This window comes from Orcinus orca, chromosome 9, assembly GCF_937001465.1.
Source record: "Orcinus orca chromosome 9, mOrcOrc1.1, whole genome shotgun sequence".
NCBI lineage: Eukaryota > Metazoa > Chordata > Mammalia > Artiodactyla > Delphinidae > Orcinus > Orcinus orca.
Window position 1 is genome coordinate 60,482,148 of NC_064567.1, and position 72,089 is coordinate 60,554,236.

Consider the following 72,089-nt stretch of genomic DNA (forward strand, 5'->3'; position numbering starts at 1 on the left):
TCCCAAAAGGGCCTACAAGAGAAGATTGCAGGGGAAAGGAGAGAGAGAAAATGGATGATATCCTACAATCTTTCTACTTCTAGGAAACTATTGAAAATGACAAAGTGGGAAAACAAGTGCTATAAAAAGTGCCAAATATTCCTTACCACTTGTTTAGCAAAACCATGTCCAAGAGGCTACTGAGTCATGGTTTCCTGGTTGTGAAAAATGATGTGATAAGAAATCACTCCCACAGAACTGGTCAGACACTTAACTTTCATAGATAAAATTCACAAGTTTCTCACGGCATGACATATCGTATCATGTTAATATGCAGAAGGGGCTGCTGAAATGATAACATTTGCTGCTTAAATTTGAGAAAATCCCATTATTACAAGACATATTTCTTTCCATTTATACAAGTGCCTTTCGGGGAAATATTCACAGTCTAAAATTAAAGTTGCCGGATCAAATGACAAGATCTAGGTAGTTAATTGGACACAGATGAAGGGAGGGGATGAGAAGGAAGAAGAGGACAAGAAGAAAATTGGAGAGGAGGAGGAGAAGAGGAGAACGGAAAAAATCTAGAGTACCTTTAAGCATCTAAAATATTTCTAGGAGCAAGAATTCTTATGTTTTAGACACATGTCTGTCATATTAATAATTATTTTGAAGTGACTTAGTTCTTTGTAAATGCTGCAAAGAATATAATCTGTACCTGTGGTGAAGGCAAACCTGCTGCTTTACAAACACTGAGAAGGTGGTCAGCTTTCCTACTTGGCTACTGGATGCATCAAAGAGATGCTGAAAAGATACCACTCTGCCCATAGAGGTCTGGCATTCCAGAAAACTTGGAAATAGGAGATTAGAAAAAAAGAAAAGATGTTAGGAAAGCTCTGTAGTGAAAGGCAATGCATACAACATGATGCTCTAAATAAGCAATCTATCTAGAGGTCCAGGGAGAGCCAATTATCAGGGAATTTATTCATTCATCCTTTTATTCATTCATCCATTAATACATATATCCAACTAGTCACTCATTCAACATGTATTCGTTGAAAGCCCTCTACATGCCTGGTTCTGGAAATACTGTACTGAGTAAAGCAAACACAGTCATGGAGTATATATTTTTCATTAGATAGTAGGGTTTTGTTTTTGCTCCAAGAGAAATTATGGAGAAAGAATATATTTTAGCCTTGTCATTAAATGGCAGAGTATAGCACACACTTGATGAACCCCTTGGAGATGTTAATTGGACTTTGTGTCACTAGGAACGTGATAAATTGATGTTGTAACAGAGTACATTGCCATTAATTATAACTGGCCTCCCTCATAAATATTTCAGAAACCATTCTTCAACTGAAAAGGAAAAAAGGAACAGAATTTTAGAAAACAAAATTTCTTAAACTGAAAGATGAAGAGGATTCATTTCCTACTCACTCTCAAGCAAATCATTCACGTGAACGTCAATGGTAACAAAGAATTACCAAACTTTGTTCTCTGTCTCTAAGGATTTTACATTTTAAATGTTGAGTTTCAAAGTAAGTGGAAACCTGAGAAACTCTTTTAAAAGGCATAAGTAAGCAAAAACAAGACTATGCTTTACAAATCTTCATGACACCCTTCACATACTACTTTCCAACCACACTACCTCTCAAACCAATTTTAAATCTCATACACCTCTTAATTTCTTTGAGGATTTATTGCCATAAAATTCAATGTAGGACTTCCCTGGGGGCGCAGTGGTTGAGAGTCGGCCTGCCGATGCAGGGGAAACAGGTTCGTGCCCCGGTCCGGGAAGATCCCACGTGCCGCGGAGCGGCTGGGCCCGTGAGCCATGGCCGCCGAGCCTGCGCGTCCGGAGCCTGTGCTCCGCCATGGGAGAGGCCACAACAGTGAGAGGACCGCGTACCGCAAAAAAAAAAAAAAAAAAAAAATCAATGTATTTAACCCTCAGATCATGGCTGTGTACTAAGTGAAGCTTAAAATCTAAGGCCAGAGAGTGCTCACTGGTCCGTCTTTAACCTAGAATTCTAGCAGTGTAAACAAATGTGGTATCTCTATAAACACCCTTCCTCCTAGGTTTAGCTATTTTCCAGTCACCTATCCAGCCATGCTTTTCATAGCCCTAACATGGTACCTTGTCATCCCTTATAGGGGCTTCACCTTATTCCCAGCTCTCCATCTTTTCCTGTGCTCCTCTCAGCATTTGGAGCGACCTATCCCTCCCTCTCCACACCTTTAGTTTCACAACCCATTCTTCCTTCAAGGTCAAACTTAAATACTATAGCCCATGAACCAAAGGTCTGGCCTGATTTGGTTAACAATGATTCCTCCATTATGTTTGAATTCCTGTAGCATTTTTGTTTGTACTCTACACTTGGATACTTGGCCAAATATTGACAGCCTCTGCTCTTTGAAGAGGAGGAACTATTTCAATTAATTAATGAAATATAATAGCATAGAAATTCTTGACCCAATACTTACGCCTACATTTCAGAAGGAAAGTGAGTCATACTTACAGGAAACACCTGACTTTTCTCCACCCTCCCTCTTTTTAAAAATCTGACTCTAGCACACAACAGGAAATACTGAACATAAAAGGTGAAGGGTCCTCTATCCTTCCTTATTGCAAGTAATTTGTCCTTGTTCTAAGTATGATCTAACTTAATCACTGAATTATTTACACTAAACTTGCCTATGGAAATTATGAAATAAGCAAAGTTTGCTCACAATGCAACTCACTTTTTAAAATCTAGACTCCAAGTCAATCTTTCTTACCAGGGATCTAGAAATCAGACAAGTATCTGCTGATCTAACTAATCCACTCTAGTGAATGCAGTCTTGAGCCAATGATCAGGGGAGATTCCCTTCTCTTTTCCAATTACCTTAACTAGTACTTTTTTCCCAGATAACAGTGAGTAAATGTCTAGATCTCCACTAGAATGGCATTAAGCAGAAAGAGTTTTCAATAAAATCACTCTCTTTGCTACTGAAGGCAGCATTAAGGAACAATAATAGCTGAGACTGAACACTTGCATACGTTAGCTCATTTAATCCTCTCTCAACCCTTTAATGCAGATCCTACTTTTAATGCCCAACCACCCTGGCTCCACATAGCCCCAGTCTATCCACAACACAGCAGTCAGAGTGACTTTTTAAACCCAGATTATGTCACTGCTCTGTTCAGCACCACCCTCAGTGGTGCTCAGTCTCTCTGAGAGTAAAAGCCAAAGCCTTACAATGGCCTACAAGTTCCTCCAGCATCTGACCCTCTGCTGTGAAGGGTCAGTGAAGAAGCAGACTTCACTTCTACTACTCTTCCTTCCTGGCTCCACTCCAACCACCCTGGCCTCCTTGCTGTCCTTCGAACACAGCAGCCACCCACCACCCTCAGGCCCTTTGCACCAGCACTTCATATGCTCCACTGGTACCTTCGCAGTGATACCACCCTTTTGAAAATTGCAACACCCATTCCTGCCCCCGCAGCATTCTCTGTTTCCTTTGCTCTATTTTTTCCCTAACAATGATCATCTTTTTAGATACTATATTATTTATTTGTTTGTGAGCTTATTCCTTTATTAGGTTTTTTAATTAAACTTTTTCTTTTGAGATAATCATAGATTCACATGTAGTTGTTAGAAATAATACAGAGATCTCATATACACTTCACACAGTTTCTCCAATGGTAACATATTACAGAAGTATAGTACAATATCACAACCAGGATATTGACATTGATACAGTCAAGATACAGAATAGTTCCACCACCAGAAGGATCCCTCCTGTTGCATTTTTATATTCACACCTTCTTCACTTCTGCCACTACTTTCTCCCTGACCCCTGGCAACCACTAATATGTTCTCTATTTGTTAGGTTTTGTTTGTTTTTTCCCCACTGTAGGATGTAAGTTCCACAAGGACCAGGGTGAATGATTGTATGGAATGTATGGAAGAAACTGAGAGGTTAAGAAATGTGTCCAAGGACACAGAGCTGATAAGAGGCTGAAGTAGGATTTAAACCATCTCTGCACAATCCAACCTCTAAGTAACACCAGAGTGACTAAGGCTGAATTCCTCAGGAGCAGATGCTGACACCAAGATTCACGTATAAGTGGATTATTAGGGAAATGTTCCCAGAAGAAATCTATAAGGGAGCAGGGGAACAGGCAGGGAAGAGAAAGTAGTCAAGAAGGGTGAGATCTCAGGCAAAGTCCTAGAAAGTGTAGCTTCTGCCTGATCCCATAGTGGATCTCTGGAGTATAGGTCATACCTGAACTCAGAGTATTCCTAGTCAAACCCAAAGCAAGGGAGCTGGCCTTTAGCGGCCCTTCACTTGGTAGACATTGGTCAAGGGCTGGGAATGGATGAAGTGTACATTCTCAAGTACTTCCTTCCAACACTCTATGCTTAAGGGCAAAGCTGCTCCAGTATGCTGACAACAATTAGGTTAGAAGATAGGTGTTAGAAGGGAAAGTACACCACAGGGCAAGAAGGCTGGGTGGGGATAGGGGACCACTAACTTGTCTACTAAGTGGTCCTTCAATGTCTCTCATAATGCCTAGAATCATGCCCCCACTCCATATCATGGCCTAAGACCCCACATAATCTAGCCCATGTCGACTGTTCAGTCCACATCATGCACCACTATTCTGCAGCTCAGTGACCACAGGGGCTTTGACCCTGCTTTCCTCTCCCAGAACACTCCTCGTCTAACTCTTTACATGACAATCGGCTTTTGATTCTTCACAGGCCAGTTAAAATATCCTCAAAGAAACCTTCCTTAAACACTGAACCATCACTACACTTTGTATTTATAAAATGTACTTATTTTTATTTGTAAAAAGTACTTATAATCTGTAATCATTTTGTTTCATTTATTTTTGTTTGTTTTCTGTTTCCCACTAAAACACAAGCCCCATCAAGGTAAGAGCAATGTCTATTTATCCAGTTGCAATATCCCTAGTGCCTAGCACATAGGGGATCAAAATGTCTCTTGAATAAAAAGAAATCACTAACCATGCAGAATCACAAATGCTTTGAGTAGATCTTTTTCTTTTTTTTTTTTTGGTACGCGGGCCTCTCACTGTTGTGGACTCTCCCGTTGCAGAGCACAGGCTCCGGACGCGCAGGTTCAGCGGCCATGGCTCACGGGCCCAGCCGCTCTGCGGCACGTGGGATCTTCCCGGACCGGGGCATGAACCCGTGTCCCCTGCTTCGGCAGGCCGACTCTCAACCACTGCGCCACCAGGGAAGCCCGACCTTTTTTTTTTTTTAACATCTTTATAGGAGTATAATTGCTTTACAATGGTGTCTTAGTTTCTGCTTTATAACAAACTGAATCAGCTATACATATACATATATCCTCATATCTCTCCCCTGTTGTGTCTCCCTCCCACCTTCCCTATCCCACCCCTCTAGGTGGACACAAAGCATGGAGCTGATTTCCCTGTGCTATGTGCTGCTTCCCACTAGGTATCTATTTTATATTTGGTAGTGTATATATGGCCATGCCACTCTCTTACTTTGTCCCAGCTTCCCCTTCCGCTTCCCCTTCCCCTTCCCCATGTCTTCAAGTCCATTCTCTACGTCTGCATCTTTATTCCTGTCCTGCCCCTAGGTTCTTCAGAACCAATTTTTAGAGTCCATATATATGTATTAGCATGCAGTATTTGTTTTTCTCTTTCTGACTTACTTCACTGTATGACAGACTCTAGGTCCATCCACCTCATTACAAATAACTCAATTTTGTTTCTTTTTATGGCTGAGTAATATTCTGTTGTATATATGTGCCACATCTTCTTTATCCATTCATCTGTTGATGGATACTTAGATTGCTTCCATGTCCTGGCTATTGTAAATAGAGTTGCAATAAACATTGTGGTACATGATTCTTTTTGAATTATGCTTTTCTCAGGGTACATGTCCAGGAATGGGATTGCTGGGTCGTATGCAGTTCTATTTTTAGTTTTTTAAGAAACCTCCATACTGTTCTCCATAGTGGCTGTATCAATTTACATTCCCACCAACACTGCAAGAGGGCTCCCTTTTCTCCACACCCTCTCCAGAATTTATTGTTTGTAGATTTTTTGATGATGGCCATTCTGACTGGTGTGAGGTGATACGTCATTGTACTTTTGATTTGCATTTCTCTAATGATTAGTGATGTTGAGCATCCTTTCATCTGTTTGTTGGCAATCTGTATATCTTCTTTGGAGAAAAGACTATTTAGGTCTTCTGCCCATTTTCGGATTGGGTTGCTTGTTTTTTCGATATTGAGCTGCATGAGCTGCTTGTAAATTTTGGAGATTAATCCATTCTCAGTAGCTTCATTTGCAAATATTTTCTCCCACTCTGAGGGCTGTCTTTTCATCTTGTTTATGTTTTCCTTTGCTGTGCAAAAGCTTTTAAGTTTCATTAGGTCCCATTTTTTAATTGTTGGTTTTAATTCTATTTCTCTAGGAGGTGAGTCAAAAAGGGCTTCCCTGGTGGCGCAGTGGTTGAGGGTCTGCCTGCCGATGCAGCGGACACGGGTTCGTGCCCCGGTCCGGGAAGATCCCACATGCCGCGGAGCGGCTGGGCTCGTGAGCCATGGCCGCTGAGCCTGCGCGTCCGGAGCCTGTGCTCCACAACGGGAGAGGCCACAACAGTGAGAGGCCCACTTCAAATTAAAAAAAAAAAAAAAAAAAAAGGATCTTGCTCTGATTTATGTCATAGAGTGTTCTGCCTATGTTTTCCTCTAGGAGTTTGATAGTGTCTGGCCTTACATTTAGGTCTTTAATTCATTTTGAGTTTATTTTTGTGTATGGTGTTAGGGAGTGTTCTTTCACATATAGCAGTCCAGTTTTCCCAGCACCACTTATTGAAGAGGCTGTCTTTTCTCCATTGTATATCCTTGCCTCCTTTATCAAAGATAAGGTGACCATATGTGCGTGGGTTTATCTCTGGGATTTCTATCCTGTTCCATTGATCTATATTGCTGTTTTTGTGCCACTACCATACTGTCTTGATTACTGCAGCTTTGTAGTATAGTCTGAAGTCAGGGAGTCTGATTCCTCCAGCTCCATTTTTCGTTCTCAAGATTGTTTTGGCTATTTAGGGTCTTTTGTGTTTATATAAATTGTGAAAATTTTTGTTCTAGTTCTGTGAAAAATGCCACTGGGAGTTTGATGGGGATTGCATTGAATCTGTAGATTGCTTTGGGTAGTAGAGTCATTTTCACAATGTTGATTCTTCCAATCCAAGAACATGGTATATCTCTCCATCTGTTTGTATCGTCTTTAATTTCTTTCATCAGTGTCTTATAGTTTTCTGCATACAGGTCTTTTGTCTCCTTAGGCAGGTTTATTCCTACATATTTTATTCTTTTTGTTGCAATGGTAAATGGCAGTATTTCCTTAATTTCTCTTTCAGATTGTTCATCATTAGTGTATAGGAATGCAAGAGATTTCTGTGCATTAATTTTGTAGCCTGCTACTTTACCAAATGCTTTCCGGTAGCATCTTCAGGACTCTCTATAGATAGTATCATGACATCTGCAAACAGTGACAGCTTTACTTCTTCTTTTCTGATTTGGATTCCTTTTATTTCCTTTTCTTCTCTGATTGCTGTGGCTAAAACTTCCAAAACTGTGTTGAATAACAGTGGTGAGAGTAGACAACCTTGTCTTGTTCCTGATCTTAGAGGAAATGTTTTCAGTTTTTCACCATTGAGAACGATGTTGGCTGTGGGTTTGTCATATATGGCCATTATTATGTTGAAGTAAGTTCCCTCCATGCCTACTTTCTGGAGAGTTTTTATCAGAAATGTGTGTTGAATTTTGTTGAAAGATTTTTCTGCATGTATTGAGATGATCATATGGTTTTTCTCCTTCAGTTTGTTAATATGGTGTATCACATTGATTGATTTGTGTATATTGAAGAATACTTGCATTCCTGGAATATACCCCACTTGATCATGGTGTATGATTCTTTTAATGTGCTGTTGGATTCTGTTTGCTAGTATTTTGCTGAGGATTTTTGCATCTATGTTCATCAGTGATGTTGGCTTGTAGTTTTCTTTCTTTGGGACATCCTTGTCTGGTTTTGGTAGCAGGGTGATGGTGGCCTCATAGAATGAGTTTGAGAGTGTTCCTCCCTCTGCTATATTTTGGAAGACTTTGAGAAGCATAGGTGTTAGCTCTTCTCTAAGTGTTTGATAGAATTCACCTGTGCAGCCATCTGGTCCTGGGCTTTTGTTGTTGGAAGATTTACAATCACAGTCTCAATTTCAGTGCTTGTGATTGGTCTGTTTATATTTTCTATTTCTACCTTGTTTAGTCTCAGAAGGTTGTGCTTTTCTAAGAATTTGTCCATTTCTTCCTGGATGTCCATTTTATTGGCATAGATTTGCATGTAGTAATCTCTCATGATCCTTTGTATTTCTGCAGTGTTAGTTGTTATTTCTTGTTTTTCATTTCTAATTCTATTGATTTGAGTCGTCTCCCTTTTTTTCTTGATGACTCTGGCTAATGGAGTATGAATTTTGTTTATCTTCTCAAAGAATCAGCTTTTAGTTTTATTGATCTTTACTATTGCTTTCTTCATTTCTTCTTCATTTATTTCTGATCTGATCTTTATGATTTCTTTCCTTCTGTTAACTTTGGGGTTTCTTTGTTCTTCTTTCTCTCATTGCTTTAGGAGTAAGGATAGGTTATTTATTTGAGATGTTTCTTGTTTCTTAAGGTAGGATTATATTGCTATAAACTTCCCTCTTAGAACTGGTTTTGCTGCATCCCATAGGTTTTGGGCCGTTGTGTTCTCATTGTCATTTTTCTCTAGGTATTTTTTGATTTCCTCTTTGATTTCTTCAGTGATCTCTTGGTTATTTAGTAGCATATTGTTTAGCCTCCATGTGTTTCTATTTTTACAGTTATTTTCCTGTAATTGATATCTAGTCTTATAGCATTGTGGTGGGAAAAGATACCTCATATGATTTCAATTTTCTTAAATTTACCAAGGCTTGATTTGTGACCCAAGATATGATCTATCCTGGAGAATGTTCCATGAGCACTTGAGAAGAAAGTGTATTCTGCTGTTTTTGGATGGAATGTCCTATAAATATCAATTAAGTCCATCTTGTTTAATGTATCATTTAAAGCTTGTGTTTCCTTATTTGTTTTCATTTTGGTTGATCTGTCCATTGCTGAAAGTGGGGTGTTAAAGTCCCCTACTATTATTGTGTTACTGTCGATTTCCCTTTTCTGGCTGTTAGCATTTGCCTTATGTATTGAGGTGCACCTATGTTCGGTGCATAAATATTTACAATTGTTATATCTTCTTCTTGGATCGATCCCTTGATCATTATGTAGTGTCCTTCTTTGTCTCTTGTAATCGTCTTTATTTTAAAGTCTATTTTGTCTGACGTGAGAACTGCTACTTCAGCTTTCTTTTGATTTCCATTTGCATGGAATATCTTTTTCCATCCCCTCACTTTCAGTCTGTATATGTCCCTATGTCTGAAGTGGGTCTCTTGGAGACAGCATATATACGGGTCTTGTTGTTTCGTTTGTTTGTTTTGGGGGTTTTTTTGCAGTACGCGGGCCTCTCACTGTTGTGGCCTCTCCCGTTGCGGAGCACAGGCTCCGGATGTGCAGGCTCAGCAGCCGTGGCTCATGGGCCCAGCCGCTCCACGGCATGTGGGCTCTTCCTGGACCGGGGCACGAACCTGTGTCCCCTGCATCAACAGGCAGACTCTCAACCACTGTGCCACCAGGTAAGCCCCTGGTCTTGTTTTTGTATCCATTCAGCCAGTCTATGTCATTTGGTTGAAGCATTTAATCCATTTACATTTAAGTTAATTATCGATATGTATGTTCCTTTTACCATTTTCTTAATTGTTTTGGGTTTGTTATTATAGGTCTTTCCTTCTCTTGTTTTTCCTGCATAGAGAAGTTCCTTTTGCATCTGTTGTAAAGCTGGTTTGGTGGTGCTGAATTCTCTTAGCTTTTGTTTGTCTGTAAAGGTTTTAATTTCTCGGTCAAATCTGAATGAGATCCTTACTGGGTAGAGTAATCTTGGTTGTAGATTTTTCCCTTCCCTCACTTTAAATATGTCCTGCCGCTCCCTTCTGGCTTGCAGAGTTTCTGCTGATAGATCAGCTGTTAACCTTATGGGGATTCCCTTGTATGTTATTTGGTATTTTTCCCTTGCTGCTTTTAATATTTTTTCTTTGTATTTAGTTTTTGATAGTTTAATTAATATGTGTCTTGGCATGTTTCTCCTTGGATTTTTCCTGTACTGGACTCTCTGCACTTCCTGGACTTGATTGCCGATTTCCTTTCCCATATTATGGAAGTTTTCAACTATAATCTCTTCAAATATTGTCTCAGTCCCTTTCTTTTCCTCTTCTTCTTCTGGGACCCCTATAATTCGAATGTTGGTGCATTTAATGTTGTTCCAGAGTTCTCTGTGACTGTCCTCAATTCTTTTCATTATTTTTTCTTTATTCTGCTCTGTGGTAGTTATTTCCACTATTTTATCTTCCACATCACTTATCCGTTCTTCTGCCTCAGTTATTCTGCTATTGATTCCTTCTAGAGAATTTTTAATTTCATTTATTGTGTCGTTCATCATTGTTTCTTTGCTCATTAGCTCTTCTAGGTCCTTGTTATACGTTTCTTGTATTTTCTCCATTCTATTTCCAAGAATTTGGATCACCTTTACTATCATTACTCTGAATTCTTTTTCAGGTAGACTGCCTATTTCCTCTTCATTTGTTTGGTCTGGTGGGTTTTTACCTTGCTCCTTCATCTGCTGTGTGTTTCTATGTCTCCTCATTTTGCTTAACTTACTGTGTTTGGGGTCTCCTTTTCAGAGGCTGCAGGTTCATAGTTCCCATTTTTTTTGGTGTCTGCCCCCAGTGGGTAAGGTTGGTTCAGTGGGTTGTGTAGACTTCCTGGTGGAGGGGACTTGTGCCTATGTTCTGGTGGGCAGGGCTACATCCGGTGGTGTTCTGGTGTGTCTCTAACCTTATTATGATTTTAGGCAGCCTCTCTGCTAATGGGTGGGGTTGTGTTCCTGTCTTGCTGGTTGTTTGGCATAGGGTGTCCAGCACTATAGCTTGCTGGTCATTGAGTGGAGCTGGGTCTTAGCATTGAGATGGAGATCTCTGGGAGAGCTTTTGCCATTTGATATTACATGGAGCCAGGAGGTCTCTGGTGGACCAGTGTCCTGAACTTGGCTCTCCCACCTCAGAGGCACAAGCCTGACACCCGCCTGGAGCACCAAGACCCTGTCAGCCACATAGCTGAGGGTGAAGTGAGGGTCCCTAGCTTGAAACTCTGTCTGGGCCTGCCAGGTCTCACAGAGGTGGTGGAGCAGGCCTCTGAGGTTCCTCTCTTCTGAAGTTATATTACTCTCAGGTCATATGGGAGGTATTTGGACAAACCATGGTACTCAGTGAAAAGCAAGTATGAGGGTATGCCAGGGACCTGTGCTCATTTGTTGCTGGGTGCTGCTTAATTACCAGAGAGTTGCTGTTGAGGATTTTTATCCCTCTTTGAGTTCAGACCTGTCTGAAGCAAGGTCCTAGAGTAACACCCCACCGTGTGCGGCAGACGGCAGGCAGGACATGGCAGCCTTGAGTAAAGCTTAAAAGGTAAATTCATCCAAATAACAGACGAGGCTAGATATGCTAGTTTGGTTAGTATTGTTACATTTTACCTAGTAATTTTAGCATCAGATAAACCCAGCCTCTCTTCACCCTTAGAGAAGACATCACTATAGATACGCTAAGTAAGAGTACAGGCTACAATTAAGAGCTAACAACAGAAAGGCTTCATTAGTCCATAATTTTGCTAGATTGAATTACCCAGAGACCTCAAGCAGAGGCAGCCCAGAAGGAAGTATAGCAAACCTCTATTCTCCAGCATCCATTAACTTCCCCATCTCTCTCTTTTGTGAATTGGAAGATACCACACCAAATGGAATGTAGAAGTAGTATTTTTATCTTTTGTTGTCTCAACAGTAGGATAAAAACAACTCTCCCCCCACCACCAAATAAATAGTAATTTTCTTCTCCCTTTAAAAATTAGACTGATTTGACAAACACAAGTTTTATAACACAAACAGAAACATAGAACATGAATTCTATTTTAGGGATTGTTTAAAGTCAAAGCAGGGACTTCCCTGGTGGTGCAGTGGTTAAGAATCTACCTGCCAATGCAGGAGATAATGGATTCATCCCTGGTCTGGGAAGATCCCACGTGCCGCAGAGCAACTAAGCCCATGTGCCACAACTACTGAGCCTGTGCTCCAGAGCCCGCGAGCCACAACTACTGATGCCCGTGCCCCTAGAGCCTGTGCTCTAGGGGCCCGTAACCCCCACTTACGGCAACTAGAGAAAGCCCATGCACAGCAACAAAGACCCAATGCAGCCAAAAATAAATAAATTTATAAAAAATAAAATAAAGTCAAAACAAACTTTCAGTTTGTTGTTTTGACTATAGAAGCTTCAAAGACTTATTAATGTGTTGTCTAATTTGCTGCCAATGACAAAAGATCCCAATGTATGTAGTCTGTGAACATCTCCAGTTTTCCAATTTTAAATATTTCTGGTAAGGACTATCTTACTAATTTCTTTAGAAGAACATGTATTATCTAATAACATAACCGGTTATTGACGCTGAAGAGTCAGAAAACAAGAGTGTCCTCAAGAAAAAGAGGAAATTCTCTTCCAAGGAGAAGCCACTCAGCAGTGGACCTGAAGAGGCTGCTGCCAGCAAGAGCAGTGGCTCCAAGAAAAAAGAGAAAGCTCTGAAAGCTGTCCCAGGAAAATTAGAATGGACATTTCCCTAGTGGGGCATAACTTGCAGAAAAATTGCCCAACCCATCCCCTATAGCCCAATAAAAATAAGACAAAAAAAAAAAAAAGATTCTTACTTGTATTTAAATTTTAATTCTTCTCTTTTTAATCCCAATAATGGGATACATAAGCACACATCCACCAGGCTTCTGTGTGTGTGTGTATATATATAATAAAACCTAGAATAGGTTTTCCTTTTCTTCAAGCACAAGTTCAACTGGTATATCTTCTAGGTAAATCTTCCCATTCTCTCAGTTCTAAGTAATTCAGGATACCTCTCTTAAAATTCCCCAAATACTTTTCCGTCTGTCTTCAGGTACTTACCTTTTCCTGCCATCTATGTTAACAATTCTTAAAGCAAATCAGCCTCTGTCCTCTCCAGTGCCGTGGTGTGGCGTTTGGTCGCGAGCAGTACCCTGGAGCCACACTGCCGAGCCCCAGCTCCTCCCTCGCCAAATAACTAGCATCGCGTGAATGTACGACGCTTCCCATTGGTGGAATAAGGAATGCAATTTTCTTTAACTCAATCTCTATTTCAATTCCTCATTTCACCTGATGATAGAACACGCTCTTTAATTGATTCCAGGTGTTCTCAATCAATTCAGGGTTAACTCCCTCCCCTATCAGGGAAAAGTGCCTCCTGGTGTTGCATCGGTGCCGGGACCTTGGGGAGGGTTGTCTGAGTTCTAACTCATCTGCATCCCACTCCTGGTGCCCGTTCTCCCTGGCCTGTGCTGAGCTGTCTGCACCCCGACTCTCAGCCACTCGTAGTCCTCATCACAACACCTCTACATATGGTGGCCCTCAGGGTTGTTTGTTGCTTGTCCCTCTGCCTATCTATAGTCAGAGTGGCATTTTCTTGGTCATTTTTGTATGATAATAAAAAAATGACAAGCTTGTTCTTCCTACACCTACTTAGAAATACACTGTCTTTCCAAACCCATATAAACCCATAAAAAGCTGAATAACTCAATGTTCTCAATGCACTTTATACAAAAAAAAAAAGGTGTGTGAGTGGGTCTTAGAGGTATATATCAGAAAAATATTTTCCTACAACATTTCTTTTACAGTATTAACTTTTAATATTTGTTTATCAACATAATAAATGTACATGCTGGTTACAAGCAGCAGTCCTCCACCCATCCTTTCTGCCACCAAATGCGCCTGTTCCTTCTGGACTCCTGAAATCTCTCTGAGCCCTATGCTCCTGAGCTCTTTGTTTTATCAGCTCCCAACATTTCCCATTAACTTCCTGCTATGATAGATGAAGATTTATGTCACTCTGCAATCACCCACCTGCCTCCCCTTCTGTCATTGCCCCAAATTGTATGGCTTTCTTTTTTCTTTACTGGCTAACTTGGCATTCTACCTGGATCCCTTGTTCCATCCAGTATAGACAGCAATTTTTGACTTGCCGTTTAGTATATTAAGCTATTGGCTTTCTTAGTCTTCCCTTTAGCTCTCCTTCACCCCACCTTCGCCTCTTTACTTCTGTCATCCTTACTCTTGATTTCGTACCGTCAAAATTGATAACGTGTATACCGCTTGGTAACCATGATTTAGTCTTCCGTATTCTGTCAATACACTGTTCTAGAAGTTAAAATTTTTTTAAAAGTTTACATGATTATGATTATGTATATATTTTCCAATGCAGACCAATCATTAAGATAACATTTCTTTTCTTGTTCTTTTCTTTGGTTTAGCATAGAGTTTAAAGGCCTTATTGCTTGCTCTTTTTAAGAGAAATATCTTCATTTCATGCGGGATTTTCAATGCCCCAAGATGTTTTTTCCTTTTACAGAAAAGGCTATTTAGAGGTTTATTTTGGTTTTAATAATTACTAACTTTATAAACCTTTGTCAGAGACAAAAGATCCCAATCTAAGCCCAGAAGGTTAGAATTTAATGCCGCCATTGTAACCCTTCCTCTATTTCTTCTGCCTGTCCAACTGGGACAAATCAAGTAGGCTGCTGAGGCTGGGCTGTGAGGACAACTTGTTAGCTATGTTTCCATTAGTCATACTCCCAGGTGAGAACAAGAGTACATACTCTTGACTTTATGACTGTCAGTTGGTTTAAAACTCCAACTGTGAATTTGAAGGTGAAGAGATGTGCAATTGTTAAGAAAAAATAAACAACAACAGCAAAAAACCCTGAGGTAATCCTATAGCTACACCTACCTGCTTTCCCACGAACAGAGTCAGTACTTAATAGTAAGGAAGGCAGTAAATATAGCTCACTGTCTTAAACTGCCAAAAATTGTTTACATCTATTCACTCCAATTGTTCAGCTGAACAGCAACTGCTTAAAAGTCAGGCAAGGGCTTCCCTGGTGGCACAGTAGTTGCGAGTCCACCTGCCGATGCAGGGGACGAGGGTTCGTGCCCCGGTCCGGGAGGAGCCCATGTGCCGCAGAGCGGCTGGGCCCGTGAGCCATGGCCACTGAGCCTGCGCGTCCGGAGCCTGTGCTCCGCAACGGGAGAGGCCACAACAGTGAGAGGTCCGCATACCGCAAAAAAAAAAAAAAAAAAAGTCAGGCAAGACTCACGAACTGGACTCTGCTGGCTTGCCTGCTTCACTCCACTTTCTCTGCAACCACGTCTGACAAACTCGATATAGCTGAGATTGAGAAATTCGATAAGCCAAAGTTGTTCAAGGCAGAAGTGTAAGAGAAAGCTCTACCGTCTTCAAAAGAAAAGATCAAACTGGAGAAGGAAACAGGTGAATGCTAGTGAGGTGTGCCACCGATAGGCACTGTTCATTCCACAAGCATTGTCCTCTTATTTTACTACTCTTAGCTGTTTAAGTTTGTGAGATGCAGGGGTTGGATCAGATTTAAATGACTATGTTGCTCTTTTTCACATCGAAGAATCAAGAACTACTGACAGAGAAAGCCTGTCTCTCCCAGGCAGGTCTGGCTGGCTGGCAGGGAAGAAAAAGTACTTGGATGTTGATGATGAAACTGTTGGGTTGAACCAAGGTGAATCTTCAGTGAAAATTAAGCTGGTTCAAGGTGTCTGGCAGGTTGTAAAATGCAGTTTCATCAGAGTGCCATTTTTTTGTGTGTTCTTCAGATGATTTTAGTTTTCGAATGCACCATTTTTAAAATATGCAAATAAAAAGTTTTCAAACAGGAAGAAAAATAAAGTCAAACCACCGAGCTTCACATCGTGCATCACTACTTTATGCTTCAGCACCCCTCTGAGATGAGAGCTAATGCTGATGCAGAGAGACATCATTACTGACAATGAACAGTACAGGTTTTGCTGCAGTTCCAGAGTCTGGGAAGACGGTGCCTCGGAGAGCATAAAATGATCTTAAATGCATCTACTCTGTTTCTGAGCTTAGATCAAATTAATCTCTCAAAGCCTCAGTTGCCTTGTCAATAAGACAGATAATAATAGTATTCACATTAGAGGGTTACTGCAATAATTAAATGAAATAAGGCACTTAGCACAAATCTGGCACTTGGTAAGCACTCAATAAAAAATAGCTATCATTATTCTCACTATTCTTTATAATCTTATATGGCCCAGCCTCTTTGGGCAGTTGCTACTGTTGCCTTGTGCTCGTCTTGATGAAGGATTAAACACTTTAACATATAAGACTACCCCCACCCCCGACACACACACACCAACAAAAATAGGTCCAAATGCAATAATGAGAAGTGAGAATTTACTGAAGATTTTGTGTTGTTAATGGGAAGAGGATTCTTCTTGCACACACTATGGGAAAACTTCTCTATTTTCTCAAGAAATGCACCTCTTGCCAAAGGTATATACACAACACACCTGCTCCCCTGTGGCAGCCCAGGAACCCAGCAGTTATCTGAAGCCTGAGCAGTATTCATCTTCAATATGTCTGGGGGTGTAGGTGGTTCATGCTGCCTCACCCATTCTTCCTCACCACCAATGTCCATGTTCCCCAAAAGTATAACAAGTATCAATTTTTGTAAATAGAGGCATATTTTAAACATTTGGAAAAGCCTGCTAACCTGGACCAATTCAAGTATCACACCTCCTAGGAAATTGTCCTAAATTAAGCAGAGCCAGGCACAGGAAGAGCTGATCGGAAGTCAGGAGTCCTGAGCTCTAATCCTGGTTCAGCTGATAACTGACTATATGATCATAGAAACATCTTTTTGCTTGTCTGTTTCATCACCTGAAAAAAGTGTTTGGCAAGATGATTGCTAAGGTATCTTTCAATTCTAAAATTCCGTTGTTACAGACCGTGTCCCCCCAAAATTCATATATTGAAATCCTAACCCAAATGTGAAATGTGCCCTATGAAAAAAGACCCCAGAAAGCTCTTCATTCATTCTACCTGTAAGGACAGAGTGAGAAGATAGTCTATGAACAAAGAAAGGGGCCCTCACCAGATATTGAATCTGCAGGCACCTTGAGCTTAAACTTCCCAGGCTCCAGAACTATGAGAAATGTATTTTTGTTGTTGACAAGACACCTAGTCTGTGGTGTTCTGTTACAGCAGCTTGAACTAAAACACCCATCATGGAGCTTTCTGTAAATACAAGAATCTAAAATTAAAACAAATCTTTCATCTCACTCTCAAGGTTATCTTAAATCCCAGTTTGTTTAAAGTGAGCTGTGCCTTAATTCTGATACCTAAACTCATGAAGCCTGCATTCATAAAATACAGGCCAGTGCTGCAAGCTTAGATACCTAATAAGAAAAGTAAAGATACATTGGCTACGGTTTCATTTACAGAAACTAAGTGTTGAGTAAGCTAATTTCACTTACGTATACAGAGCTAACTTCTCCCTGGAAATATTCTCCATACCAAGATATGTCTCCCAGTGAATATTGCATTTCCCCTGGAACACTCAAATTCTACATTTAGAGTAATAATGATATAACCATGATTGCAATTTACCGTCTACCAGTTCCCAGGTACTATGCTATGTGTTTTACAATGTGATTTCATGTTGTCGTCACAGAAACCTTATGATATAGGAATATTAAACACACACACACACACACACACACACATACAGAATAAGATGTCTAAGTTATATGCTTAAGGTCAAACAGCTAGCATACGATAAAAAACAGACGATAAACCAGGTCCATCTTACTGCGATATCTGCATTTCATTCCATTATCTATGTTCTTATAGCCTCTAAATGATTCTAAGTACGTGTAATCACCTATGAATCTCAAAGTTTTAAAACAGCTATGCACTGTATAGATTAAAGTAGCAAAATCCCATTACACTAGAATGGATGCAGTAATTGAAATTATTTTTCTTTTGTGTGCTTAGCATATTCTAAAGAAATGTTGGTAGGGACTTCCCTGGTGGCACAATGGTTAAGAATCCGCCTGCCCATGCAGGGGACACGGGTTCGAGCCCTGGTCTGGGAAGATCCCACATGCCACGGAGCAACTAAGCCCGTGCTCCACAACTACTGAGCCTGCACTCTAGAGCCTGTGAGCCACAACTAATGAGCCCACGTGCCACAACTACTGAAGCCCATGCTCCGCAACAAGAGAAGCCACAACAATGAGAAGCCGAAGAGTAGCCCCTGCTTGCCGCAACTAGAGAAAAGCCTGTGCGCAGCAACAAAGACCCAACGCAGCTAAAAATTAATTAATTAATTTTTTAAAAAAAGAAATGTTGGTAGAACAAAGTTGCAGTCTGCCACTGGAACAAATTTTTAAAAAAAGAAATAACTGGACTTCCTTTCCTTTCACGAAGCTTCTTCTAACTGATAACTTACCCTAGAAAGATGATGGGGAATCCAAAATGAAGTAAATGGAAAAGAGACTGGCAATAAATTTTTAAAGGTTTCTCTGAATTCCTAGTTACTGGTAATGCTATTTGCTAATTTTGGAAGAATCAGTCCCAAATCTCTTGAATTCAGTTGGGTAAAAGAAAGGAAGATAAATCACTGGACCTCTAGTTAAGTTACTTCCTTATAATTAAAAATCCATTGACCCATAATTCTATTGATTCTTCTTGCGACTGACAGAGATGTAGAATAATAAATTATTATTTTATATTTAATTCTTAATCCAAGTAATTATATCTGTTACTGGGATAGCTTTATGACCGATTTTTACATAGCACTAACAATGACTCATGGCCAGTACAAGACAAGCAGAGTAGAAGGCTGCTGGCCTTTTTACTTTCTGTTTATAGAGTAAGCACTGAGGATGACATATCAGACCTCTCCATGGTTTAGGCATTAGTGGCTTCAGATTTCCCTTAAACTTCACAGATGATGACAGCCATATAGTGCTAGATATTTGCTCAGACAAGAGCTTATGATTTCTTTTAAATTCTGTTCCAGGCTATGAAAATCATTGTCAAAGTGTAGTAAAGTCTCCCAGGGTTTCTCTCAGCTTTTGAACCAGACCCAAGGTCTCGGGCAAAACTCTTTCCCACTAAAAATGTTAACCATGCCTCTCTGTCTCTCAGTTCCCCTTTTTATTGAAGTTTTCACCGGTTACTTCACCAGGATATCTTGGGATACTGTCCTTCATGTGTTCCTTACTCATCATTCCTTTCAGACAAATCTACTAAAAACAATCTTGGAGCTTGGCTCTAAGATTTTCCCACCAATTAATTAATTAATTAGCCTTATGCATGGTTCTTAACACATCAAAACTATCACTGTAAATAAGGACATATGATTACAGAGCAATAAAACATCTCTGGAGTCTTCCTATGAAACTGTTCTGATAAAATTTGTAATCAATGGTAAAGTTTGTTTCTTTTTCTATCTTAATGCTATGATCGAAGCTCAAGCAATACAGATGATGGAGTTTCACTACTAAGGACATATTATATTAGGTAATTTACATATACTAGGGTATCTATTTATACATGAATTTCTTAAGGTTTTAAAGATTAGACGTTTCTGTACTTTTTTTTTTTTTTTGCAGTATCAGGGCCTCTCACTGTTGTGGCCTCTCCCATTGCGGAGCACAGGCTCCGGATGCGCAGGCTCAGCGGCCATGGCTCACGGGCCCAGCTGCTCCACGGCATGTGGGATCTTCCCGGACCAGGGCACGAACCCGTGTCCCCTGCATCGGCAGGCGGACTCTCAACCACTGCGCCACCAGGGAAGCCCCTGTACTTTTAAATAAGAAAATTATCTCTAAGCAGATATGGTTGGATCTTACCACATGGCTTTGAGTAATTAATGATTCTTCATAGTTTTCCTTTTTTAAAACAGTTTCTCTATTTTCATTTTGATGTAACTTTTTAATAAGGGAAGTGTTTCTCTGGACCTCCACGTTATTCTCCTCAGGTAAATGCATTGTCCCAACACCTCAAGACAAAATAAAGACTTAAGGACTATTGCCTGATCCCACCCATGAGAGCAGATTAAACTACAAAGAGGGCCCCATAAGGGCAGTACAGAGGAAGGGCATTCTCAGTGAAAGATAAACTGGGAAAGGGGCTGCTTAAAAGATCTCAGAATATTCACCAAGCAAAAGGGAACTTATTTTTTAAATTGGAGGTGGGACATAGGACAGGTTCACTCATTTGTTCAGATAACATTTATTACCTGCTATGATCGGGTATTATTTCAGGAACTGAGTATAAAGTGAAGAACAAAACTGACATGTTCCCTGCCCTTAAGAAATGTATATTTCAATTAAAAATATAGTCACAGGTCAACAAACAATAGTTAAACACAACTTGTGGTGAATGTAATGGAATCACAAATTTGGTACAATGATAGAAAATTTAGGAAGTAACCTGCTTAGATATGGTGATCAGGAAAGCCTTTCTGAGGTAGAGACATTTGACCTGAGAGCAGTACAATGAGAAAAGACTAGCTCTGCAAGGAGAAGGGGCATGAATATTTTAGCCTGGAGGTCAACAAACATTTTATAATGGACAAAGAATAAATATTTCATGTTTTGGGGGCCACTTGTTCTCTGTTACAATTACTCAACACTGCTACTGGAGCATGAAAGCAGCCATTGACAATACCTAACCCAATCTGCATTGACTGCTCCAATACAACTTTATTGACAAAAGCAGGCAGTGGACCAAATTTGGCCCATAGACTAGTTTGCCAGCTCCTGCTCTAGCCAGATATAGGACCTGGGCAAAGACTATGGACTGGGACTGCTGTGTTCAAGGGACTGATAAGACACTGGTAGGCTAAAGTAGAGTAAATGGGAGGAGAGGGGCAGGAAGTGAGCATGAAGAGGTAAGCATGGGCCAGATCATGCATGGCTTTGAAGGCCAGGGTTAAGGATCTGATTTAAGCCACTTTGAGTTTTAAGCAGGGTGGTAACAAGGTGCTCTTTGTGTTTTAAAAGCTCATTATAATTCCTTTGTGGAGAGTGGTTTGGAAGACAATTGAAGTTGTTCTGGACTCACAAGGTGGCAACAAAAATGGGAAGAGGAGGACTTGCCTGGTGTGGCCATAAAAAAAAAGGTGAGGATCCTAACTGATGAATTGGATTGGGTGAGGGCAGCGGCGACGGGGGTGGGGTGGGGGAGCAGAGATGAAAGAAAGGAGAAAATTAACTTTGAGGTTTCTGGCTGGAACAACTGGGTAGACCACAGGTAGTCAAGTTGGGCTAAATTAAAAATTTCAAAGAGGAAGACTACAGGACTTCCCTGGTGGTGGTTGAGAATCCTCCTGCCAATGCAGAGGACATGGGTTCGAGCGCTGGTCCGGGAGGATCCCACATGCCACGGAGCAACTAAGCCCGTGCGCCACAACTACTGAGCCTGTGCTCTAGAGCCCACGGGCCACAACTACTGAGCCCGTGTGCCACAACTACTGAAGCCATGCACCTACAGCCCACACTCTGCAACAAGAGAAGCCACCACAATGAGAAGCTCATGCACCACAACCAAGAGTAGCCCCCGCTCGCCACAACTAGAGAAAGCCTGCGTGCAGCAACGAAGACCCAACACAGCCAAAAATAAATTAAAATTTTTTTTAAAAACACAAAAAAGAGGAACACTAGAGGGAGAAAAGCCTAAAAAGTTAGGTTGAATGCATATTAGGGAATCTTAAGAAATGAGTTAAGGAGATTGTAATTGTCTTTGTGAAAAAGAGGAAATTACTGAAGAGTTTTGTAGAGCAAAATAATATCATCAGAGTTCTCCTATAAACTGTGTTGTGTTGGATAGATTAGAGAGCGATATGTCAGGAGTCAGGGAAAATTGTTAAGAAATTATTGAAATCATATAGAAAAGAGATAATGAAGAGTTGGTCCAAGGTTATTAGTATTGGAAATGATAAGAAATGTAAACCTAACAGGTCTTTTGGTTTTATATATATATACATATATATGTATATATATATGTATGTCTATGTATATATACATAAAATTTGAAGCTATTTATAATAAATTAATGATATAAACTAATTTTAAACATTAAAACATAAGACGAAAGACAAGTTTTAAAGAGAAATGTTGAGTAATTAGACTAGACTAGAAGTTAATAAAACTGAGCCCCAAAATCAAAAACTAGCTCTAAGTTCTCTGACAGCTGAGATAAATAAAACAGAAGAAAAACAAGGGAAAAGAGGTGAAAATATTGGATAAAATAACTCCTATCTGATATAAGGAGACATACCAGTTTTCCAGAGAAGATACACCAAATAATAAAAGAAATAAATCTCACAGTCTTTTACAAAAGGAACACTAAACACACAATGAACTATGCCATAAGAGCTATTTGATCAAAACATATATACTCCTCATTAGCAATTCCTTAAATCAAAAACTCTTACATTTTATATCTAAGCACCCAATTAAATAGAATATGTTATACTATAGACCTGTGATAGTATTTTTACAAAAATTAGAAGCAATGAAATCCAGATGAGTTTTACAGTGACTTGAGTTGATTCAAAAGTGAAGCGTAGAAAATAGGAATACATGATTAGTGCTTCCCTTAGACATCCCCCACCCAAACCCTCAGCACATAAATGACATCAACTCTACAGCAGCCCAGACAATATGGTGGTAAGAGCTAGCAGCATGGACCCTGGAACCAGATAGCCTGAGTTCAAAACCCATTTGGTAGAGACATTAATGGAAGCAGTGCAGGAGAGTGGCCATGGCTGCCAAATGGCAAGGTCTTCCCAGGACTGGGGTAATCAGGGAGGACTTTTCAGAGTTCAAAATCAATTGTCTGATACATTAACTATTAAACTACTGCCTAGGGGATGAAGGGAATAAAGTATGGCTTCACAACTGGGTTTCTCAGTTTGACATTGAAAAATGCACTTTCCTGTTTTAGGGTGCCCAGTGAATCTAAAGGTGCACATTCTCATTATCAATCTAGTTCAGAATGATTTATTTCCTGATTTTTAACACTGTTTCTATGCCGTGTCACAAACTGGCCATTTTGCTAAGACAGTTGGGTTGGCTACCCCTAATTTTCATTGAATTTTTGACCTTTAAGGATCCAGTTTAGTAAAACTGATAACAGATTAGGAGTATGTTCAGTAGACTTATTAGTCTGGTTTATTATTTTAACACTGCAGAGTCATGTTGAATAAAGAGATTATCTTCAGTCTTTTGGCAAGTATATACAATGTGAATTTTTCAATTGCACCCAGAAGCAATGGAAGGAAAACACATTTGTTAAATATTTTAAAAAACTGTTATCCTTGACTATATGTAAGTAGTTCAAAAAATCACCAAACACCTAATCTTTTGATTCAAGAACGACTAGTGACTAGGAGTTTATGAGGTGAAAAACAACAGCTGTGAGCTTTGCTCTTCTTCGAGAGCAAGTTACCTTTGTTTGCTAACAGGATTTGCTGATGTTTAGACTGAACAAGAAGTTAATGTCAGTTGACTTCATCTTGTTTTACCCCTCCCGATCCTAGACTACCACCCCCCACCCCCCCACCCCCACCCCCCACCCCCCCGCAACATTTGCCACCTTGGTCTGTTCCTCCAGTGAATATCCATTGCATAGCCTTACCTCTCTGCCTTTGCTTAAGCTGTTCCCTCTCCCTGGAATGCCTTCTATCCTACTCCCTCCCATCTACGGAAATCTCATTCCATGCTCCCTTAATACAATGCTCACTCTTCTATTATAGCATCTATTACGCGTCCTGCCCCTCTGACTTTCTTGAGCCCTGCTGGAGCAAAAAGTGTGACTCTTTCAGCTCTGTATTCCCAACACCATACTTGCTTAGAAAATAGCAAACATTAAATAAATGTTTATTGATTTAATTCTTTTTGTAACATGTGCAGAAGGTTGGAGGTTGAAATACTGTATCCTTTTTCTAGTAGTGTGCCGCTTCTGACTTTACTATACCAGGAACTCAAATCAGTTTCTCATAAGAAGTAGCTCTCTGGACAAAGGGACAGCAACACAACAACTAAATGCTTGAAGAAGCAGCATCATGAAACATAGAAGGAAGTAATTAGATTTAGATGCAAGGGATTATTATTACCTGATGAAACCATGATTATATTACCTGGTTTTGAGTAGAACTGCTTAAAATCCCCTCTGGTGTACCTCAGGTGCTACAGAAACTTGTAATTCTACCTTTGCCTCTGAGTGGCGTCTCTTTCCATGCAGTGGCAAATGCTCAAAAACTCAGAGCCTGGTAATAATGGAGGCTGGAAGGATTTCAAAGAGTGATTGACATGAGTGTGCTTAAAAAGTCAATAAAGCATGTTAGAATTTCCATGAGGCAACAAGAAAAAAAGAGGTGATCATAGCAGCGAGATTTCCCAGGTAAATAACATGTAAAAGGTAAGCCAGTGTGCCAGGGAAGAGAGAAGGAACTTTACCCTGCAGATAACATATTCTTCCACTGTCATATTTGCAGCTACAGCAGTGCTCCAGAGGATTTTCTAAAGTTAGGGAGTCTGGGACAACAAAACAGTAAAGAACTAATGCATCCATGTGATATAGATGATATCCAACAATTCTACAAACATTTACTAGTCAGATGACATGAACATGGTACTATTCCAGGCCTTCTACAACGCCTACAAAATAAAGTAAAAATTGTTAATTCCAGGAAGAAAATGAAAATCTACCATCAGCCACCAAACAAGAGTCACAATCTAATTAATGCATTAATCTTCAAGAACCTGTAGCCAATGAAAGAAGCAGAAAATTCTGGAGCAAAGCAGAGAGAGAGGCCCATCACTGCTTGACTCCACAGGACCCCAGTCTCCCTAACTTTGCCATCACCTTCCAAAAGATTTATTTGTGAATTGATAAAATTCTGAGAATTCTCAATGTTGCTATACATGGAGAGAAGAAAACTGAGTGGGCAGATGATTATCTTCTTCCAAAACATAAAGGATACAAGTGGCTGAGAGAAACTGGTGACACCAGGGAATAGAATAGAGCTGACGCTCAGGGAAGTGGAAGGAAGCTGTCAGGCATACAGAACTCAAAGTCCAATGGGGTCGCTCGCCAGAAAGGAACAGACCCTCCAATCAGGGAATTGACATGGAACAAGACACTGCACCAAAATCTCAGGGGAAAGAGCAGAGACTAAGTATTCAGACTGTATCACACCTCATCCAAGTTCCCCCTCCCCTGTCATTCCCTCAGGCTAAATGTGAACAGAAGGCAAAATTCCTAGTCCTCAGAGGGAAAAAAATCTCCAGTATTATAGAAATAGAGTCAAACAGTCACGCACAGAGCCACCCAAGCAACACCTAGATGGAGAGAATGGTCCAGAAACTCTGCAAATATATTACACACTGTTTAGGATTCTCCAGAGAAACAGAACCAATAGGATGTGTATGAGTGTATGTGTGCATGTGTGTGGAAAAGGAAAGAGAGGGAGAGATTGGGTTTTTAAGGAATTAGCTCACACAGTTATGGGGGCTGGCAAATCTGAAATCCACAGGGCAGCCTGCCAGGCTGGAAATTCAGCAAGAAGTTGATGTCTTGAGTCCAAAAGCAGTCTGGAGGCAGAATTCCTTCTTCCTTAGGGAACCTCAGTCTTTTTCTCTTAAAACCTTCAACTGATTGGATGAAGCCCACCCATATAATGTAGAATAATGGCTTTACCCAAAGTCTACTGATTCAAATATTAATCACATCTTTAAAAAAAATACCTTCATGGCAACATCTAGAATGGCATTTGACCAAACTAGGCAACATAGCCTAGCCAAGTTGACACATAAAATTAACCATACACACACACACACACACACACACACACACAGCCACCTAGCATAATAATAGTTAAATGTTCATTGCATGTGCTAAGCACTGTTCTTTACACTTTACATGTATTTACTCATTTCACCCCCACAGCAATTTTATGAGGTAAGTACTATTTATTGTCCCATTTGATGGATTAGAAAATTGAGGCAGAGAGTACATGGCTAGCAAGTGGCTAAGCCTGTATTAAAATTGGTAGCACTTGCTTAAAACTCATGCATTTTACCACTGAACTTGAAGGAAACATAACTAAGGAAACTCCCTCAATTACTTCACACCAAGAACATCTTAATAAGAACATAAGTTCAATAAAATAAAATTATACCAATAAAATAATAAAGCAATTAAATGAGATGAAAAAGGAAATTACTAATCTATGGGGACAAATTGGGGACTATGCAACATGATTATGGAAATAGTAAGTAATTTAGATACAGCAAGGTGAATTACTGACACAAAAGTCAATTACTACGCAAAGAGGAAAAGGTAAAATAACCTAAGTGAATGTGGATGAAAAACGCAAAGAATTAAAGCAACTTGGTAGAATATTATAGACATTAGATATACATATTACAATAGTATATATATATATATATAAAATAAAATATATTAAGATCCAAAGAAAAACACCATAATATTTTTGAAGTGGAATTTCCATTTAAAAGATATATTCACAAAGATATAATACAGTAGAATTTCCCCAAAATGAAGAGAGAGAATTATCTGCAAAACAAAAACAGTCATGACACGCTAAGAAAATTAGATGTGAGATGCCCAACAAGACATATCCTAATTGAAATATTGAACATCAAGGATAAAGAAAGAATTCCTCAGATATTGAAGCAAAACAGCAAATCACATCCAAGCAGAGGGAAAAACTATCCCACCTCAGAATTCTCCACAACACTCAATTCTGCAAGACAATGAAGCAGTGTCCATAAAGGGCTGAGAAAAATGAAATTTAATTTTTAAATATTATAACTACTTAAGATGTCATTCAAGCATAGGAACCACTGAGAGACATTCACTAGCACAAAAGAACTCAGGGAATGCAATATGTATGATTTCTTCTCAACGAAGAAAAATTTGCTTGACGGTAACATCCACCCAAATAAAAGATGATTGAAAATAAACTTGAGAATGGCAAAGCTAGATTAGAGGGACTGGTGGTGAACACAAATCTGTTTAAATATAGAATGAATAGAAGACAACTAATGAAAGTACAGTAGCAAAAATAATTGTGAATGTTACAAACCTGAATAATAAAAATTGGGAGGTGGGGGGTAAGGAAGATGGGAGGAAGTTTGAGTGCTAATGTCCTCATTTTTCAAAACAGGAGATAAATAGATACTCTTCAAACATCTATTTTTTAAACTGTTACATACTAGCCTCTTAATGTTTATCTCCAGATCTTGTTTTATAACATTAATGGGTTATTTTATGGAAAAAGTAACTTGTGGTAAGAAACATTTTTCACTTTTATTTTGTTTTTCTTCTACTAAAGTCAAATAAAATATAAGCAACCATCTTTTATTAAAAATACTTCCCAGGATCTCATCCTACTTTCATAACTTTTATTTATCTGTGACTATTGCTATAGTCTTCAACATATAATATGCATAGAACTATATTCAAAATAATGTTAAGGGTGGCAATTTCTGAGTTTGTGGTAATTTTTTAAAAAATACATTATTGTATTTTTCTGCATTGCTTTATTTTTTATAAAGAGTAGGTCTTGTTTTACAAAAAGAAAAATATCAGGTGTTTTTTTTTTCCCTTTAAAAATTGTAGGCAGTATATCAAGATGTTAACTGTGGTTTATTCTGGGTTATGAGAAAATGGATGATAGTATTTTTTCTTTGTGCTTTCCTGCATGTTTTTAATCTACAAACATAAAATATGATTTATTAACTATTTACTTTTTCACCATTCTTCTCATACGTATGTATTTTACTGATATGTATATTTTCATAAATTCGATGTTTTGGGAAACAAAACAAATAAAGAATAGAAATATCCCAAATAAAAGAAATAAAGAATATAAGTAGTCCAAACCCTGCAATGTTCAAGGAGAAAGAGTGTCAGTAAGTGCATGACCTTACTAGGAGCGCTAAGTTAGCAATTGACAAATGACATGGGAAAAGTGGGAAATGTTTTCTCTGATAAATTTTTTTTTTTTTTTTTTTTTTTTTTTTGCGGTACGCGGGCCTCTCACTGTTGTGGCCTCTCCCGCTGCGGAGCACAGGCTCCGGACGCGCAGGCTCAGCGGCCATGGCTCACGGGCCCAGCCGCTCCGCGGCATGCTGGATCTTCCCCGACCAGGGCACAAACCCGTGTCCCCTGCATCGGCAGGCGGATTCTCAACCACTGCGCCACCAGGGAAGCCCCTGATCAATTTTTTATCTCGTTGTTTATTACTCAATTCTATAAAACAGCCTTTGTTTTATGTACTGTGGCACATTTACAACATATAGCATCTGAACAGAGTTATACACCTGGTTACATTGAGCTAGCAGGGAAGAATTTGTGAAATAGCTGTCTTTATTGTTACTTCATAAACCACATCAGCAGCTAAGAAAATAAATTAGTCTAAAATGCCCCACTTTGGGTATGGAATTTTACAAGGTGGAGAAGGATATGAATACATATTTGCTTAAAATATAATAACAACAAAAATAAAATAATAATAAAAGGATAAACTAAACCTAAAAGATAGTTACTAGAAGGAAGAGGATAGTGGGACAGGGATTGAAAGTATACTTCTTTGAATACATTATGTTTCAAATATTTGAGTTTGGAACTATGTGTTTTATACAATTCTAATAAAAGCAATTCCTAAAACTCAAAAGCAAAATGAGCAAATGAACCTATGTGTATTATAGTTGATAGCATAACCATATAGAGAACTTTTAAAATGACTTTAAAACATAGTAACTGGACTGAACATGCCTTGTGTGATATATCTTAAAGATTTTTAAAAAATGCAAAAAAAAGCTCTTAGTCTGTTTCTAATAATCATATTGTTGATCATGTTGGCATTGTGCATTGGGATAAAGCAAATGAGTAACAATGTTGATGTCAGTGGGAACTGATATTCTGGCATTGAAGAGAAGATGTAAAATAGAAGAGGTTAGAGAAAGACCCTATAGTATCCTGATTTGAACAGAAAGTTGTCACGATATATTCATGATTTTAAACACACACATACACACATTTTCAGCTCTATTCATTGAAAAAGTCTTGAAACAATGAAGAACTCTGCAGTAGTGTGCACCCATAATACCCAGATTATGGTCTCTAATTATCATTTCTAATTCAAAAGAAACAAGAGCTCCTTAAATGCAAATTGCAGGTTTGAGGCAGGAAATACGCAACTTAAACCTAGAATATCTTGTCTTACCAAAATCAAGAAAGCCCTTAAAGCCTATTTAAGGCATATCAGATATCTCAGGAGTCAATCTGAAAAGTCACTTTCTGGTCACCTTTCTTCTTCTGGCCAAGAAATGGGATAATCTGAGCACCGATTAGAAGGAGGCCTGATTCTATCTTTCTTTGAAGAAATGAAATACTTCAATTGTGTTTAAATCCATGAAGTCATAATAATCCTAAATGGGGGGGGGCATATTTGAATGTATTAATTTACCAACTCATTTTTTAAATTGGTAAAGGGAATTAATCAAGCACTTATCCCATCTTTCCTAGGTTAGCCATGTCTTAAGAGTAACTACATAGTTGTTGAGAAAAAAATTTTCTCTTTATATGGAAGGAATAGGCCAGCTAATAAATTTAAAAAATAAATGATAAAATCATAATAACACTATTTTGAAAGTACTAATAAGTTAATGGATCTAAAATGATCAGCAACAGCTGCTAACTCTCAAAAGGAGAAACAACCAGCTATCACATGCTTCCTAACAACATGTGCAAAGTAACTTTGTCAGAAAAACCAAACCACCATGTCATTAAACTTCTAGATACAACTACGAAGTAATCGGAAATAGAACAGAGGAACAAGTTAAAAGAAACCACTAGGTGTAATCAGCAAACTCCAGAACATAGTACAGTCTACTGAGCAGTTTTATTCATAAAAAGAGAGAGAGAGAACTATAGATTAGGGAAGATTTAAGAGATATACAAACCAATTGTAATTTATGAACTTCATTACAATTCTGATTTCAACTAGTAAACTGTATGGGGGTGGGGCTTATGAAACAATGAAGAATATTTGAACACTGACTGGATATTAATGTAAGGAATTATTTTATGTTGTTTTTAGGTGGAACAACAGCATGGTTCTGTTTTTATTTTTTATCCTTCTATAAACATGCTGAAATATTTACAGTTGAAATTATGTCTGAGATTTGCTTTGAAATAATCTGAGTGGTGGGGAAATAGGAAGGGTTTGTAAGTGAAACTTGTAAATCGTTTCAAGTGGATGATTCTCTCTACTTCTGTATATGTTTATAATTTCCCATATAAAAAAGTTATAAAAACAAAGAATATGATGCCTTGCATTGTGAGGCTAGGCCTAAAGAAATGAGATAGACACATGGGAATTTCAAAAGTCAGGGTTATTTAAGAAAGAACAACAAGTATTAGAAGAAAAAATACTGGTTTATATGAATTGCAATAAAATATTTCCCTTATGCACTATACTAAGAACATCAGAATTAACTGGAAAGCATAGTACTTACTAAGGAAAGAGGAGAAAACAACTCCACCCCAGATACAACAGTCATTTAGTCTGCAGGGCAAACCATGGGCTCATGGAAAGCTGTGATATCTATACAGATGTTATTTGTCAAATAGTTTCGTATTGATAATGACTGCCCAATTAACATCTTCACTGCACTTACTTTCATATACAGGAGAAATCTATGAAGGATCTTAAGAGTCCTTTAGTGACAACCAGGAAGAATCCTGTACACCACTGGCGCGTTTCTTAGTCTTCAGTGAGAAATGGTAGGAGAGAAGCGAAAACGTACCCCTGCTCCAGCATGTAGCTAGCTAGCTTGGAACAAAAGATATCCTAGAATGGCACTGATATAAAAGTTCTACGTGCAATGCCAGGTTTAAATTCCCCTGCCTCCAAAACGTAAAATATTTCTGCTGCCGTCATCTGAAATCCTATGGGACTGAAAAATCCTTTCGTATTACTGAAGAAACACCAGTATTCTAGCTAATTTGGGAGAAAGATGTTCTGCTCGTAGAAAGATGCTATTGATATATCTCAGAAACACTTGACACTCTGCAGATGGAAATAGGGGGGAAATGTCTCCCTACCCCCCCATTTGAAGTTCTCCTTTCTTATCTCTTTCTGATTTTCGACAACAGTATCTTAATACCCGAAGTTATTTGGCCATCCTGGGAAGTGCAACTTACCCTCTCAAGGGACTTAAAAGTTGCCTAAGTCTGAGGAATGAGTCACTTTGTTCAATTTTGATGAGTAATCTCAGGTGTCATGGAACCCCATTCTGAAGAAAAAGAGGGGAGGGGGCGTCAGATCTGCAAACGGAAGAAGACAGGCCGCTGCGGATTGGATGGCGAGATCTCGATTTTCCTATAATTGCGTCATTTCGAACCCAATTGGGTCCAGATGTTATGCGCACCGACGGATTGCCGTCTCGGAAACTCTCAATCAGACGCAAGCAAAAGGAGAGGAGGCGGCTAATTAAATATTGAGCAGAAAGTCGCGTGGGGAGCGTGTCACGTGGGTCTCGAGGCTCAGCGAACCTGGGATAAATACCGCGCTGCAGCCAGCAGGCAAAAGCACGAGCTGCTGCGACAGAGAGTGCCGAGCGCCCAGCGAGCGCTCCGACCCGCCGAGGAACCCCAAGGGCTGGTCAGCCGCAGTAAGTGCCTGCGCCCTGCTGGGTGGGCTTTCCGCACCGCGCACCGCTCCGAGGCGGCGTCTAGCAGGGCTGGATGGGCCGCTGCAGCGAGGGACTGCGGGGAGAGAGCTGAGGGACCGCGGGGGGACTGCGGGGAGACGGCAGGGAGACGGCGGCGAGACGGGTATCCCAAGTGCCTTGTCCCTCTTTGTCTTCCACCCGCACAGCCTCCTGGCTTGAAGGTGTGGATTGGTGGGTTGGGGGCTGGGGGAGCTGGGATCTAGGAAGAATAGGATTTGAGAAACTTTAGGGCTTGATTCTCTTTCCTAAAGGGTATCGACAGGACTTTAGCCCTTAGGCGGTTTATCTTGTTTCAATCGACCTTGAGTTCCGTTGTGCGATCGAAAATTCTGCTGCCTCAACTCTTGGATAGAAACCCCCAATACATCTATATTTTTTTCTCTCCTCTGCCTCTTCTCCTCACTCTTCCCAGAAATCCGACATGAAAATCCTCGTGGCCTTGGCAGTCTTTTTTCTCGTCTCCACTCAACTGTTTGCAGAAGAAATTGGAGCCAACGATGATCTGAATTATTGGTCTGACTGGTCCGACAGAGACCAGATCAAGGTGAGACTCGGTCCCAAGATGGCCCGCGCCGTTCTTCATGGGCTTAGGAGGTGTCACTTACCCCCCGCGATAGCATCCTAGTTACCCTAGCGGGCACCGGCACCGCAACCAGAGGCGGTGGAGGCGCGCCGGGAGGGATGTAGAGGAACGCCATCCCCTGGGTCCCACACGAGATTTTGCATCCAAGAACCAAGTTTCCTCCCGAGGGCTGCATCGTCGGGTCTCGGGAACTCTCTGGAGGAATAATACCCTCCCAGGTGATCCCGGAATCCTCACAAGACTGGAAACCTCACAAGGTTTCATCCCCTGGTAACGCGGATTTCGGAGACTCAGGTCCAGCTGCAAGGACCTGGCATTTGGAAATGCTGGGGCAGGGGCAGAGGAGTGCGCGCCCGACGCAGGCAAAAGCAGGGGCAAGTGGCGAGGTGCTGAGGGCTTGGAGGGTCGCAGGTGGGTAGGAGGCTAACTTCCTGCCATGACTTTTATTTTACGGACCTGGAGGCGTAGCCGCAAGTTTTCCTTTAGATTGCTCGCAGGCTATTCGCGCAAGGGAGCGCGCCCCGCCGGAACCGTGAAAGTCGCGCACTGTTAGTTGCTTGTAAAGGGCTGTCACCTTCCCTACCCTCCCCCCGCCATTCCCCCACACACACCTGTGCGCATTTAGGGCGGTGAGAAGCCTCCAAAGCCCGAGCTAGAGATGAACAAAGTCCGGTAGCTGAGCGGCAGATGAGTGAGGGTCCCCGGGATGGGAGGAAAGAGGGGAAAGCGAGCAGGGCTTGGAGACGACGAGCCTCCAGCTAACTGGTTAGGGCTAGGCTTCGGGGAGGCGGCGGCGCCGGACACGAATTGGGCGGGGAGGAGTGGAGAGAGGCAACGCCCAGGTGTGGGGAGCACGCCTCGGAGCTGGTTCCCCAACCCTGGCTTGGCCTGTCCCCACCGCCAAGATTTGCCCCAGGCTGGAGCGCACCACCAGAATGACTCTAGTTTGCCGGCGCCTTGCACTGGTTGCCTACACGCCCCTGTCGGTGCGTCTGTCCTCTAGGAGGAGCTGCCCGAGCCCTTTGAGCATCTTCTGCAGAGAATCGCCCGCAGACCCAAGCCTCAGCAGTTCTTCGGATTAATGGGCAAACGGGATGCTGGTGAGATGGGCAGCCATCACCCTCTCTGTCTCTCTGGGCACCGCCCCCACCCCGCCACTCCCACCCCGGAATCCTAGCTCATGCTCAGAGCACGCAGTCTCTCTTGATCTATGAGCAGAGATTTCCACCCTAAAATGGGTATATCTCCCGGAGCGCGACTCTGGCCCTCATCCCGCTAACACACACATACCACGGAGGGAGGGAGAGATCGGTCCAAACCGCCAAGAACAGGAACCAACCTTAAGCTAAGTGCTTCCTTGACTAAGGATCCAAACTGACAAAGAACAGGAAGGCATGGGGCCTCCAGGCGATATCAGAATGTTCTCAGTCCATGTGGAAAACTGACTTTAGACCACTGGGGTTAGATTAGATTTAGCTGCCAGTGTCTCATGATAGAAATATTTCCTTTTCTTGAATTCTCACACCATCAGTGGAACGTGTAAACAGTTAATGTCAATTCGTCTCTTGTCAGATTCCTCAATTGAAAAACAGGTGGCCCTGTTACAGGCTCTTTATGGTAAACATTTCTATAAATCTTTATTTTACTCTTGTGAATGCACATGTATGAAAATGGAGAATGTCTTTTGTGGGCTGAAATACAGATTCTTGGTTGACTATTGAATAAAGAGATGGGTTTGCTCTCTCCCTCTCTTGAGCATCAAAGCTGACCGGCCTTGAAGATGTATCTCTTATAAGAAAACAAGAGAGGTGGTACGGCCAGGCAGTTCAGGCCTCAGGAGTCTCACAGACCTGAGTTTGAATCTGTGGCCCACATAAATCACTTAAAAGTATTCCTTTTGTTTAAAATATTTTGTTTTTATTATTAATAATTTGGATAGCATTTATGATTCTGCTATATTCCTCAGGATAGTACATGAATGGAAAATGTTGCGTTATTTTAAAAATCTATTTTATAATTCTCTTTATAAGATATAATATAGCTCCTTTAAAACAAATCTATTGTGTTTGTTAATTTTATTTTTCTTTCTATAGGACATGGCCAGCTCTCTCATAAAAGTAAGTTCCAAATTATTTTGACATTTATCATATGCAAATGTAAATTAGATTGAATTCCACTTTACATAATAACTTATTTTCTGTTGTAATGTAGAACTTAATATTTTTAATTAACACAATTTAAGAATGGAGCAGACTCATATTACATCCAGAACATGAATGTTTAAAGCTCTGTTGTTTAAACATATCATACTTACCAAAAGCATGCATTATATTAAAAATCCTTTAACTCCCAGCTGAACTGTTGCTGAATTCCTGACCCACAGAAACTGAGATAATAAATAAAGAAAGGAAGGAAAGGAAGGAAGGAAGGAAGGAAAGAAGGGAGGGAGGGAGGAAGGAATCCTTTAACTCCTGTAAATTGTTAGTTTAAGATAAGAATTTCAATCCTAGGGGTAAAAATCCACCATACATTCCTCTCCCCTCATCCCCACCCCACCACTTCCACTGAAAAAAACAAAAGCAAAAACAAAAATCTAAGCATTTATAGGCATCTCCTAGTTCATTTTAGTGTGCTGGATTCCATGATGATGTCATTTATTAGAGTAATCCAGCAGCCAATTAAGAGGATGGAGTGAATGTCTGAGAATCCATACTAAAGGTAAATATAGATAAAGTTGTAGAAAGTACCAGGGGTCCATCTTAATCACACTCACTTATCCCAAGGTCCACTCACTTACTCCAACTTGGATTTTGATTCACTGGAAGCAGAGTAGAGGCCACACTAAGATAGCAGCCGTGTTCTTAGCTAATGTAGTATAAACCAAGAGACATCCTCCCACTAGAGTTAAAATAATAATCCTTTCCAAAGGCTTCATCTTTGAAAATAAATAAATCTTATTCATATTTACTTTCTCAGGACTTGACTTTCAGGGGAATTATATATAGCAAAATTCCATGTAATGAAAATAAATGTACTTTATTAATGTCAAAACTAATGTACTTTTTCCAAAAGAAATATTTTTTAAAATCCAATAAAATAGCACTAGTGAACTTTAGAAGTTTATAATCATCAGGTATAGGAATCTGATTTAACTAAGCTTCAGTTTCCTGAGAAATACAACATATTCAGTAATATGAGGAAATAAGCTTTGATGTTTCTGTCACACAAATGTGAAATTGACTCCCTAAACATCAAAGCTAGCTCAAATAGCAATATTTAAAACATTTGTATATAAACAGATAAAATACAATATGAATAAAGTGTACTTGCTAATATTTAGATATAGAATTGAGAAAAGTGCTTTCACTGTATTATTTTTATTTAGTGTCATTTATAAGACTTACTAGGAATCTTTATTTCTTCAGGCTCACCAAAACTTGAAATAATTATATATTTATTATATAGGCATATATTTAGAAGCTTGCTTTTTTTTGGTACTAGTTATAACAGTTTATTTCCTCAGAGATATACATATTAAAATACCCCTAAATGTATTTTTCCAGGGCATAAAACAGATTCCTTTGTTGGACTAATGGGCAAAAGAGCTTTAAATTCTGGTATGTATAAAACCATGACTGCAAATAAACAGTACCTTAAATCTACTTCTATTTTCTCTAAGGCATTCTTTTCAAAGTATTAAACAGGAATAATAAAATTAAAATTAGTATTTATGTTGAAAAAATCTAATTGCAATAAATAAATCCAAGAATGGATTTATAGATGATTGAGCTAATATCACCACAATATCAATCTATCCTTCTCAAACTCCCAGTGTCTGCCGCATTTAATCATTACCTAACCTGAATCTTTGGGCTAGTCTAATACCCTTTCCCTTACATCTGTTCAATAAGCCACATTTAACCTTACTGAACTAAGGGGGATGGAGGATGGGGGAGATAAGACGGATAATTTTACTTGTTACCAAGGTAATTGGAAAGTCTTACAAAAGGTTAAATCTGACAGTCTTCCAACACAAAAATAAATAAAAACAAATCCATTTTTACAAATCACTTGCTCTTAATGATATTATAGAAGCTCAAACTCTAAACCTCCTGGTGAATGTTTAAGACTAGGAGAGTAACATAGTCTGTTCCAATGCCTTCAAAAACGAACACAATCAAATTATCCTAGAGGGTTATAATCAGTTCTGGCTATAAAACCCTTAAAGAGAAGGAGTGCCACAATTCTCCTCATAACCCAGTTTAAGTCTGAACAACTCTTTCACTTGATGTAAAGCCTGCACATTTCCTTTCTTTTCTTTAATTTCTTTCTTCTATGTAAATTCCGTATGCATATATCTGAAAACTCTAATTTCTTAACTCATTCATCACAGTATTTTTATTTATTTATTTATTTTTTTGCGGTACGCGGGCCTCTCACTGTTGCGGCCTCTCTCGTTGCGGAGCACAGGCTCCGGACGCGCAGGCTCAGTGGCCATGGCTCATGGGCCTAGCCGCTCCGCAGCATGTGGGATCTTCCCAGACCGGGGCACGAACACGTGTCCCCTGCATCAGCAGGCGGACTCTCAACCACTGCGCCACCAGGGAAGCCCCCATAACAGTATTTTTAGGGTTAAATAACCCCTGTATCATTTTCATAGAAACTGATATTTTGTTAAGCTCATTCAGGCCATATAGTTCGTAGTTTAATTTGAAACTATTCAAATTCTCTTTATTTTACCTTCAGTGAAATTAGAATTAAAATACTAATCATGTAATTAATTAGAAAGTAATCATCACCTGTCTTATCCATTTAGAATATTTCTGGTTTCCTGAAAATCTGTAAGTAAGATATGCTGGCTTAATTAATCTGAAAAAGTCATGCAAAAATGTATCCTAGTATTTTTTTTTTAATTTCATTTTATTTTTGGCTGCATTGGGCCCTCGTTGCAGCGCGTGGGCTTTCTCTAATTGCGGTGAGGGGGGGCTACTCTTCGTTGCGGTGCGCAGGCTTCTCATTGCAGTGGCTTTTCTTTTTGCGGAGCACAGGCTCTAGACGCACGGGGCTTCAGTAGTTGTGGCTTGAGGGCTCTAGAGCGCAGGCTCAGTAGTTCTGTCGACCCCTGGGCATGTGGTATCTTCGCGGAACAGGGATCGAACCTATGTCCCATGCATTGGCAGATGGATTCTTAACCACTGCGCCACCAGGGAAGTCAAAGTTATCCTCCTATTTATATTGGTTCTCTACCTTCCAGATTTAGACACTACATTTATATTTCTTCATCAGTAATTTGGAGGCTTCTCAAGTTTAAATTTTAAAGAAGTTACCAGTGTACCTAATGAAAAACTAAAATTGTTTTATTAGTATGTATTATCTTCCAGCTTTTGGAAATGGAATATAAGTTTAAACTACACTGGCTTTATTTGTATCAGAAGTGTACACTAGCCCTTATATACCTGTGGTTTTCTTGATAATCACACCAGTCAACAACTTTCCATTTTCAGAATTGATAAAAGGTTTCAGAACATGCTTAACTTTACAAATAATATAGATATGTGCAATTTGAACAAATTAGATGCTATTAAATGTACTTAAAATAATATAATTATAGATAATATTAAATAGAATCACTGTATGAATCAGAGTCAATTTATGACTAAATCTTTGCTCCTCCATTTTAGTTAAGAAAATATAAAAGGAAAAAATGGGCAAGCATGTAATTTATACCCAATCGGGTACCTTTTCATATAATCAGTTGAGGCAGGGTTATCATAGACACCTTCTACAGCCATCCGATCCTTACCCTGTTGGGGTCACAGACCCCTTTGACAATCTGAGTAATCTAGAAAGTGTCTTCCCAGAGAAATCCTTATCAGCTCATACACACAAACATTTACATATGGTTTTAGAGGGTTCAAGGACCAGGTAAGAAACTCTGCTTCCAATTAAGAGAACATTGTATTTCAGCTCAATCACTAATGTCTTTGGTTAGTTTACATTCGCATTCCCTTCCCTTCTCTGAGGAACAACATTATGTTACCGAAAGCTTGTCAGGAACTGAACTTGTGCTGATCACCCTCCTCCTCCTACAAACAAACCAGGGTCAGAAATGGACTGTTTCTTTCCTTCAGAACTGCCAGGATTGGGCCTCAGACTATTCCACCCCAGAAGTGTGTGCATGATTGACATAAAACATTCTCCTTATTGTTAACCTCACTTAAGGGAATCTTGGATGCTAATGAGAACCTGCTCAGTGGTAAAAGGGGAAAGTGATAACAATGGAGGCTTCACCTACCTACTCTTTCATCATATCCTTCTCACTGAGAAAATTGTTTAGAGTGGCACCTATGATTCCTACATGTCTTTCACAATTCTTTCTACTATTTCTATTTAAATTCAGTATTTTATACATGCATACTGAATTTTTAAAAGCACAGTAGTTTGACTACAATGTAAATCTAAGTGTATAAAGTATTAGATAAAATGATGAAAATATATACTTAAGTATTTTGATCACAGCAATCTGATCCTTACCCTTTTGTGGCTGCAGACCCCTTTGAAATTATATTTAATAATATAATATAATGTAATTTGGTACTTTTTTCTGTCCATATAGTCAAAGTACTTAAGTTACTTGCTAGCTATATGTTAAATACCTTTGGAAGCAGTGATTAATCTTTCACAGGCCATTAGGGTGCTAGGAGGTAAGTTAAACTATGTTGTGTTTAGATGGCTCGATTGCCCTACTTATAGACAATGAGATTGTTTTTAGTCTCAAGGACAATGTATCATTGGGAGGAATCCACAAGATAGGAAGAGACCCTCACGCCATTAGGTACCCTTATACCAGAAATCAGCAAACTTATTCTGTAAAGAGCCAGATAGTAAACATTTTAGACTATGTGAGCCATACAGTCTCTGTAGCAACTACTCAGGTCTTCCATTTTAATGTTAAAGTAGGCATAGACAATACATAAATTAATGGGTGTGGTCATATTCCAATAAAACATTATTTACAAGAAAAGATAGTGGGCTGGATTTGGTCCATGGCCTGTAGTTGGTTGACTCTGTCCTAGAATAAAAGTCCCACATTTTGCTTTCATCCTCCTACTATTCCTGTTTACTTTAGGCATTGTCCTTTCTATAAATCACCATGGTGTCCGCCACTGCTTGAGAAAGCTGTGGAGAATCAATGTTGCAGTATACTGTGGAAATACACTTTGGGGGCACCAAGTCTATGAGGATGACCAAAATAACCAAGAATTCTGTGGACAGATCACTTCCAATCAGGATAAAGACTGAGGCCCGATTGGAAGATGTACAAATAAGACTCTTAGAAATACTTCAATGGAGTGAAAAAAGTAATTATGAGTTTAAAATAAATTTCTGTATGCCTTGAACTTTGTTTAACTGTGTCAGTGAATCTTCTTAACAAACCCTTTACCTTATCTTTGTTCTCAGTGGCTTATGAAAGGAGTGCAATGCAGAATTATGAAAGAAGACATAAATAAACTACCTAATGTATTATTCATTGAGCTTCACTTGTGTCAATGGCCAAGGCAAGATAAAATGAGACATGCGCTATGAGGAATAATTATTTATTTAATAATAATTGTTGTTTTGAGTTGAAAACTCAAAAAGTATTTATTTTTCATATTGTGCCAATATGTGTTGTAAAAACGTGTTGTAATTCTAATATGACAACTCGCTCAGAAGTAGAAGTCAGTGGTAATTTCTCAACAAAGCACAGTATTCAATGAAGTTGTAAAAGCCTATCAGAGATATAGTCTCCAAAGAAAGAAACCATTTCTCTTTGTTGGCAGCAGTCACATCAGCTACTACTAAAGAAAGGAAACTCACAGATAGGCTGTGCTTCTCCATTTGTTTTCATGGTGAAAGTGTACTGAGACTTGGTACCAAACTGTGTTTGTATCCCTGCAGCATGTTTTATGTTTTGTGACTATATAGAGATGTTTTAAAATTTTAATGTGATTCTAAGGTCTTTATTTTATTGTACAATGTCTTGTGATAGTTTACATTTTAAATAAAAGAAAAAATATCTTGAGAATTGGGTCTTATTCTTTCATTAACATTTATGTCAAATCAGCAACCTTTCTTTTAGTAGATGAAATATGTTCCAAGCTGTTTTTGGCTGCTAAATACTGGAACAGAAAACTACTAAATCTCTCTTTCTTAAGGAGAATGACCAAAATGTAATCCCAGTTTCTCTCACACACACACTTCTGGCACAGGATCATTCATGGAGAAAACAATTACATTCTGGTCCCCAAAACAGTTAAGGCTCAATTCCGTTTATATGTGCTTATGATTTACTTTTACAAATAGGATCATCTATTTTAAAGATGCATTTCACTGGTTATTTCCTTGTTGTGCAAAACATCAGCACACTACCATTTCAGCCGTGTTTAAAGCCCAGGAATAAATGCAGCAGTGTTTGAGTCTCACTAGCATCAAGACACCAAACCAAACTCTCACAAAGGTCACTGGAGGATGATACAGAAAGATAGAGAGCTGATAATATGGCATCACCCCCATAACAAAGATAAGAGCCTCTTTCTTGCATATCTAAAGACTGCCTGTGAATTGCTAGTGCCCTTAACACTCCAGCAGAAGCACGAGTATCAGAAATACAGGGCAATCAGAGGGAAGCTCTTGTGTATTTATTTAAGGGGAAGCATTACTAAGTGTCCTTGGAATCATTTTCTTATTGCATAAGAGAGTGTGAAATATTGACAAGTGGTAAATCAACTCAGGACAAACATTGCTCAGTGAAATAAAACTCTGTGAGTTTATTCTGGACTGGTGACTGTTGTTGATCAACATTAAAACCACTTGTGGGGGGCTTCCCTGGTGGCTCAGTGGTTGAGAGTCCGCCTGCCGACTGTTCGTGCCCCGGTGCGGGAAGATCCCACATGCCGCAGAGCGGCTGGGCCCGTGAGCCATGGCCGCTGAGCCTGCGTGTCCGAAGCCTGTGCTCCACAACGGGAGAGGCCACAACAGTGAGAGGCCCGCGTACCGCAAAAAAAAAAACAAACAAAAAAAACAAACACTTGTGGGACAGGAGCGCTAAAGCATATTTTAATCTTTATATATTTAAATGAATAATTTGTTCAAAAAACTCCAATGAACTAATTTTCCTTATTACACAATACATTTAAATGCTACAAATTATATTATGATAAGCCAAAAGGAGAAAATCAGAGTCATCTAGAACCCCATTCCCCAACAGTAATGTTTGATGTTCTATTTAATAATAACAATAATTGTAACATAGAATCATCATCATAATAATAGCTTCATAATATATATTTAATCACTCATTGAAGGAAGTATTATTATTATCATCATTTTACATTTGAGGATATGAAGCTCAAAGAAATATTGGGGTCGGAGATTATAATATGAGAGGAGTCAGGATTAGAAGGGAATTATTAGGCAGAGATAACAATGAGATTGATGAAGCAAACTGGCATAGCGACAAAACTGAATACTATGACATCACTTAAAATGGCATTATGGTGTGTTTAGTGACATGAAACAACATATATGGTATGTTTTTAGGCACAAAGCAGTATTTCTGCATTGTATGTACATATATTTTTCTGCATAGATGTTTTAACAGGAAGGAACCATGTAATGGATAAGAGTGCGGGGTTCAGAGTCAAACTACTCCATCACTTAATGGCTGTGTGATGATGGGCAAGTCCCTTCACTTCTTTCTGCCTTGGTTTCATCATCAGTAAAACTGGACTAATGATGCTGTCCACTACTATCATACACCACTCTACACAGTGGACAGTAGCCAGGTGGAGCTTAGGTGAGGGTCATGGGACATGATGCATGTCAAGCTTTGAGCACCATCTCTGACACACAGCAAGCATTCTGTGAATGTTACCTGATGCCATTGTTAGCTACTCTCCAAAATCCCCAAAGAGAAAATTAGCACTATATGATAGCCACTAAAATGGTTTTTATAGACACACTAAAGAAGTAGTAGCAGCATGGGTAGTTTCTAAATAGTTACCACACAAATTAAATCTGGGGCCATCTCACAAATAGAGTGGCGCCTTGTGCTGTGCATCACTGCACTAGACAGTCCCCACAGCCCCATCCCTCTCTGAGATTCTATAAATCTCTGCAGCAGGATTGAACAGTGCTGGGTGAAGACCATTGTCTGCCAGGCCACACCCCTGTCTGCTCTCCCTCCAGGCCCAGAAACCTAGCAACCGCTGAGCAGGAAAGAGAGTGACTTCAACTTGAAGTTTGTACTCATGAAATATTTATTGTTACTTCCCCTCTGTGGCATACTTCCTTCAACTAAAATGAGTTTTCTTCACCTATATTCTTTCTAAAATACTTTTACTCTGTTACAAAACAGCAAAAAGCTCAATCTGTATAGTTAAGTTACCACAATATTGCTTTGGTTTGGGGTTTGTTTTTTGATTTTGGTTTTGTTTTGGTCAGGATCCAGAGCAAAAATAAATGACACTCAGGCTGAGTCATTAGAGGAAGATTTAATAAAGGGACTAATCACAAAAGTGTGGGCAGGATGTAGAGAAGCCAGCAATGGAATGTGGTCTCCAGGCTAACATCCTTGGAGCCACTGTGTTCCCTAGGCCTGAAGGATCAAGATGAGGAAGTGAGGGTCTCTATGTGCCAAGGGCCGCCTGGCAGCTGTTGTCTTCATGAGAGGACAAACCAACACGGGATAATCAGTATGGGGGAGAGAGTGGGGAGGTCAGTGTATAAATGCCCCAACCTCAATCTCCTCCCCCTGTCTGATATGCTCTTGTTGCCTCCATTGGGTAAACCCACCTAGAAAACAAAGGGCTCAGAGCCCTGGGTGCTGTCCACACTGGAAAGCTGCACAGACAGGGCACCAAAGCTGGTGGAGGAAGCTGGTGAGCACATTGGGAGGTGGAAAAGGAAGATGCTCAATACATCAAGTATCCCATTATTTTGAATCAAAAGGAAACTCATAAGCAGAAATTCAAATAGAGAAATGTAGAGAGTAAAAATAAAAGTCCTTATCTGAACACCAATTCTACTCCCGAAGGATATAGTTTCATGTGGATCCATCCAAAGAAACAAACAAAATTAATCTTATTTCAACTCGAGCACATGCTGAAATCTCCCCTTTTAACACCAAATCATTATAAGAATTTTTAAAAGGTACATACATTTTTAAAAGAAATTAATAATTACATTGGGATTTGTGAAAAACAGAGAAAGGACTTTTGGTGGACCAGAAATTAACACAGTTTCTGGAAAAAGAAAGCACAGGGAAGCCACAGCTGTAAGCCATGGTCCTGGCAGGAAAATGCGGAGACTGCAAAGGAAGGTGCTAACCCCAGAATAGGGAATTGACCACTGCAGAACGGACTTTTCATCAGCAACACTGGGTGCCATGAGATCCAAAAACAAGATCTAAAAGTTCTTAAGGAAAATAATATTCAGCCAAATTATGGATTTGTGAAAGAAGAAAAACGACCTAAAAGCTGTTAGCTTAAGCCTTTATTAAAACCATCACAACAGGTGAATTGCTCAAGATGGCTGTTCTGCAGGAGAGCAGATAGCCTAAAGAATTCACATGTTAGACTGATGAAGGTCAGTCAAAGTTCCACTATTTGTAGAACTATTGTCAAAACAATTCTGAGAATTGTTCACAGTTCTGATTCTCGGAAGTTATAGGGAACTTAACGCTGCATTAGTCATGGGACAGGATTTAATAAGACCAACCTAACCCTCAAGACTTCACCACAGAACTGTTAGAACTAACAAATTCAGTAAAGTTGCAGAATACAAAATCAACATACAAAAATAATCTTGTATTTCTATATAATAACAACTATTCTGCTGAAAAAGAAATAAAGAAAACAATCCCATTTACAATAGCATCAAAAACAATTAAATACTTAGGAATAAATTTAACCAAGTAAGCAAAAGATCTGTACGCTGAAAATTATAAAGCACTAATGAAAAAAATTGAAGAAGACACAAATAAATGGGAAAAGAGTCTGTGCTCATGGATTGGAATAATTAATATTGTTAAAATATCCATACTACCCAAAGTGTTTTACACATTCAAGGTAATCCCTATCGAAATTCCAAGGGCACTTTTCACAGAAATAGGAAAACAATCCAAAAATGTGTATGGAACCACAAAAGACCCCAAATAGCCAAAGCAATCTGGAGAAAGAAGAACAAAGCTGGAGGCATCATGCTTCCTGATTTCCAACTATATTACAAAACTGTAGTATTCAAAACAATATAATGCCAGCACAAAAACAGATACGTAGACCAATGGAACAGAATCGAGAGCCCAGAAAGAAATCCACACACATAGTCAACTAATATTCGACAAGGAAGCCAAGGATACTCAATAGGGAAAGGATAGTCTCTTCAATAAATAGTGCTGGGTAAACTGGATACTCACGGCCAAAAAAATGAAATTGGACACCTATCTTACACCTCTCACAAAAAATAACTTGTAATGGATTAAAGACTTAAATGTAAGACCTCGAACCATAAAACTCCTAGAAGAAAACATAGGGAAAAATCTCCTTGACATTGGTCTTGGCAATGATTTTTGGATATGACACCAAAAGCACAAGCAGCAAAAGCAAAAATCAACAATTGGAATTACATCAAACTTATCAACAAAATGAAAAGGCAACCTGTGAAATGGGAGAAAACATTTGCAAATTATGTATCTGATAAGGGGTTGATATCCAAAATACATAAAGAACTCATAAAACTCAATAGCAAAAAAATAAAATACAAAACAAAACAAACAAACAAAAACCAAATGACACAATTTAAAAATGGGCAGAGGACCTGAATAGACATTTTTCCAAACAAAGCATACAGATGGCCAACAGGTACATGAAAAGATGCTCAACATCACTAACCATCAGTGAAATGCAAATCAAAACCGCAATGAGATATCACCTCACACCCGTTAGAATGGCTGTTGTCAAAAAGACAAGAGATAACAAGTGTTGGCTAGGATGCAGAGAATAGGGAACCCTTGTACACTGTTAGTGGGAAGACAGTTGTTGGGGCAAAAATTATGGGAAGAAATTAAAAGCTAAAGAGAGAGAGAAATAAACCCCAAATTGACAACTCCTCAAATAGGAGAGAATGTACCTCAATAGGGGACATTTTCAGCAGGTATTACATTCCGTCAATTCCCTAAACTTTGTATTAATCTCGATTCTTTAAAATATTTTCCAGTGTAATCTTCTTCCTCAAAGCTAGTTTACATACATGTAAGAAAACTATTTTCTAAAATAAACCAAAGTATGGAGTTAATTTCTAATCTTTACTTTATTGAGTCATTATTTTGCATAAAGAAATATTTAAGGAAGTTAAAAAACTTCCTCTATGGCTATTTCATATAGTGGTATTATTTCTTAATACACATTAATGGCCTCTTCTAAATAGGTAATAAGTCTATTACATAAATACATCATTCTGCATTTGTAGCCTTTTTAAAATCCTGATTCAGTTATGTTAGGCTATGAAAATGTATTCTATAATTCCACAGAAATACATTTGGATTTTTAAAAATTCCATTGTAATGGCTTCCTTGATGCCTATTTTATGCGACTCCAACCCATAATGATGGAGGTTGGGTTTCTTTTGTACCAATTCAGAAAAGTAAAAATTATGTTGCATTACTCAGGCATAATAGATCAGAAAAATTGGTTCATTCACTCACCTATTTATTCATTCACTGTCCATTCATTCACCACTTGTCAATTGTCTTTTAGCTGTAAAACATTGTGATAAGTAAATTAGACAGTGATACTGACATCAAAGCACTCACTATCTTATGGGAGGATGAGATATGCCCAAATAATAATAATATGCCCAAATAATATGTAGTGATTGCCATAAGAGAGATACAAATAAAGTGTGATTAGCCTTGCGATGGCAGAGACCATTTCCCTCTGGCTTTCTGGTAAACCCTTATATCTAGAATAGTGCTGGCTCATAGAAGGTGCACATACTTGCTGAATGGGGGAAAAAAGAAATGAATGAATAAAAGAGGAGGTGGTATTTAATCTAGGTTTTAGTGATGGAAGGATCTGGTTATGGGAAGATAAAGAAGGAAAGTTTCAAGAACCAAGGTCATGCTTATGAATCTTACTTTGATCACTCTAATTCTCAGTTTTTTTCCAGCTGAGCAATAAGTGCCTCAAGCCTCCCTTTGGTCCGAAGCCTCCATTTCCACACTGTCCTGTCACAACCACTTCAGAAATCATCAATGAACATAAAGGCAAATGTAGTCCCGGAAACTAGGGAAAATTTTTTGAACCATGGTCCATCCATCAGATGAATTCTTTCCTTTCCAAAGGAGTCACCTTGAGGTTTATGCACTTAGTTCCACGATGTTGACATTATTCACTATACCCTTAGAACTCTGGAAATTGCTTCCAGAATCTGTATCAGCTCTTTATAAACATCCACAATGGTTACATTTTTATTCTTTAAGAGCACCTTTGATATTTAGGAGTCCTGATATTTTCTCCACTTAAATATTCAAGTAGGTCAGTTCAGGAACATTATTATTAAATATCTTAAAGAGATACCAAAATCACGTCCCCAGAATATTTGCTGTACGTGATGACAAACCATGTAAAGTGATAAGGAGACTAGCTTAGATGGTTACATTACCATTTTATTTAAATAAATCCTCAACTACGCACTGTAATGTAATGGCATATTTTTTTCAGCAATGGAACATTGATTTTTATTTTAATAATTTGATGTTTTAATTTTTATTTTATTAACATAAGAACACAACAAGAGATCTACCCTATTACAATTTTTTTAAGTGTACAATACGTTATTGTTAATTATAGGAATGATGATATACAGCAGATCTCTAGAGCTTATGTATCTTGCTGAAGTGAAACTTTATGCCCATTGATAAGTAACTCCCCATTTCTCCCTCCCTCCAACTCCTGGCAACCACTATTCCACTCTTTGCTTCTATGAATTTGACTACTTTAGATACCTCATAGAAGTAAAATCATGCAGTATTTGTCTTTCTTGACTGGCTTATTTCACTTAGCATAATGTCCTCAAGGTTCATCCATGTTGTCGCATACTGCAGAATTTCCTGTTTTGGGAAGGCTTGATAGTATCCCATTGTGTGTACATACCACATTTTCTTTATCCATTCATCTATCTGTGGACTTTTAAGTTGTTTCCACATCCTTAGCTATCAGGACTAGTTCTGCAATGAACATAGGAGTGCTAATCTCTTCAAGATCCTGATTTCAATTCTTTTGGATAAACACCCAGAAGCTGGGTTGCTGAATCACATGGTTACTCTCTTTTTAATTTTTTTGAGGAATCTCCATAATTTTTTGTATAGTAGCCACACTATTTTGCAAATTTTCCTACCAACTGTGTGCAAGGATTTGTAAGGGGATATTTTCTAAAATCTCAATGGAACTGTTGTTGAACCCAAGTTCATGTGCCCGATGCACAGTGAGGCCAAACGATCTGAAATGTCGAGTTTGGAGCAGAGAAAGGTTTATTGCAAAGGCCAAAAAAGGAGGACAGAAGCTCAGCTCAAAAGACCCAAACTCTCCAATGGTCTTCAGGGAAGTGTTTTTAACGGCAAGTTTTGGGGAGAGGGCTGCAGGATGCATGCCTTTCTTCTAATTGGTTGGTGGTGAGGTAATAGGGTGGTGTTCCACCAGTCCCAGTCATCAGCCTTTTGGTTCCAACCAGTTTGGGGTCTATGTGTTTGTGCTCAGCCTGAAGTTACCGTCTTCCACCTGGATGGGGGGCCTTAGTTCCTATAAATGAACTCAAAGACATATCAGATTGCTATGTATATTCCTTGAGGAGGAACTAGGACTCTGCTTTACCACTGCATTATTGTTTCTATACTGCTTTTCCTTTGTTTTGGCATTTCCACACTTCCCTAATTAGTAACTGTTTGAATCTTCCCTTTGTAACTCTAGGAATATCTAGGAGGCTTTTGTACCCAGTAGGGCTCTGCAGGGTTCTGCTCGGTTTCAATCCCCCCTTTTCTTTGATACTCTTCAATCTTGAGGGGGAACAGGTACAGGACAAGAAAGGGAATAAAGTTTTGGATAGAGAGGTTAATCATGAACTTCGCAGAGGATCTTAGCTTTACAAGGACTTGGTTTCAGAACTGAAAAACTAAGCATATATTGGAACTTCTGAATTGCCAGAAATTCAATAAGGGCTTGAAAAAGATCAGAGTAACAAAGTGTTAGATTATCATTTTAAAGAGTTATTTCATAGCAAACAAGTACATCAAGAGGACTAGAATTTTTTTTATTAATGTAAAACAAGAAGGTGCTTCTGAACTATAGAAGACAGCCTTGCAAAAACTTCAAAAGTGGATGAGCATCTCTAATATAATACCCAACCGGAACATACGCCATGGAAGAAACAAAGGAACACCCTATTTTTAAAAAGTGTAAGATGGCTCTGAACAGGATCTTATCTATGCTCTTAGATGGTTAGTTACTTTCCCTTGTATCATCATCATGATTTATTATTAACGGTGTGTCTTCAGTGTCATACATTAGTGAAGATATGCCAATGTCTTTCCCTTAACATCCAGGATAGACTACATTTTATGCATACCATCTTTCTATGTTAACTATTTATTTCTTCCATTATTCAGTAATAAATGAAGATACTCTGTCCTCTCTACAGTTGACCCAGAAAATGAAACAACCTTGGGGATGCCTTCAAATACTGGTAGTTTTTTCTTTTAAGACTTTCAGGAGGCTTCCCTGGTGGCACAGTAGTTAAGAATCCGCCTGTCAATGCAGGGGACACGGGTTCAAGCCCTGGGCCAGGAAGATCCCACATGTCACGGAGCAACAAAGCCCATCTGCCACAACTACTGAGCCTGTGCTCTAGAGCCCACGAGCCACAACTACTGCCTAGAGCTCATGCTCCACAACAAGAGAAGCCACCGCAGTGAGAAGCCCATGCACCACCACGAAGAGTAGCCCCCACTCACCGCAACTAGAGAAAGCCTGCGAGCAGCAACAAAGACTCAGCACAACCAAAAATTAATTAATTAATTAATTTTTTAAAAAGACTGTCAGAAAGTTCTATTAACCAACAATAGCATAAATAATATTAAAAAGTCCTTGTTGTTTATTTTAAAATGTGTCTCTTTTTTCTTTTCACTTTGTACCTTACATTGTCTAGGTTTTCCTCAAAATTATAGAAACGATGTATGAGAGAATGTCATGTCCTTTCACTCTCCCAAAACTTTATAAGAAATTCTTACAAGCTTGTGGACATAATTATCTTGATTTCAAGAGAGAAACTAATGTAGAAAAATTTCTAGATGAGTGTTTGTCCAAATATTTTAGAAACTAGTGAAACATAAGGAAAATGCTCTTTCAAATAGCAAATCATTTATGTAATATATGATAAATAATTACCACTCATTTTTGTAAAAACTGTAACTAGTTTCCTGTGTGATTTATATTATAATTCATTAGGTCAACTGAAATGATATATTTCAGTGGCTCTCAAAAAAGACTGCACATGGGACCATGATGCATGATATTCACAAAAGTGTGACACAATCCCAGATGGAAGACTGCAAAACAGATAGAACATTCTGAAGATTATGAACAATTCTCAATAATGCTACCCTCAAAAGACTCATGCTCATCAAAACTACAATGAGATATCACATCACACCAGCCAGAACGGCCATCACCAAAAATCTACAAATAATAAATGCTGGAAAGGGTGTGAAGAAAAGGGAACCCTTCCACACTGTGGGTGGGAATGTAAATTGGTGTAGCCCCTATGGAGAACGGTATGGAGGTTCCTTAAAAAACTAAAAATAGAGCTACCATACGATCCAGCAGTCTCACTCCTAGGCATATATCCAGAAACAAAAACTCTAATTCACAAAAGATATATGCACCCCTATTGGGCTGCACCCCACAGGCCTACAAGGCCTGTGCTTGCCCAACTTCAAGACCAAAGAAAGAGCCCAGCATCAGCAACAGAGACATCAACAGTTTAATGGATGGGGGAGCTTACACATCTGAAGCAAGGTCCTGGAGCAACACTCCATCATGTGCAGCAGACAGCAGGCAGGATATGATGGCAGTCTCTCCCAGGGTAAAGGGCAGATTACCGGTTACAGGGGAATTCACGTCAGGTGGGTTCATTTATTACCAGCGAAACCAGTAGAGGGGCACGCCCCTCACCACCCCTTTGATAAGAACAATCACCAGCTGGGGCCTGGGGCAAGTTCATAGGAAAGTCAGTCATGTGAGTAGGGTGTAGGTGAAGCAGGCACTGGTCGGGCTGGGATGTACAGAGAGCAAGAGAACACCCACCTTGAGTGGCCTGACCATACAACCCCACTGTTCATAGCAGCACTATTTATAATAGCCAAGACATGGAAGCAAACTAAATGTCCATATACAGATGAATGAGTAAAGAAGATGTGGTATATATACATACAATAGACTATTACTCAGCTGTAAAGAAGAATGAAATATTGCCATTTGCAGCAACATGGACAGAGCTAGAGAATATCATACTAAGTGAAGTAAGTCAGGTAGAGAAAGACATTTATATGATACTATTTGTGGAGTCTAAAAAAATATATAAATCAACTTATTTACAGACAGAAACATACAGACATAGGAAAGAAACTTATGGTTACCAAAGGGGAAAGGGGAGGGGGGGTAAACTAGGAGTATGGGATTAATAGATACACACTACAATATATAAAACTGACAACAAAGATTTACTGTATAGCACATGGAACTATATTCAATATCTTGTAATAACCTATAATGGAAAAGAATCTGAAGCCGTACACCTAAAACTAACACAATACTGTAAATCAACTATAGTTAAATAAGAAATTTTAAAAAAATAAAAACTCATGCTCGAGAAAATATAAGGGAATACAAGTAAATCAAAATGATGCTATTTTTTACCTTAACTTTTCTCCTTTTTAAATTTCATGACCTTAGAGTTTTAGCTATTATTAATAACAAATTTGTTGTGATCCACCTCATGTCTGATAGTTTATTGTAGTTGCTAACACTGCTCTCTGTCATTCACTAGTTCATTCATTCAAACACCGTTCTCTGACGGCGCATTTATTGAATGTCGGCTGGGCATCAGGCTTTGCGATGCGCACTGGCATTAGAGAGACAGATGAGGCGTCCCTGAACTCAGTTTTGTCTTTTAATCATCAGTATATTGAATGCCGGTGAATGATAGATTGCTGTTTCATGTTAGACTCCTATAACCGACAAATTATAAAATGTTCTTTAACACGAGATTCACTGCGATTTTAAAATGACTGAACATCTTCCCTATTTTATTTCATGTGCATTTACTGATCACTATCTATTTGACAGAGAGGCTGAATAGCAAATTTTAGGCTTTAAGAAGACCAATCAGAAATGGAGACATAAGTTCTGGTAAAGAAGGGCAGTTTGCAGGTATGGTATGCTCCTCCTCTCCCTGAAACCTACTGAAATTGAGGGAAGTGAAGATAGTCTATGTACAACTAAAATATTCCAACTTAGCTTCCTAACCAAGAAAAATTAAAAATGAACCCAGAAGCTCCTCAGTGAAATGAATTAAGACAAACACTGAGCCATCAAGGAAAAGAAATAAGAGCTTTGTTCAATTTCCAGGAATATGGAATAATAGAGAGCCCCAATTCATCTAACCTCAAACCATCTTAAAATATTTTTAAAGGTAAAATATTTTTAAATATGCTTTTAAATTAATGAAAGATGCTGCAAGAAATTAAGAAAAATCATGTGAAACTGGTACTAAAGTAGGAACTGCAGCCTAGAGCCTGTGCTCCACAGCAAGAGAAGCCACCACAATGAGAAGCCCGCTCACCGCAACTAGAGAAAGCCTGCGCACAGCAATGAAGACCCAACGCAGCCAAGAAACTAAATAAAATAAAATTAATTCATTTAAAAAAAATATTGTTCTGTTAATAGGAGCCCCAAATCACAGTTAGATGGGTATAAAGATATTACAATTCAGGAAATTTAGAATTTAATTTAGAATTTCATTCAGGAAATTTTACTCACTTATGGGAAAACTAGAATCACTAAATACAATGAGTCATTAATATCCATTAAGTTGAAGCACAAAACTAGTTAGTTGACAGTCAGGAAGCCTGCCTTTCAGATCAATACAATGATCGTGGGCTTCCCTAGTGGTGCAGTGGTTGAGAGTCCACCTGCCAATGCAGGGGACACGGGTTCAAGCCCTGGTCCGGGAAGATCCCACATGCCACGGAGCAACTAAGCCCGTGCACCACAACTACTGAGCCTGCGCTCTAGAGCCCGTGAGCCACAACTACTGAGCCTGTGTGCCACAACTACTGAGCCTGCATGCCTAGAGCCCATGCTCCACAACAAGAGAAGCCAACACAATGAGAAGCCCGCGCACCGCAACAAAGAGTAGCCCCTGCTCCCTGCAACTAGAGAAAGCCCATGTGCAGCAATGAAGACCCAACGCAGCCAAAACTAAAGTAAAACAAAAAATAAATAATTTTTTAAAAAATACAATGATCATTATTATTCTTTCTCAGCCCTGAGTTGGTGGGAGCAGCCTCTCACACGGTTTTACGTCCAGAGTAGTGGCAAGAGTCTTCCTTACACTGAAAATAAATTGTATATTTGGTCTTCCATGAAGCAGAGACAATAAATATATCCTGAATGGATCAAAACTGACCTGTTTTTGTTTTCTTGTTTTGTGCAATTTGTCCTTGTTTGTTTTGTTTTAAATAAAATAATGTAAGGATAATTCTGCTTAAGATGATAGTCCTAAAACATGACACATTAACTTTTAAGACTTACATTAATAAATCCCTTAATAAAGGCCAAGCTTTCTGTAAGGGTTTTAATGTTTGTTCAGAATCTGAACCTGTAGGTTTCCATGTCTGCCTCAGGAGTGCAGCACAGGTGAGTAAGCCCAGAAGTAGGGATAGAAAAATAAAACCATATCTTCACCGAGCACCACAGCATTATTTCCAGCCATCGCACTTCCTCCTTTCCTTATGATACTGTGAGCAATGAATGGAATCACTCTTCTAGCAATAACTTTCATGTTATCAGTTATAGGGAGCAGTGGTCAGAAGAAAATTATAGAATGTTTGAATTAGAGAAACCAGATAGCATCTTACCTAGCTGTCTTGTTTATGGCTGAGGAAGCTGATATCCAGAGAAGTCCCATGGCCCCTCAGAGGCAATGAGGCAGTAAAGAGAGGGCATTCTTCCTCTTGTTTTCTGAGATAATTATTTGGTTGTAGTGGTGAGGACATGATTTATTAGCGTTTCTTAAACGCAGACCCATTTCAAGTTGAGAATCTGCTTTAGGTCTTACTGCTATATAATGAACAACCACGAATTTAGTGGCTTAAAACAAATCCCATTAATTAGCTCACAGCTTTGTAGAAGTCCAGGCACATCGTGGAGGGGGGCTCAGCTCAGCTTCTCACAAGGCTGAAATCAAGCTCTTAGCCAGCTGCACCTCTGATGGATCTCAAGGTTTCTTCCAAGCTCGTGTTGCTGTAGCAGAGTTCAGTTCCCTGAGGCTGTAGCACTGAAGTCCCTGTTTCCTTGCTGAGAGATGGTCTCAGCAACTAGAGGCTGCTCGTACTCCTTGCCATGTGGTCCACTAATGTTCAAAGCCAACAGTGGAGAATCTTTCTCAGGTTCAATCCTTCTCATGCTTCAAATTTCCCAAACTTTGAATCCTTCTCTCCAGGAAGAGCCTCATTCCTTTTCCATTCATTCCTGATCTGATTGGGTCAGGTCCAGAATAATCTCCCTTTTTAAAATCCAACTGTGCCATGTAACGTAACCCAATCATAAGAGTAATAACCCACCATATTTACAGGTCCCTCCCACACCCAAGGGTTGGAGATCATCTTAGAATTCTGCCTACCACCGAATGCATGCAATTGAGCAGTTTGTATAACACTGGCCCAGCTGCAAGCTCCACTGAGCTGAACAGAAGGTGCACCAGGATTCAGCACATTTCTGAGGGCAACGCTACTGAGATTGTGGGCATGGAGATTAATGAGCTCCGAAAGTTTTGCTCACTCACCAAATTTTAAACAACAATTTTCGAGGCTTACAGCCTTATGTAAAGAGAGGAACTCAATGTAAATAACATGAGATTATTGAGGGAAACAGGAACACTCTAAATGTCTAGTTTGAGATTATATATATCAACTATTCAAAATTATGCTCTTCCTGAGAAAGAGCCGTGTTTTGATTCTCCCCTTCATCATGAAAATAAAAGTAATTACAAATGATGGCTTGGCATATTGTAAAGACAATGCTCCATCTATGATGATCTTAAGCCTCTTTTTTGAGCTAACTCAGTAAAAGATGCATTCATTATACAGACCAAAATATATTGCATGCTGCCGGCAGCTGTCCCATCTGTCCATTTCCATGGCTATAGCTCTATTTCACATCCTCTCTATCTTTCTCCTGGACCCTGCATGAGCCCATCACCCGTGCTCCAGGGTCCATTTGGCATGCCTTGTAATTTTCTTCTAATCAGACATGATATACTGGGTAAAAGGAAACTCTGGAAATATGCTTTTAGTAATGTAATGGTGAGGTACGGGGACAGGACAGTTTTTCTAGAGTCTTATGATTAGGTCTCAGCCTTTAGTGAACCTGTGCCTCTGGACTGTGAACTTCTCAAGAGTTTCTCAGTGGTTTTCTCCCCACTTAGACAGGACAGGATGGCTAGAGTGGGCTGGAGTTGTGTATTTCCCTTCTGCCAGGTCAGTTAGGCTCTGATAATATCCCCGTAAATTAGGCTGTGGTTAATTAGTCTCACCTGAAGGGAAGCCATGTTCAAAATGGTTCCTTTTCCCCTCCTCCTACCGGAAACACCAGGGGATTTTTCTCCAATATTTGCTGTGAGAACCTGGCTGAGCTCCTAAAGGTAATTCTCACAATATTGTTGAGCCCGCCATCCCCTGCCCGCCCTCTCAAGACTGGGTGCCCCTGGAGTTTTTTTTTTTTTTTTGCGTTACGCGGGCCTCTCACTGTTGTGGCCTCTCCCGTTGCGGAGCACAGGCTCCGGACGCGCAGGCTCAGCGGCCATGGCTTACGGGCCCAGCCGCTCCGCGGCATGTGGGATCTTCCCGGACCAGCGCACGAACCCGTGTCCCCTGCATCGGCAGGCGGACTCTCCACCACTGCGCCACCAGGGAAGCCCCTCCCCTGGAGTTTTTAACTCTGAGTTGCCTATACTGAACCTTCAGCAATTCGTCAGTTATAGTTCCTGTTTTCCTTCTCCAGTCCTGGTTCCCACTGCGGTTTTTTGGGGTTTTTTTTTGTTTGTTTATTTGTTTTTTGTGGTACGCGGGCCTCTCACTGTTGTAGCCTCTCCCGTTGCGGAGCACAGGCTCCGGACGCGCAGGCTCAGCGGCCCAGCCGCCCCGCGACAGGTGGGATCCTCCCAGACCGGGGCACGAACCCGCGTGCCCTGCATCGGCAGGCGGACTCTCAACCACTGCGCCACCAGGAAAGCCCCGCCACTGCGGTTTTTACTCTTGAGTCTCTGCTCAGGTAAGTCGTGACCCTCTGTATTTACTTCTCTCTCCAGTCTTGGAGGCGGAAATTTGCCCTCTGTCCTCCCTTCTCTTGCAGATCCAAGAAAAGTTGTTTATTTTTCAGCCTGTTTAGCTTTTATCTGTTAGAACAGAGTAGCGACTCCCAAGCTTCTTGTATGTGAATCTGGTAGTCAGGATGTTTTTAACTCGTGTACTTTTCCAAATCTTAATACCCAGGATGTCATTAATTTCCAACTTTAATTCCCCTCTGCAGAAAATGTAATACTATTTCCTTTTATCCCTGTGGCCAAACCATTGCTTACATTGATACTGAGGGATTTCTCTCAAAACCTACAGTAAATAACCTCGAAAAATATCTGTTCACAGCATGCAGTTAAACTGCACTTGATAAAACAAATGGATTTTGTCTGAAACATGTATTCTAGGACCGGCTTTCCATAAATTGACAAACATTAGGGTTTTGTTTTTGTTTTGTTTTTGTTTTCTACCACAGAAAGTTCAAGTTTTATTTTCATATTTCTCAATATTTAACCTGTGTTAAAGGAACATTCTCTACTAACTCTGCCTATTATACAACAGACACCTAACCATTTTTCAGTTGTCATGTACTAACTATATCATATAGGAATTATATGTGGAATATACTAATTAAAGTGATGAAATTATACACGATTATAGTAAAATTGGTAGAGCCAACACTGAGTCATTCCTCAACAGAGCTTCCAAGAAAGAAACAGTAGTTGTCTGGTGATCTCTCCCTCTGTCCCATGACACAGGCATGCAGGAGGAGACTTGTGTTCTGTCTCTTTCTAAGGGCATCTACTAAACACCTATTTATAAATATCTGTTAAACATGGTAGTCAGCATGATTCTGAGGATTGGAATGTGATAAGGAATTCACTAGCAAAAGGGGAGTAGGGACAGAGCCAATGTCAAGAGCAAAGTTGCCTTTTCTAAATACTTTAGGTATGACATATTGCACACACACACCTGCACGAAAATTCTACTTATGACATTGACACATTAGAAGTAAGTACCATTTGAACTTTATTAAGAAATCACGATATACAGATACGTTTTTAGTTTGGATTTCTCACGCTTACTATGATCCTTCCTACAGTCTCCTCTCTTGTCCATCTACCAAAATCTGTTCTAATCAAGCATCTGGTATCAGCAATAGAGGCCTTAGTTTGAGTTTAAATCATTGTGTTATATTCTCCCAGAGCAACTTCACTTTAAACCTGAAATCGAATGGACTGTCCACTGTCATAGACATTTACAGTATCAACCAACAGATGAGGAAAGGTTTGGGGAAACATGAGAATGATCCTGAAAGCACAAAATGTAGGCAATGTATGAGACCAGCCCTTCAAAAACATGGCCTTTTGAATCCAAACTTGTTCATAAAACACAGCAAAAACTCATGTTTTTCTCAGGTTAAGATTTTCAGTGGCTCAAGTTTCCAAGCATGTTGTTTTATCTACAGGTTGTCACTTCTTCTTTGAGTCTAAAATGCCTGACTTCCCCAACCTCTTAATCTTCCATCAAAAATCAGAAACATTGCATGATATAATTAAACTATATTACGCTCAAATTCTTTCTCTAAGGCTAGTTCCTATTATTACCTGTTTACATATTTCTGTCCAAAGGAATATGTTATTGAAACAGAGGAGAGAGGTAGTACACAAACACCTAACAACTTCTAGCAACTAAATAAAGGATATATATTTAAGGTGACAGCCTGTATTTGAAATATGCTCTAAAGCACTTCTCTTAAATTATACTATGTAGGTGGGATGCTATAAAAAGAATGTTTTCCTTTTTGTACATACATTGTACAGTGTAAAATATTACATTATTTTGAATTTTTAAAAAGGATTTTTAAGGAAGAAACAATCCAAATACTAAGGATTTGTCATTTTCCTTATGTGCTATTAACTTTGTCTTTAGTTTACAAATGAGAATCTCAGAGTCTGAAACTGTTTCATTTACAAGAAATATAAGCCACTCCTCTTAAAAAAGTAAACCATCAAGGTCAATTTGGTTCACTGTGAACAGCTATACCTAAATAGTACTAAATATTAGGTTCAGTCCTGGTGCTGAAACCATGTTAGACAAATCAGTTAATAAATGCTTATTTAGCCATATCATAAGCAAGATTACCTGTTAACTTCCATGTGGGATATAAACACAAGTTCTGTGTCCCTTACAGAGTTAATACCAGAACTGAATAGACCGAGTTAAAACATATTGAAGAAGACAAAATCGGGGCTGGGGGGAGCGGTGCAGTGGCAGTTCATGGCTAATGCCAAATAAATACAGAAGAAAACATCACCATGGAAGCTTACAGGAGAAAGCTCTCATTGCACGGGTTTATTAAGCAAACTTTCTCTTCCTGTATGTGATGTTAAAGCATCTGCTTTAAGTTGAAGGATAGCAAATCGGTTACACAGATGCTACCTCTTCCCTTGCAGCAGACATAGAAATCCTCCCCCAATAGCCCGGCCAGCAGCAGCCTGCAGCAGTTGACCAGTACTGGCAACCCAGAGGACACCTGCCTGCCAGGCTGAAATAGGCTGTGGGCCCCCTGCCAGGATAAGGGCTTTATCCCCAAAATGTAGCACACAGCTTGGCACACGAAAGGTCTCTAATTAAAAGAAGCTTAGGTAATTAATTAACTTATTAAGTTACATAATTCGGTTCTTGCCTAGGTGTGAACCATTTCTTTTCTGTATTTGACTGTTCTCCAACCCAGGAGGGACAAATTGAGATATGCTCACAGGTTGGTGGCCTGTAAACAGAGTACTAAGGAGTAAAGAAGACAGCAGAACACAGGAAACTGAAAAGGCATAAAGAAGCAGGAGCCCACTGAGTGGAAGGGAAAGGTCTGAAATTAAAGAACAAAATTAATGGCATCAAGGTCAAGTTAAGCTGACCATGAACCTGAGGGAAGTCACTGTCCCACATATAGGTGCATTTTGTTAAAATTATAAAATACAACTTATTTGCAAGTGTATATAGAAAGCTTTTGTACAGTTTAAAGAGCAGTAATAAACTAAACACTCATATGCCTACTACCACATCAAGAAATAGAATATTCCCACCCCCAGAAGCCACTCCACACCCTCACTGATTGCACCCCTTCTTGCCCCTCTCAGTGGTAACTACTACCCTGAAATTGTAATCATTCTCTAGTTATTCTCTGTCTTTACAATCTATGTGTCCCCATGTTTGAACATTTGCAGTGGAATAATACTATGTCTCTTCTATAACTTTCTTCTTTTGTTCAAGTTTATGCCTTTAAGATCATCCATGTCATGTATGTACTGAAGTTGATTCATTTTCACTGCAGTATAGTATTTCACTATATAATTATTCCATACTTGTTTGTCCATGTTACTTTTACGAATACTTGGGTTTTTCCAGGTTTTTTCCTATTATAAACAATGCTGGAAAAAACAATGCTGCTGTAACCATTCAGGTACCTGTCTCCTAATATACAAGTGCCAAAGTTTCCCAAGAGCATGTACTTGGTAGCAGAATGGCTGGGTCGTATGGTATGGTCATGTTCCACTTTACTAGGTAATACAAATTGTTTTTCAAACCTGTTCAAAAGTGATTGTACCAATTTGCGTTCTCCCCAGCAGCGGATGGGAGTTCCCACAGCTGGACATTTTTGGCTGCACTTGGTATTATCAGTTTTTCTAGCTTCTGCCAATTTGATGGAATGTCCCTGCAGTATTAAATAGCATTTCCATTCTTTCTTTTGTCCATTTTTTTCTATTGGATTGTCTGCCTTTTTATTATTTATTCCCAGGAGTTCTTTATATATTCTGGTTACTAACCCCTTGTTAGTTAACCAGAGTTCTGATAATATTTTTTTCCCAGTTAGTGGTTTGTCTTGTCCCTCTCTTATTGGAATCTTTTGATATCTCTAAGTGAGAGATAATCCTGGTTAGTCAGTGGCAAGGGGAGAGGAAGGGAGAGTTCACTGGAGTTCACCCCCACACACACAAAAGAAAAGAAAAAAGAAATCAAGAGAGGCTAGAATAGGAAGTCACTGTAGAGAATAGTCATTTTCTGACATAAGGGTAGAGAAAACTGAGCCAGGCAATATTTAAATATAAGTGGAGAAGAAACAAAATTACACCTAAGTATTTTCTTCCAAAAGCCTGATCACCATTATTTTCCTTTAAATGCAATGCTTACTAATATTTTTCAAGTTAGCTATTTTAGGATTTTTTTTTTTTAAGGAAGAAAAGCATGTTTGCCTCTACCTCAGATACTTTCTAGAAAGCACATTCAAAAATTCATGGCAGGGCTTCCCTGGTGACGCAGTGGTTGGGAGTCTGCCTGCCGATGCTGGGGACACGGGTTCGTGCCCTGGTCCGGGAGGATCCCACATGCCTCAGAGCAGCTGGGCCCGTGAGCCATGGCCGCTGAGCCTGCGCGTCTGGAGCCTGTGCTCCGCAGCGGGAGAGGCCACAGCAGTGAGAGGCCCACATACCGCAAAAAAAAAAAAAAAAAAAAATTCATGGCAGTGTATTCAATTTGCAAATTTATTTCTCTGGGAGCCGGGGAACCCCATGAAAGTGAAATCCGCATGTCTAAACATAAAATGTTTTGACAGCAAATATACTGTGATTTAAGGTTTCGGTTTTATTGTTTCATTTTTATTCCATTTATTCATGGCAAATGAGCATTAGGGTTTTTTTTTCTTCTTCTTAATTTTCTCCTATCTCCTTTTTAGATTCTTATTACATTGCATCACTAGAGTCACAAGTTAATTCTCAAATGTTTTGAGCACCAAACAAGTCAAGTTTTCTGCTACCACTTTTAATAAAACAATAAATAAAACTGGGCACTCCCCTCAAGAAGCTTACACCCAAACAGAAGGCAGCAGACAATTGCAATACAGTAAGATAAATCTCACATTCTGGGTGAGAACAAGATGCTATGAAAACAAATAACAGGGGCATCCAACTCAATCTAGTTCAATCTCATTACGTCATTTGGGAAATTCTCTTATAACACTTCTTTTTAAAAAATTCATTTCTCCCCCAGAACCTCTGGCAATTACTGATCTTTTTACTGTCCCCATAGTTTTGCCTTTTCCAGAATGTCATATACTTAGAGTCATACAGTATACAGCCTTTGCGGATCGACTTCTTTCCCTTAGCAATATGCATTTAAGATTCCTCCATGTCTCTTTTGTGGCTTGATAGCCTCTTTCTTTTTATTGCCAAATAATATCTTGTTGTCTGGATGTACCAGTTTTTAACTCCATTCACCTACCGAAGGACATCTCGGTTGCTTCCAAGTTTTAGCAATTATGAATAAAGCCACTATAAGCATTTGTGTGCAGGATTTTGTATGGAATAAGTTTTTAACTCATTTGGATAAATTCTAAGGAGCACTATTGCTGGACTGAGTGGTAGGAATCTACTTACTTTTGTAAGAAACTGCCAACTCTCTTCCAAAGTAGCTGTGCTGCTTTGTATTCTCACCAGCAATGAATGAAAGTTCCTATTGCTCCACGTCCTCACTAGCGTTTCGTATTGTCAGTGGTCTGGATTTTCACCATTCCAATAGGCATGGAGTGGTGTGTCATTATTGTTTTAAGCCCCAAAGCATTTTTGTTCCAGAAATAGTAATTGCATCCTCTGACTACAAGTTTTGCCAAACTCTTCATCATACGATTTTTGAAAGAATTTTTAAAGTCTCTCATGAAATTCCAATGGAAAAGCAAAAGGCAAATAATAATAATTTTGTAAAGAAAGAAAAAACTTTTGGAGGAAAATGCTTATGTGTCATGAGGTGCCGTCTTTACCTATGTTTAAATGCTGTCCTATTCAGCTTAATCTAACCTTCTGAAAAAAATACCCCCAGTATCAATATTTATTATAAAGCTATAGTATATTAATACTGTAACACTGGTATTGGGATAGACAAGCAAACAAATAGCACGGAATCTGGATGCTGGAAACATACCTACTCATATATAGAAACCAGCTGCCTTTGAAGTTTAGTGAGGAAAGGAAGGACTTTTTTTTTTTTTGCGGTACGCGGGCCTCTCACTGTTGTGTCCTCTCCCGTTGCGGAGCACCCACTCCGGATGCGCAGGCTCAGCGGCCATGGCTCACGGGCCCAGCCGCTCTGCGGCATGTGGGATCTTCCCAGACCGGGGCACGAACCCATGTCCCCTGCATTGGCAGGCGGACTCTCAACCACTGTGCCACCAGGGAAGCCCAGGAAGGACTTTTTAAGAATTATGTTGGTACAATTGGACATCCATATAAAAAATGTTAATTGGTACACATATTATACACAGCAATAAATTCCAAATGAATTGAGGACCAAATGTAACATTTGAAAGTCAAACCTTTAAAACTTTAGAATATAATTTAAAACAACATCTTGATGACCCTGAAGGAGAAAAGTATATATAACGAAGTTTTTTTTTTAAAAAGCACAATGTGAAAGGAAAGATAAATAAATTCAACTATATTAAAAATGCCTCTTTATTGACAGACATCATAAAATAAAAGGCAATCCACTGATTGCTATGCCCATTACTGATAAAGGGTTAAGGTCTAGAATAAATAAATAACTCTTACAAGTTAATAAGAACCACCTGCCAACCCTCCCAGGAATTATCTAGGAAAGTTTTAGATGCACAAATTCTACGGTCTAGAATGTCCATTCTTAGGCATTTACCCTAGAAAAACTCATGCATATCTATCATCAAAAGGATGAATAAAGAATTGTAGAATATTTATTCAACAGAATACTATATAATAGTTAAAATGGCTAAATCTCAAAACACAATGTTGAGAAAAAATTGCTGAGAATATGTTGAAAATGAAAGAAATGTTGACACAGTATATACCCTTTTATTAAACTTTTAAAATATGCAAAACAGTATCACGCATTGTACGTAAATACTTACATATGTCATAAAATAGAACAACTTAGTAGCAATGATAAACCCAAAATTTAAGATGTTGATTACCTCTGGAGATGGGCCTCCACAGTATGTGTATTGTGTTATTTCTTAAGCTGAGCGATGCATACATAAGTGGTCATTAGCCTCTGAATCCCTTTTTGCATTAGCCTCTGAATCCCTTTTAGTATGTCTGAAATATTTCATGATTAATTTAATTAAAGGTAAAGAATTTTTTTTTAAGGGAGTACTTAAAATAGAGTGCTGTGAGCATAACAGGCCTTCTGATGAAAAGACTTCTTTAAAGAGTTAGATAAGGCCCCAACTCCCTCCCAGGGCACACTCCGAACCCAGTATGGAACCTCCCCTAGTTGCGAGCATGCTCCTATCTTCCATCACAATGTTGACCCTTTGACATAGAGCCCTGCTCCTGCTTCCTCACATCTGCCCTCAGATAAACACCCCTCTCAGTGCCCCATGCCCCCTGCCCCTACTCAGCCACTCCCAGCCCATGGCATCTTCTCATCCAGCCTGGCCTCTGCCAAAAGAAGCCACAGACAACCCCCTCTGACTATTCCCACTTTTCTCTGGTACATCTCAGACTCGTGGATGCTTCAAGAGCCATTTTTAAAAGCATTTCTGAAACGACCAGTAACGTGGCGTTAATAAACATTCCCAGCACAGGCATTTACTGAATGTTCTCATTACTGAACCTCAGATGGTGTCTGTAGAGCAGCTTTCTTGACTACTCCCTGTTCACGTACACAGCTGGCTTTCCCATTTGATATTCTGCTTAAATATCTACAACTCTTTATTTAATAGTTAAGTGCAAAAGTGCTCCAAGTTTTATTGCCACCATTGGAACTGCTTTCCCATAGTCTCTGTGTACAGTACCCAAAGCTGAAATAGCACTTGGTGAAGTCATGCCACAATACATCATCTTTAGATGCTTTTTGCTGCAAAATGCTCCACTATTACTGCTGAAGGATGTTTTGGCTTTTGAAAAAGTATAAATTTCCCGAATATTGTGAAGGACATTTTACAGGGAAATTTTGGATCCTAGCCCAAACTAGGTGATGTTGACACACACAATGTGCACAGAGAAAGACAGTGTAACACAAAACTACAAATAATAATGATGAATTTAAATACTAAAAAAAAATGTTAGTGGAGAAAAATAATTCAAAATGAAGTTTAACAACTGAGAGTAACTAATCAAAGTGTTGGGACCCTGAGGAGTTAATGAACAAACCAGGTTTGGTGTCACCAGCCCTCCCACTCTGACCTCACACTCACTTCCCTTTTCTCATCCCCAGTAAGTCCCCATCTCTCTGTGTCCCTGTGTCCTCATTCTGCCTCCTGCTGAAATGAATTAGCACAGCTGTGCCCTCCTTAGCTTTTACTGAGCAGATCTTATTACCCCAAATTGGTCCTTCCTTCTATGCTGCCATCAAAACCTACCTGTTCTGTGTCTCAGCCACAAGGGCTCATTCCTTTTTCACAATGGAAACTTGTCTTCTCTTATGTACTAATGGAAGGTTATGGTTCCCCATTGTCCCTTCCATGGACATATACATGAGCTCTAATCCACATAAATGAATCCTTGATGCTGAAATTTTACATGCCATAAATGGCAGCTAGAAGAGACATTTGCGGTGCTAAAGGTGCTTTTTCGGTTTCCCTAAATCACAGCCCCTGAGTAACTCTGTCTTCCCCAAAGCTGTGTAGTGGGTTGACCTTCCAGGGGCAGGCAGAGCCCTGCTTCTTTGTCTTTTTCTGTGGTTGTCATCCCAAGAAGATCCAGACTGTGGATTGTGCCATGGTCCTAAAGGACAATATGGGACATGCAGATGGAGTTGGTGTCAACACTCTGCCTTTAACTCAGACGCAGGAGAGCCAGCTCCCAGGACAGACAGCTGCAGGCACTCGGGTGTCCTGGACTCTGACCCCCTCATCAGAGGCCATACTGCATCTCACCTCCAGGTCTGCCCCTGCAGTCTACCAGCTCTGCACTTCTTGTCTGGTTTTCTCTTTGAGACTTGGTTGTCTTTGAGACACTTTGGGTCTGGTGTTCTGCTCTCCATCTCATCCACTTACCTGTATCTTGCTGCTCTGGGTGTCTATCCTACTCACATCAGCTTGTCCAGCCGATGCTTCCCACTGGCCTTCCCAAGCCCTGAAGGTAAATCTCAGCTCCTACATCAGTTCTTCTGCCTGTGTTTAGTGGTCAGGATGAGCAAAGCCAGCCCCAGACATGGTGCAGGAAATGGTTACCTGCACAGTGATTGCACGTGTGGTATAATTTGAGGGGCCATTTTACAGAAACGTGGTTAGGAGTCCAAACCCTAGAGTCAGACTACTTGGGTACAAATCCCACATCCATTAGCTATTAGCCGTTTAACACTGGGAAACTTCCTTAACCTCTCCAAGCCTCACTTTGTGGGAATGATCATGGCACCTTACCTCATAAGTTGATAGTTAAAAGTAAGTGAGACATACAAATACTGAGCCTAGCATAGTAACCAGCATGTAGAGCTAGTGCTGTAGTCATTACTACAACCAGGTGTTACAGGGCCTGTGCTTCTACTATTAGAGGTTCAGTCCTTTATCATCCTCTCCTCTGACCCGTTACACTAATGCACAGTGGACTTTTGGCAACAGCCAGAGAACTTTATTCTTGACAATAAGGCAGTGAACTCAAGGAAACCTAAGGGTAGAAGTGGGGAAAAGCAAGAGGTATAGACAGAGAAAAAAGCCCTGAAGATGAACTTCACCTAATTCGCCTGGGATTGACCCTCCTGACTAGTGGGGGCCTGGGTCTGTTCCTGGGGATGAAAGGGAGGATTGTATGTTGGATAGGTAGGTAACCATCATGGTACTTCTGTGTGGAACAGTTCCAGGAGTGTACGCACAGGGGCAATGAGCCAGGGTTGCCATTAAGTAAGACACAACGTGAAGGTACCCTCTGGAGTCATGTGACAGGGTGGCCCTGAACTGACAATGTTTGCCACCCTCCTCAACATCCGTTCCACACCACTCCCCACCCCATTGTGCAGAACCCTGCTCCAGGGTGAGGAATTATTGATTGATCTAAGCCAGGGGTTCTCAATCAGGAACAATTTTGGCACCCAGGGGACACTTAGTTTTCACAACTGTGCAGTGGAAGATTGTTATTGTCACCTCATGAGCAGAGGTCAGGGATGTCGCTAAGCATCTGACAATGCACAGGGCATCCCCACAGCAAAGAATTATCCAGACCAAAGTATCAGTAGAGCCAGGATTGAGGAACTCTGGTCTAAGTCAGCCACAGCAGTCATTTCTCCTTGCCAGTGGTACGTTCAGGGGCTCAGACCTTTTATCAAGAATGCTTAATGCATAGGAGGTAGAAAGTGGAGAAAGGGCAGAGTTTCATGTGACAGTTGACTTGGTGAGGATCCACACTCCATAGATGGAGTGACCTTAGGATTATTAATTAGCCCCATCCCTACACCTGACTTTGGGAATTCACAGAAAACTGAAGTTCTATATCCATTTCACCTACGTCTTGAGCAGTAGGGAAAACCCTAGCTGAGATTTAAGTTACATTTCTATATATTTTAAAAGTATATTTTATTTCTAGAAAAATATATCTGTAGATAGCTCCCTATCAATTAAAAAAACAAAAAGTAACATTCCCTTTTCCTGAAGCCTGTGTAGACATAATCTTGGGATATGTTTGGTTTCAGTCTCTGTCTGCTGACTTTCCTGGGACTTGCCTCTAGTCAAGACCTCATCCCTCCACCCCTCCAAGCACTGGACTAGACCACGAGCCCCTTCATGGAGATCCTCATCTTTCCTACTTTTTTATTCCCTGTACCTAAAACTTGTACGTAACGAGCATGCAATAACGATCTGTCGAATGACTGAATGGGTGAACATAGAAATGAATATAATCTGCAATTTCGTTGCCAATTTATTTTGCTGTTTTTCTCCTAAGAATTACTAAGCATCTTCACCATTTTTATACATCTACTGGTACCTGATATCAAATATTACTCCAAAGTATCCATTTCATTTTGTTTCACCTGTCGTCTCATAATTGTTTAGCGTTATTGTCTGTCTCTTGTCCATGATAATCTTCTCAGCCTCATGAAATTCACCAAAGCCCTTGCCAGCTTTCCATCATATTTGTGCTAAAGCCCTAGTCTCTCCCCCCAGTGCTGGGGCTGTTCCACACCACCCCAGGAAGAAGAGCCTCTCCCAGAGCCAACCCCAGCCCCAGGCAGAGCCTTTGCCTATGGTGACTCCAGACACGTCTTCCTGTCCCTGTTGGGCTGCACACTGGCTTCCCATCCACAGTCGTCACCGGGCTTGATCCCCCTGCAAATCCTAGGAATACTTCTCTCTCTCTTTTTTCTCTTGGATGATTTCCTCCAGCTTGTCTAGAAGCCCTTCATCCTCTCTAACAAAAGGAGAGAAAGGTGTTCTCTGCACATGCTATTTTTTTCCCCTATTGTGGATTCTCTTACAAACCTACAGAACAAAATGGTGCCCTGCGTCCTCTCTGCTTACTTCCTGTTAATGTCACCTTCTATCTCCTCAATATTCCATGAATAGTATTGTTTGGGGCCAGATTTACTACGTAGCCTAAAACTGAGAGCTCATTTTAAAACGGCTTAATCAGATTTGGATTAATAAATATGTATTTTATTTTAACTTCACTTGAACATACTAAGTGCTAAAAAATTTAAGCATCAAAAACATGTAAGTCGGACTTCCCCGGTGGCGCAGTGGTTAAGAATCGGCCTGCCAATGCAGGGGACACGGGTTCGATCCCTGGTCCAGGAAGATCCCACATGCCGCGGAGCAACTAAGCCCGTGTGCCACAACTACTGAGCCTGCGCTCTAGAGCCCACAAGCCATAACTACTGAGCCTGCACTCTACAGCCCATGCGCCACAACTACTGAAGCCTACATGCCTAGAGCCCATGCTCCGCAACAAGAGAAGCTGCTGCAATGAGAAGCCTGCGCACCGTGACAAAGAGTAGCCCCTGCTCGCCACAACTAGAGAAAGCCCGTGCACAGCAGTGAAGACCCAACACAGCCAAAAAATAAATAAAAATCAAAAAACAAAAAACAAGTAAGTGTTGAGTTTAGAGAAAGTTTAATACAGTACTTGATGTTACAAATAAGTAGAGAAAATGAGCCCAAGTTACAGAAGTCATTATTTGATGCACTCTGTACATCAGGTGTGAATGGAATTTTTAAGTGTAGGTATCTTTGTAAAAACAGTGACTTGTTCCTTATTCTCTCCTTATCTAAGGGTGGTGGTGGGACCTTGCTCTGATAGAAGCAGAGGACTCACATAGTACAATAGAGTCTGATTTCATTTTTTTAAGTATTTGCTGACAACTTTTAAGCCTCTTCCCCTTGTGCCCCACATCTGGGCAGGCTGATAAGAAACCCTGGGTGCTCTTTCCTTTGGCTGTACTGAAAATTTAAACTACACAAGCTCCTGCCTGCATGTGGGAGCCCTCACCCTGACCCCACTCCCTAACCTCAATAAAGACCCCAAGCCAGTCTCCTTTCTTTGCCTCTCAAGCCCTTCTCTGCCCAGAAAGCCTCATCACATAAGCGATAAACCTTCCACACCTGTGTGCCTGTGTGGCATTGATAAATGGGACACAGATGTTAATATCCTTCTCTGATTTACAGAAAAAACTTTAAAAAACACATTTCATGTTACCTCTGAAATGCTTTAGGAGCAATGCATTAGATAGTATACTAAAAGCACTGAAGAAATGTTTTCCCTTCTCTTCTTTCTTTATCAAGTTTTATTATTCTTTCCTCTGCATCTTAGAAGCCAAGAATGGAGCAGCTCTGAAAGATGGCACTCCAGGAAATTATTTCTTTCTGTGCTTTGTAATTCCACAAGCCATTTTGTATCTGATATTCATTTCCTGCTGGTGACTAAATGGATGTCTTTAATGTCTCATTACAAATGAGAGCCCAGAGGATAGGTAGGCAGAAACTTTATCACTGATCACCAGCATCCAGAGATTACTGAGTATTATCCATCTATGATCATAACAAGAGACAGACAACAGAAAACAGGGCTGGATTAATTTAGAAAGTGTTATACCCCCTTCAGAGCCAGACTTGCCTTCTGGGACAGTAACATTTGTAAGAGTAGAGATAAGAGTATTTCTTTTATTTTTTTATTTATTTATTTTTTTGGCTGCGTTGGGTCTTCGTTGCTGCATGCGGGCTTTCTCTAGTTGTGGTGAGCGGGGGCTACTCTTCGCTGCGGTGTGCCGGCTTCTCATTGCGGTGTCTTCTCTTGTTGCTGAGAAGGGGCTCTAGGTGCACGGGCTTCAGTAGTTGTGGCACGCGGGCTCAGTAGTTGCAGCTTGCAGGCTCTAGAGCTCAGGCTCAGTAGTTGTGGCACATGGGCTTAGTTGCTCCGCAGCATGTGAGATCTTCCTGGATCAGGGATCGAACCCTTGTCCCCTGAATTGGCAATGGATTCTTAACCACTGCACCACCAGGGAAGTCCCGAGATAAGAGTATTTGAGTAATTTTTTTAACTTACGTTAATAAGCAGTAGCTACTCTGTCTCATTCACCCAGCATTAATATACTATGTAGCTCATAGTAGGCACATAATAAATGCAAAAGAAAATGAATGAGTGCATTAGAACCATTAGGTATTTTTGCTGAGCATCAATTTATTTTATATTAATATATGCTGGTAAATTAAATATTGAGATAGCTAAATCATTCTAATTTAAAGTTTTATATGACCTGCATGATCTAAATTATGCTATCTGAACAGTGCTCAGTGAAAAAAAACATAAAGAACACTTGCATACATCTCCCTGGATACCTTGGTAAGAGTGTCTCTAGGATACATTCTCAGCATTGGATGTACTTGGTCATGGGGTTTTCTTTAACTTTATTAGACATTGCCAGTTTGTTCTCCAAAATGGCCATACCAATTCAAACTTCCTCAATCTGGGTACAAAGGGTTTTCATCAATCCATATCTTTGCTTGCACTTGGGCTTATCACGGTTTTTAAATCTTTACAGTATGATGGAGTAGTTATTGTGGTTTTTGTTTGTATGTTTCCTGATTTGTAGTGAGATGGAGCATCTTTTAATGTTTTATTGGTTACTCAGGTTTACTCTTCGGATCTTCTGTAAATTATCCCATGCCTTTTTCTCCCCTTTTTTCAGTTGAGTTTATTATCTTCTTCCTATTGATTTGAAGGAGTTCTACGCTGCCAACACAGGTGGGTGTTGGAATAGGAAGAAATAGGTTGGAGAGTCAGAGAATATCCTCCTTACAAGAGGCCTTAAGAAGCAGGCTAAGGAGTTCAGTATGGGTGGCTTTGCTGAAATGGGGGACCAAGAAGGTAAATTTCATGAAAGAGCAGGGTGAATTAAGAAGAGAGAGACTGATGAAAGTTGAGGCATCAGCCGGGAAGTTCAGGAATAAAGGCCTGATCTTCAAAAGCAGCAGTGAAAATGTAGAGGAGGCATGATGGCTGACAGATACTCCAAAGTGAGGAAGTATTTATTTTGATGACCCTGGCATTAGGGGATGGAGGAAAATGAAAAAACCAAAGATGGCCTGGAAGTTTCTGATTTGGAAGACTCAACGGTAATGATCCTCTGCACAGATATGGAATAAGAAGGGGAACCACAGTGGAGGGAAGGCAGCCACTCAGTCTCTGATTAATGAGAGTAAGAAAGACACCTTGAAGGCAAAACTCTGTACATATCCTCTCTATGTGCAAAATTCTCTAATTCCTTTCTAAATATGCATTGAATTTTGGAAAAGGTAGAATTCAGGAAATTCAGACACTTTTTCACTCTTTTAAGAGGATAATTCTGGGCCCAGAAAATTAGTATTGAAATGAATTTATTAATACCACAGAGAGCCACTGGGTGGGCTGAGAGTTTAAGATCCCTATAAGGTTATTTAATCATTCTTACATTTCCTTCACATCACTGATTCAGAAAGATTTACCAGCTGTCTAAGAATCTGAGCCATAGGAAATTTAATAAAATTTATTTCACTTTAAATTATGTTTATTGTGAAATGTTTTAATTACCCATGGATAAAATTCAACTGCTAATGGGAGGTTCGCAATACACAAATTTGAAAGTCAAGTGATTACCATAGTCGATGCTATTGCTTTCAGAGAAAACAGCAATGTCATTTCATCTGGAAGTCGATGCCTCACATCCCAGTGTCAATATCTTCAACCAGTGATCATCCAAGCCAATTGTATGCGATTTCCCAAGAGAAATGGCTCTAAAGGTACCCCTAGCTCTCTAGTTTTATAAACGCATATATCTTGTTGCCATTTGACCATTATGTAAAAGTTAACCCCTTAAAATTGAGGATGGATCTCTCTCTCTAACCCAGTAGTTTTCAATCTTGGCTGTACATTGGAATCACGTGAAGAATTAAAAAAAAAATCATATTGATCTCTAGCACCCACCCGCTCCCTCATGCTAGTTGGTCTGGAGCGCAGTCTGAAGAACAAGTTTTAGATGCTCCCCAGGTGATTCTAATGTGCAGACACATTTGAAAATATCTGCTGTTTTCCTAATAATTCCTTGAAAGATAAGATTTCTTTATATTTTTAAACAATTTCCTGAAAGTATGAAAACCTTGTTAGAATATTACCACTGACATAAAGAAAAAAATGCCAGAGGGAATAAAAAGCCCAATCATACAAGGATCAATAAAGGTAGTTCTTCTAGGAAATAGGAGGGCACACCAGGGAGAAAATTGTTATTTGGGGAAATTGTTTAAAGGCTTTTAGATGGACAAGGTCAGAACCAATGACTACTGTGTGTGGGAAATGTTGAGTCTAAAAAGTGTTGAAATTGTTTGTATGATAAAAAGATACCTCCCTTTGGCAGAGAAGCTATTTCCCATTGGTTCTGTAATCTGATTTGTTGGTCACCAGGTTTGGTTTTCTTAAAATAAGCATTGTGTTGATTCTTCTGGCTGCTGAAAAACGGTTGATTGGTT

General features: G+C 39.7%; 1 protein-coding gene across 3 annotated transcripts; it reads left to right on the top strand.

Moving 5' to 3' along the window:
- Positions 1-31,565: 31,565 nt before the first annotated feature.
- On the top strand, positions 31,566-40,534 carry TAC1 (tachykinin precursor 1). Of its 3 annotated transcripts, XM_004265559.1 has the most exons (7): positions 31,569-31,826; positions 32,299-32,430; positions 33,473-33,569; positions 34,042-34,086; positions 34,563-34,586; positions 36,033-36,086; positions 39,931-40,534. In XM_004265559.1, the coding sequence occupies exons 2-7, from the start codon at positions 32,308-32,310 to the stop codon at positions 39,978-39,980; spliced, it is 393 nt and encodes a 130-aa protein (XP_004265607.1). In that variant the 5' UTR covers positions 31,569-31,826; positions 32,299-32,307; the 3' UTR covers positions 39,981-40,534. The 3 variants fall into 3 exon arrangements, with proteins under 3 accessions (XP_004265609.1, XP_004265607.1, XP_049570787.1); XM_004265561.2 differs by lacking the exon at positions 36,033-36,086 and having other exon boundaries at positions 31,566-31,826; XM_049714830.1 differs by lacking the exons at positions 36,033-36,086; positions 39,931-40,534 and adding an exon at positions 39,599-39,924 and having other exon boundaries at positions 31,591-31,826.
- Positions 40,535-72,089: the final 31,555 nt, after the last annotated feature.

Excerpts from the sequence above, each read along its gene's own strand:
- TAC1 (XM_049714830.1), top strand. The coding sequence starts at position 32,308 with ATGAAAATCCTCGTGGCCTTGGCAGTCTTTTTTCTCGTCTCCACTCAA. Across the intron at positions 33,570-34,041 it reads AATGGGCAAACGGGATGCTG|ATTCCTCAATTGAAAAACAG; the intron begins GTGAGATGGGCA and ends GTCTCTTGTCAG. Across the intron at positions 34,587-39,598 it reads TGGCCAGCTCTCTCATAAAA|GCATTGTCCTTTCTATAAAT; the intron begins GTAAGTTCCAAA and ends TGTTTACTTTAG.